This window comes from Aquarana catesbeiana, linkage group LG12 (genome assembly GCF_042186555.1).
Source record: "Aquarana catesbeiana isolate 2022-GZ linkage group LG12, ASM4218655v1, whole genome shotgun sequence".
Lineage (NCBI taxonomy): Eukaryota > Metazoa > Chordata > Amphibia > Anura > Ranidae > Aquarana > Aquarana catesbeiana.
Genome location: NC_133335.1, coordinates 166,423,988 through 166,496,076, shown reverse-complemented (window position 1 = coordinate 166,496,076; position 72,089 = coordinate 166,423,988). Strand labels below are relative to the sequence as shown.

At 44.1% G+C, this 72,089-nt stretch overlaps 2 protein-coding genes across 2 annotated transcripts; both read right to left on the bottom strand.

Moving 5' to 3' along the window:
* Positions 1 to 5,879: 5,879 nt before the first annotated feature.
* Positions 5,880 to 13,511, bottom strand: LOC141113209 (armadillo repeat-containing protein 7-like). The gene is made up of 3 exons (XM_073606183.1): positions 13,326 to 13,511; positions 8,344 to 8,487; positions 5,880 to 6,332 (listed from the first exon to the last, which is right to left on the bottom strand). Exons 1-3 carry the CDS (start codon positions 13,408 to 13,410, stop codon positions 5,995 to 5,997), a joined length of 567 nt encoding a protein of 188 aa, XP_073462284.1. The 5' UTR covers positions 13,411 to 13,511; the 3' UTR covers positions 5,880 to 5,994.
* Positions 13,512 to 29,624: 16,113 nt separating this feature from the next.
* Positions 29,625 to 60,592, bottom strand: LOC141113374 (posterior protein-like). The gene is made up of 2 exons (XM_073606438.1): positions 58,872 to 60,592; positions 29,625 to 29,734 (listed from the first exon to the last, which is right to left on the bottom strand). Exons 1-2 carry the CDS (start codon positions 60,181 to 60,183, stop codon positions 29,625 to 29,627), a joined length of 1,422 nt encoding a protein of 473 aa, XP_073462539.1. The 5' UTR covers positions 60,184 to 60,592.
* Between the last annotated feature and the right edge of the window lie 11,497 nt (positions 60,593 to 72,089).

Here is a 72,089-nt window from a genome sequence, read left to right as displayed (position 1 = left end):
TTATGCTTCCCAAATACTACTTCATCAAAACTGCCCCATCAGAATTACCCCATCAAAACTGCCCCATCATATTCCTCTATTATAAATCAGTACATGGTGTGTCTGTCCCCTCCCCCGGGCTCTGTAATCAGAGCTGAGATGCTCCAGCCACCTCCCCCCTGTGTATAACAGAAGCTTTGGTAACCATGGCAACAAAACAAACACAGCACACGCTGATTAATGGCTAAAATTTCCTGAAATTACCTCTAAACAAATGGCCGTATTTTAAAAACTATACATCCTACAGCGAAGATCTTTATATTGTGAGAATCACAAGACCCAGACCTAGATTTTGATACATAGTATGTCTCTGAAATATTAAAATTGAAGGCACGGTCGCAGTTTAGAAATTGCCCTTCAAATTTGAAGGGGCTAGAGTGTAGTTTCAATGAATGTCAATGGACGGCGTGAGTTGCAAACAAATGGTCATATTGTGAAAACTATCAGGACTATGGCTTAGCCGTGGACATGTTTAGTGGCAGCAGGGATAGCTGAACGTTTTGATATAAGATTTGTGTAGGTGGGTTTGAAAATGAGGGAGTGGCGGCAGTTTAGAAATCATGTTCTGATTTTCCAGCTTTTGTCATCTCCCACTCTAGTTTCCCCATTCATTCCTATGGGACCAATTTCGCTGCAAAAATGACGATATTTCGTGAACCATTCGGCGAAACGTTCCACAAAGTAATAGCACACCATTCGGGAACAATTTTTTTTTACATGGGGCGGTCATAATGTTTTGGCTGATCATGGGGTGGTCATAATGTTTTGGCTGATCATGGGGTTGTCAGCTTTTGTCACCTCCCACTCTAGTTTTGAACATTTCGCCATTCATTCCTATGGGACCAATTTCGCCGCAAAAACGATGATATTTCGTGGACCATTCGGCGAAACATTCCACAAAGTAATAACACACCAATCGGGAACAATCCGCTCGTTTCGGTATATTACTTGTCTCTGTAGTGTAAAAACTGTGGGAGGAGTTAGGGTGGTAAATTTGGCTATAATAATAATAAGAATAATATATATGTGAGATAACAATAAGTGGTCTTGCTATGCAAGAACACTTAATAAGAACTAGAAAAGGTACAATTTCTGGGGAAATTGTGAAAGTGTTCTTGCCTCTACAACTGGAGTGGGCGGAGTAACTGGATGGAGTGGCTTGAGTAACTGTGAAAAGTGTTAAAAAGCTTAATATTTTAAAAAGTATAAATAGTAGTAAAAAAGTTGAAGTCCCATCATTAGCTGAAAGAGCTGAACATTTTTTTCAAAAGTTTTTTTTTTTTTTCAAAAATGAATTATTTTTTTCAAAAATGATTTTTTTTTTCAAAAATGAATTATTTTTTTTCAAAAATGAATTATTTTTTTTTCAAAAATGAATTATTTTTTTTTTTAAACGAAATTTTTTTTTTCAAAAATAATTTTTTTTTTCAAAAACTGCCATCAAAACTGCCCCATCAGAATTGTTCCATCAAAACTGCCCCATCAGAATTGCCCCATCAAAACTGCCCCATCATATTGCCACCATCAAAACTGCCCCATCAGATTTGCCCTATCAAAACAGCCCCATCATATTGCCACCATCAAAACTGCCCCATCAGAATTGCCCCATCATATTGCCACCATCAAAACTGCCCCATCAGAATTGCCCTATCAAAACTGCCCCATCATATTGCCACCATCAAAACTGCCCCATCATAATTGCCCCACCAAAACTGCCCCATCGTATTGCCACCATCAAAACTGTCCCATCATAATTGCCCCATTAAAACTGCCCCATCAGAATTGCCCTATCAAAACTGCCCCATCATATTCCTCTATTATAAATCAGTACATGGTGTGTCTGTCCCCTCCCCCGGGCTCTGTAATCAGAGCTGAGATGCTCCAGCCACCTCCCCCCCTGTGTATAACAGAAGCTTTGGTAACCATGGCAACAAAACAAACACAGTACACTCTGATTAATGGCTAAAATTTCCTGAAATGACCTCTAAACAAAAAGCTTTTTCCCAAAAACTATAAATCCTACAGCGAAGATCTTTATATTGTGAGAATCACAAGACCCAGACCTAGATTTTGATGTATAGTATGTCTCTGAAATATTAAAAATAGAGGCACGGTCGCAGTTTAGAAATTGCCCTTCAAATTTGAAGGGGCTAGAGTGTAGTTTCAATGAATGTCAATGGACGGTGTGAGTTGCAAACAAATGGTCATATTGTGAAAACTATCAGGACTATGGCTTAGCCGTGGACATGTTTAGTGGCAGCAGGGATAGCTGAACGTTTTGATATAAGATTTGTGTAGGTGGGCTTGAAAATGAGGGAGTGGCGGCAGTTTAGAAATCATGTTCTGATTTTTCACCTTTTGTCACCTCCCACTCTAGTTTCCCCATTCATTCCTATGGGACCAATTTCGCCGCAAAAAACTACGATATTTCGTGAACCATTCGGCGAAACGTTCCACAAAATAATAGCACACCATTCGGGAACAATCCGCACGTTTTGGTATATTACTTGTCTATGTAGTAAAAATTGTGGGAGGAGTTAGGGTGGTAAATTTGGCTATAATAATAATAATAATAATAATAATATATATGTGAGATAACAGTAAGTGGTCTTGCTATGCAAGAACACTTAATAATAATATATATGTGAGATAACAGTAAGTGGTCTTGCTATGCAAGAACACTTAATAATAATATATATGTGAGATAACAGTAAGTGGTCTTGCTATGCAAGAACACTTAATAATATATATGTGAGATAACAGTAAGTGGTCTTGCTATGCAAGAACACTTAATAATAATAATATATATGTGGGATAACAGTAAGTGGTCTTGCTATGCAAGAACACTTAAAAAACTGCTTGGTGTCAGTATGACAGGGGGGGGGGGGGTGATCGGGGGGTGTATTGTGTGCCTGGCATGTTCTACTGTAGGTGTGTGTGTTGGTGCACTCACATTGAAGTCTTCTCTCCTCGGCGCCGGAACGGAAAATACCGAGCCGAGGAGAGATAACATCATTAAGTGTTCTTGCATAGCAAGACCACTTACTGTTATCTCACATATATTATTATAGCCAAATTTACCACCCTAACTCCTCCCACTGTTTTTTACACTACATAGACAAGTAATATACCGAAATGTGTGGATTGTTCCCGATTGGTGTGCTATTACTTTGTGGAACGTTTCAACCGAATGGTTAAAGGGGTTGTAAAGATAAAAATTTTTTCACCTTAATGCATTAAGGTGAAAAAACTTTTGACAGTACCGCCGCCCCCAGCCCCCCCGTTTTACTTACCTGACGCCTCGAATCTTCGCTGCTCGTCCTCATTGCAGCTCAGCCTGGTCGCTGATTGGCTGCAGTGGATGGATTGAAAGCAGCGCAGCCATTGGCTCGCGCTGCTGTCAATCACATCCGATGACGCGGCGCGCCGGGGGGCGGGGCCGAGTGATACAGCGAGCGGCTATAGCCGCCGGCTGTATCACGGGAGCGCGCCCGCAAGCACTCACCACCATGCGAGGGAGCTCGCATTAAGGTGGTAAATGCTTGCGGGGAGGAGCTGAAACAGCCGCCGAGGGACCCCAGAAGACCAGGTTCGGGGCCACTCTGTGCAGAACGAGCTGCACAGTGAAGGTAAGTATAACATGTTTGTTATTTTAAATAAAAAAAAAAATTACCTTTACAACCCCTTTAATCGTCGTTTTTGCGGCGAAATTGGTCCCATAGGAATGAATGGGGAAATGTTCAAAACTAGATTGGGAGGTGACAAAAGCAGAAAAATCAGGACATGATTTCTAAACTGCCACCACTCCTCATTTTCAAGCCCACCTACACAAATCTTATATCAAAACGTTCAGCTATCCCTGCTGCCACTAAACATGTCCACGGCTAAGCCATAGTCCTGATAGTTTTCACAATATGACCATTTGTTTGTAACTCACGCCGTTCATTGACATTCATTGAAACTCTACTCTAGCCCCCTCCAAATTTGCAGGGCAATATCTAAACTGCGACTGTGCCTTCATTTTTAATATTTCAGAGACATACTATGCATCAAAATCTAGGTCTGGGTCTTGTGATTCTCACAATATAAAGATCTTCGCTGTAGGATTTATAGTTTTTAAAATACAACCGTTTGAAGTACTGCACAGTTATTACAACTATCATGATCCTGTGTATGTATTGAGCAGTGGTTGTGAAGCATAAACAGGGCATGAGCGTTGCCAGGAAACAGTGAATGTAAATACTGATTATCATCAAACAGATAGCACACCTTTACCTCCATTCTATGTCAAGATGCTGAGACCCCCCAAATGCATGTGGTCATACCTTCATCTGCTAGGCTTGATAAGGCTTGTAGACTACTGGTGGAGGTAAGAACACTTCACACAATTTCCCCAGAAATTGTAGCTTTTCTAGTTTCCTTTGCTGCTGTTTAGCATACAGCAGCAGAGGAAGAACGTGATTGGCTGGGAGCGATCGCGAGGGGGGGGGGCCACAAATGGATGGTCTCCCCCTCGCCTCTCATCACTCCCAGACCAAAGCCGACCGCCTCAGGCACCGGGGGGGTCCGATTGGACCCCCCGCCCGCGGGAGGCAGATCACGTACAGGTACGTGATACTGCCTGCCCGTGCCATTCTGCCGACGTACACTGGCGTGAGGCGGTCGGCAAGTGGTTAATGCATCCTACGCATCCTATTCACCTTAATACCCATTTTCTGGATATTTTTGTTGTTAATCTGTCTCTCACTGTTAAAATAAACCTACCATTAAAATTATAGACTGATCATTTCTTTGTCAGTGGGCAAATGTACAAAATCAGCGGGGGATCAAATAAATTTTTTCCCTTCACTGTACATCATTTACAAAGTCTGCAAGACTACAAAAGGGGTGTGTTAAAAACTCTAGCTGCTACGGGAAGTGTCTGTGGAAGGGACAGAGTCTATCAGCAGGTTATACAGTGTATACGCAGGACACAAAGGCAAAACTAAACCCAGAATATCAGGGGATCCGTAGTATGGTACAGAGCTATGATCCATGCTGGGATTGATCATTCCATCTAGTTCTAATGAAAAGAAAGTTGGAGTTCAGCTTTAAATTGTCACACATACGAACGTAAATGCATACGTTAGGGGCACCTACGCATGAAAATGTTGATTGCAATACATACACGTTTCATATTGCTGTGAGTGGGAGCTAAACTTCTCTGTAGGGCTAAACTGATGACCTATAGGGGGCTTTTAAAATGTCAGCCAATGAAAATATAGGGTACTAAAGTTTGTCACCATTTCACGGCCACACAAGGTTTAGCATGTTGGGTATCTATTTACTTGGTGCAACCTCATCTTTTATATGTTACCAAACATTGGGGAATTTATTGAATTTGTGAGCCTTAGAATGAACTTTTGTGGTAATATCGTGTGAAATGAAAAATTGGAATTACCACTATTTTGATCTCTAGGGTGTGTGCTTTCAGAAAACATATAATGTTGGTTGAACTGGATGAACTTGTGTTTTTTTTCAACCAGATTAACTGTTTTGGGGGTTTATGCAATCTTCAGGCCGCGCGCGCAAAAACAGCTCTGGCAGTAAAAGAAAAAAAGTAAAAGGGTTAAAAGAATGATTGCCTGGCTTTGCTCACTATTCTAAAATAGGGTACACCCCTTTTTTTCTACTTATGATGGAAACCAAATAATAGGATTTGCATGGAGTTTGTAGTTACCAATGCAATAGTTCTGTGTTTGAAACAGGAACAGTTCCCATGATCCTCCTGTATTGTGAGCGAGTCCAATGTAGCCTAAATTATAAAGCCGTAAAAAGCTGAAGTCTTTTGTGAAACAAAATGTGTCACCTAAGAAATTCAGATAATTTATTATTTACAATATGCTTTCTTTGTACACTCAAATATATAAAAAGTTTTGCACTACTTGCACATTATATGAAATCTCAGTCCCAGGGTCAGTCTTTGGGAAGGGGTATTCCCAGCACAGTGTGTTGGCTCAGAGACCTTGCTTCTTCCACTTGCTGTTCAGTGCAGTAATCCTCCAGAAAGATTTTAGCCAAATTGCTAAATCTACGATTGTCTGACAAAGAGAAGCGGACCATGCACTCTACAACAGGAGGAGTAATGATTTCAGCTCTAGAAGCAGTTGTACACAGGTACATGAGTGTTGTTATGGCAGAAAGAACAGTCTCTTCACGGCAGCTGGACAAACAGTTAATAATAAGGCTTAGACCTCCCGAGGACAATATGTGATTCTTCATGGATTTGTCCAGACACAGGTTACAGATGCCACCTTAAAAGGAAAGCAAAAAATATCAATTGGTTATAAAAAAAAGTTGTAGCTGGGCTGATAGGAAATGCTGTGATGGCACTTTAACCACTTAAGGACCGGAAGAATTTCCCCCTTAATGACCAGGCCAATTTTTTGCAATACGGCACTGCGTCGCTTTAACTGACAATTGCTCGTGGGACGCTGTACCCAAACAAAACTGACGTCCTTTTTTTCCCACAAATAGAGCTTTCTTTTGGTGGTATTTGATCACCTCTATGTTTTGTTTTTTTCACTATAAACAAATAAAGAGTGACAATTTGGAAAAAAAAAACAATATTTTATATACTTTTTACTGTAATAAATATCCCCAAAAAAAATAAAGAAAAAATATATTTCTTCATCAGTTTAGGCCAATATATATTCTACATATTTGTGGTAAAAATCGCAATAAGCGTAAATTGATTGGTTTGCGCAAAAGTTATAGCGTCTATAAAATAATGAACAGATTTATGGCATTTTATTATTTATTTTTTAAAAGTAACACTTTGACACATTTTTGGGGCCATTGACATTTATACAGCGATCAGTGCTATAAAAATGCACTGATTACTGTGTAAATGTCACTGGTAGGGAAGAGGTTAACACTAGGGGGCGATCAAGGGGTTAAATGTGTTCCCTCCTGTGTGTTTCTAATTGTATGGGGATGGGACTGACTAGAGGAGGAGACAGATAGCTGTTCCTAACTAGTTCTGGCTCGCTTGGCCAGCGGACATCACGGCCGCGCGGATCGGGTCCCCCGCCGTGCAGCGGGCTCGCGTGCTTGCTAGAGCTATTTAGAGGCCCGACATACAAATACAGCGATTTGCTTGAACGTGACGACCTGCCGCATTATAATGACAGCGGCTGGTCGGCAAGTGGTTAAAAACAGTGCAGAAGCATTGGGGTTGATTTACTAAAACTGTAGAGTACAAAATCTGGTGTAGCTGTGCATGGTAGCCAAACCGCTGCTAACTTCAGCTTGTTCAATTAAGCCTTGACAAAATAACCTGGAAGCTGATTGGTTTCTATGCAGAGCTGCACCTGATTTTACACTCTTTAGTTTTAGTAAATCTCACCCCATTGTGTGGCAGTGCCCTGCTATGGAGTGATTTACGTGTAGCAGAATCACAAGTCCAGGAACTGATCAATTCAATTACAGGGTTTTGCACTGGACAGCCAGCAGTTCTAGCACTGATCACGGCAGGGAGCTGATGAGTCTGGATATAGGTTTAAAACAGTGCTTGGACAAATAGCTGCTCTCACAAAGTTGTTTTAAACTCCAGGAAATGTAAAAGTTCTCCTTTGTAGTGGGGCTCAGCCTACACTTTGAAGGTTAATTCCTCATTTAGGTCTAGGGGGCATAGAAAAGATTTACTTACTTAATCGGTTTACTTTTTAACAATGTTATGTACAAGTTGATATTTACATGTTTATGGTTTGCAATATGCTGTCCATGTGTTTACTATACTCTATGTATCCACTGCTGCATGTTATTGCTGTGTGTTTTAGACAACAAACACATCCATAATACCTTGTTCCACTTGTTGAGTCCCATCATACACACCTCATCTAAAGTCCCAAAACCCCTCTCTATGTACCAAGTTTAGGGATGGAGATGCATGGCATCATGTGTCTCATTTATGTTCCCAAAACCCCCTCTTTTGTCTTAATTACTTAATCCTCTGCGGTGCCAGGCTGGTCCCCTCAGCGCCCTTCTCATCCAAGCTCCAGCAGTGTCAGATTCTAATGTCATCAGGGACCCGTGCAGGGACCACAGCCCTGCATTGGATGTGAGGATGCCAAGGGACAGTCCAACACCAGAACATGGGTGAGCACCGTCTGCCAGGGCAGAGGCAGATCAAATAAATAAAGGTGTTTACTTCCCCTAGACTAAATGAACCATTAAACATTGCAGTGTGGATGCAGCCCCACTGCAAGAGAAGATTTTCAAGTTTCCCACAGCTTTAAAATAGTACCTGGGACCAAAACGTACCTATTCCAAACTCCACCAGATTTTCATTGTCTTCAGTCAACATGTCCAGAAACAAATCTGGAACTTGCAGCTTCTGCAGGTCAGAGAAGTTCTTTGGGTCATAGGAGAAGTTTGCTAGGTTTGCCAGGACCTGTTCTTTGGCTTCTGTAGAACAAAAATAGAAGATATGAACTGCAAAGCAACAGACAAAACAGTAAAAGTAACTAAACCATGGTTGTTGAGATCTTCAAAAAAATATGAAGTGAAACTTTAGTTGGCATATTTAACTAAAACAGAATATAATAATGCAGAGGTCACCCTGAAGTCTCAGAGTGCCTGATCTGTCAGCTCCTGACCTTACATGTCTCACCTTCTGAGGGCGAAATGTAGGGAATAAGTAGGTTAAAAGGCAGAACTTCCATCCAAACTGGGATTGAGCCTGCCCTTCCTGCACTATACATACAGATAAAAAGACAAGCAATGAAAGGGCCAAAATAAGCAGTCTACAACTGAGCAGAATGCAGGAGGAGCATAGCTTCCAGTGCTCATGTGTAGAGAAGAGTTCCTGGAGGGACGCAATGTAATCAATTACCAGACATGACCTAAACATAATTTGAGTCAACAGGAAAGCGTTCTGACAATGGCGGAATGGTGTACTATGCTAAATGCTATCTTTAAATGCTAACGGAGATCCAGTCTTATAGGCTGCCATTCACCTCCATTTTAGCTGCCTTGCCACTTAAAACTTTATTGCTATCTAAGTCACTGCAAGTTTGCACAGCATATTTGCACATTGTGGCACATTTACCTAGCAAAGTAATCCCTTACGCTACAGTGCTCGTGGTGCCTTTCGTGACCAGCATTTCCATCTTCACTCAGTCTTCTTCCAGGTTTGGAGCCCTCAGCCATCTTGATAGGCCAGGATGACACGTGCGCACTTTCAAGTTACTACATCTCGGCATAGGATGGTGCTGAGACTGTACACTCAGCTGTGCATGTGTAGAAATAAAAAAAAAAATGCTGGCAAGTAAGAAGCATTTATGATAGAAGAGACATACTGAGTCTCTTCTGTCATAAAGTGTCAGCCTTTTTTTTTTTTTTTTTTTTTTTTAAAACAGAGGTTACTTCAGTTTTAGGGCCGGTTCACCTGAAGTGCACAGGGATGTGGTTTGTGTTCCTGGAAATAATCTGAATGTGCTGAAATTGCACTGGATTGCACAAAAAGTAGTGCATGCACTTTTCAAAAACGCAGTGCACCAAATCATATGGTACTGCAATTCATGCAATCTGATGCAGGCAAACGCACTGCATTTCAGATCTGCGTTTGGGGTTTTGATAGGAATATATTGACAACCGCAGCAGAAACGCACATGAAACATGAGTTTCCCGCACAATGTTCTAGTGTGAATGAGCCCTAAAAGATCTGTATTGATGGGCTTGTGTGGAAGCCACTAATATGAGACACTTCTGTGATCATTTGGAATTCTTTGCCAGATTAATGTGACCTGCAGCTGACCTTCAATCTTACAACCCTATAGACTGGGAATGCAAAATCCCAATTAAGTGAATGAAAGCCGGATGGCAGATTCTAATATTGGTAGGCTACCAATTTTTGTTTGCACAATCCTTACTTTAAAGCAGGGGTGTCCAAACATTTTTCAAAGAGGGCCAGATTTGATGAAGTAAACATGCGTGAGGGCTGACCATTTTGCCTGACATTTTTGAACCATTAAAATTCGTTCTAAAGCCTTGTACACACGATCGGATTTTCCGCAGACAAAACCTCAGACTTTTGTCCGAAGGCGTGTGCCTGGATTTTGTTTTGCATACAAGCGGCAAGGAACTTTGGCCAACAAACACGAACGTAGTGACGTACTATGTGGTTTTTCAGCTCTTTAGTGCCACCCTTTGGGCTCCTTCTGCTAATTTCGTGTTAGTAGAAGTTTGAGTGTTGATTTGCGCTTTTCATTTTGCGCTTTTCAGTTCGTTTTGGCCGTTCGCCAACCAGACATGTTGCGGAATCGGAGGAGATAACATGTAATTTATTATTTGCCTTGGAGTTATTGCTTTGACCCAAGTCCAGTCCAGAAACAGGAGGAGGAGAATTTCTTGAACCAAAAATTGGTTGTTTTATTAATCGGGACCAATTATGTCATATGCCTTTGCTGCGGGAGCTCCAGGAGAATAATCCAGATGTTTTCGGAATTATCTCCGGATGACGGACCCCTGCTTTCACCAACTCTTGGCATTGTTGACCCCCTATATTAAGAAGCAGGACACATGCATGAGACCTTTATTTTATTTTTTGGTTGAATAATAATGATTTGATTTGTTATATTTTTGGATGCATAGAATGCACTTTTTGGTTAAGTTCTAATGGCAGATAGCATGTCTAATTTTATTTCTTTTATTAATGCACAATAAAAAAATTGTGTAGAATAATACTTGGCTATGTGTTTTACTTTAAATGATATTTTGGGAGTAGGCATTTACATATAAAAAAATACAATGTAATGTAAAATTGACAAGGGACACCAACATAGTTGTATCTTTGATATAAAACTCTACGGGATAATGGTGCTGTGGTAACTTGCCCAAGAAAAAAAAGCATAATAATATTATCCTTGATATCACTAGAAAAAAAAAAAGAGCCTTTGAAAATGTGTTTGTAATAACTCCATCAGTATCACCAGCAAAGCAGCTTCATTATTATCCCATTAAAGAAGAAGAGAATGTGCGCTGCATTTCGAGATTTCATAATTTGCCACGTCACGAATGTTAAGTCTCCATTACGAACGCTAGTTTACAAGACTAACCAATTCTGGCTCGTCCTTGCTTTCGAGCATGCGTGTTTGTACTTTGGACTTTTGTCCAAAGGACTTGTGTACACACGCTCGGAAAATCCGACAACAGACATTTGTCCGTGGAAAATTTTCAAACCTGCCATTCAACATTTGTCTGTGGAAAATCCGCCAACAATAGTCCGATGGAGCATACGTACGGTCTGATTTTCCGCCAACAGCCTGCCATCACACATTTCCTGTCGGAAAATCCGATCATGTGTACGAGGCTTAAGTGTGTTTGTCCGAGCACTAATATACTGCCCAACAAGAATTATCTTGCCTTTGTGGCTGTGTTTGGTGAACAGATGAGCTTAGGCTGGATTAACACCTTGTGTACTGTGCATTTTTCCAGGCGTTACTGCACTTCAAAGAAATGCGTGAACCGCACAGCATTGTGGGCCCATTCATTTTATATAGCACCCAATGGCACCTGTGTACTAGTGCTCCAAAGCACAGATGTGAGATGTGGTGCACTAGAAAAAAATGCTCTATTTCACACAGGAATTTACACACGCTACAAATCCTAGCGACAAGAATCTGTGGATTCCTGCATCTGGGAATGACAGCTGTGTGCAGATAGCTCTGGCCGCTGAGCCCGCACAGTGCAATGACAGACTAGACCAGGGGCGGACTGACAACTCATGGGGCCCCCGGGCAATAGGAGATTATGTGGCCCCCGGGCAATCAGAGATTATGGGGCCACACAGTATACAATCACACAGTATACACAGACAGATGTAAAAAAAAAAAACACAGATTTATACATACTGTCCCTGGTTTTACTGAGGCTGGCAACCCTGATGGGGCCCCCTAGTGGCCCAGGGCCCTCAGGCAGTGCCCGAGTGGCTCAATGGTCAGTCTGCCCCTGGGCTAGACACACACGTATATAGAGCCTAGCAGGTCTGCTGGGGTACTTTTTCAGCCCGTTCAAAAACAGATGGACAGGTATAAAATTATTAGCGTGTAATCAGTGGCGGTGGAGCAGACTGAGGTCATTCTGCACCTGCACTGCATATACATTGTTAATTTTTACATGTAGGCCCTGAAGTCACTAAGCAGCAGTCCATTTGCGCAGTATGTATGTGTACGTTCACATAAATCTTTATATACATACAGCATAAAATGTGGTCAAAAACAAAACAGAACGCAAATGTTTCTAGTTTTGGCTTCCATAGGTAAAGTAGTAGTGAGGTTGTTCCAACACAAGCATATTTTCTGATTAGCACATCATGGACCTGTGGGTGGGCGTAACCTCCTCATTTCTATGTTATTCAGTAGAGGAGGGATGGGCAAGGGCTGTGGGTTCAAACTGACTGGAAGATACCAGGTTAGCTCGCCATAAAATATACCACCAGCTGCCACTGCATCTGAAGCCGCACAATTTCAAAGCAGCATGTCCATGCGACTTTGGGTACAACTTGAAAGACATCTGTGCGGCTTCATGCACAGATGTTTATTGAAGTCCCACCTGAAATCGGCAAAAGTAACGCAGGAACTACTTTTGCAAAGTCGGTGTGGCACCAATTGGAACAGTGCCATTGCTGGCAATAGGCTGCGACTTACAATTTGACCAGTGGCGGTCCGTAATGCAGGACACATTCATAAGTCCCTATAAATGAGTCCGGCCCCCTAATCTAAAAGCGGCGAGCCAGACATATGGATTGCAATGGGGTTTGTTTTTTTTAAGCATGTGATTAGAACCAAAGGCTCTAATAGGCTTCAAAAAAGGGGTGCAGAGCATACCCACATGTGTGACAATAGCGAATGAATATTCGCTATTGTCTTCCTGATTCTGCTCCCGGCCAATCAGGAAGCAGGTCCTGAGACCCGTCACCCGACTGGACGAACGGAGAGGAGATCTGGTTGACGCAGGGAGGAGAGGCAGTGGGGTAAGTGCGGGGCCGACCAACGAGGGGGCAGGAGGCGGGTGTTCCCCCCACCAACTGGGGTTGCCCCCCCCCAAAAAAAAGATATACCACCAGCCACCACTGGATTTGAAACCGTGAACGAGGGCTTATACTATATCAACCTAACACAATTTTTGTGAAGATGTGATAACATAAAAGCAGCCAGCATGGGCCCTGTAACCATTCATACACAGGCTCCCAGTCAGTGTGTGCAGCATTCAGGGGCCCCGGGACCAGACAAGCCCCCCCTCACCTATACTGTCCGTATCCTGGAACTCTGTGACCAGAGCCTGCAGGTACTGGAACCGCTCCGCGCCTGCGCACTGACCGCCATTCATCCTCCTGTCCTCCCCCGACGTTCACACAACCAAGAGATCCCGACGTCCAGGAGGTGACGTCAATGGACTGGCGGAAGAAGCTCTCACGCATGAGCAGAGTACTGGCTGTGAGTCGTGTGACAATATAGTTACAGTTAGGGGTGTCATGGCTAGTGCAGCATGTCAGACTGTCAGCGTGTTTTGTTCTGAATCCTTTATGTGAAATGTCTTTTGCGGTGTCCTGCCAAAACCTCCAACCTATCAAAAAGTCCAAGGTGTACGTACGTACCAGTCTGCGTGCTGACCGTTGGGTGTGATTATCTGTTAGACAATGCCGCCACCTAGTGTCACGTGCGAGAAGTACAGCCAGCGTATCAAAATGTGGAGCTAGCTGGGTGCTTCTGAGGTGTCCCTTCTCTACATTTTACCAAAAAAGTATAGAGGATGAAGAGTGGTCAATAAAAATCATGATTTTATCCACACACTGAATTCTTTTTGTTTGTATTTGAGGTTTTATTAGGACTTCTGGATTTCAAATTGCTGTTTGTGCTTCCATTGTGGAGATTCCCCCAACTTCCTGCTTAGGTGACACTAGGATAGGAATTAAAGTAACAGACATGCAATGCCAATTAAAAAAAAAAAAAACGTTTTCTTTTAAGTAGTATTAAAAAAGGATAACTCCTTACCCACCACCCTTCCTCCTCCAGCAGTTTTTTTTTGCTGTCTGTGTCCCCTTTGAAGACTTCCTCTCACTTCCTGTCTTGGTCATAATGTTGTCACTTGGGCAAAAAGCATAAGGGAATCTCCTCCGTGAGGCAGAGAAAGCAATAAAATCCTGACAGGTATGCTTACCTTCCCCCATATTAATAATACGTTTTGCCTAAAGTTCTGCTTTAATGTAGAAATGGCCATAAAAAAATTGCTAGCATAGGACTGAAATTAAAATGTTCACACCTATGCAAGGGCATTGCATTTAGGACAGTCCTTTCATTTCAAACACGAAAAGTTGGCAACAAGGTAAAAGTGAAAATATTCTTCTTCTTTATTAATAAAAATGTTTTATAAGACAAGCAACACTAACGCTTTCCGGCTACGAAGACCTTAATCATAGATAGTATCTTTCATTTCAAAGGGCTGCCCTATGTGCAAAGATCGCGCAGAAGAGCCATGACCCTTTTTCGCTCCACACCGAAATGCATTTTACTTTGTGTATCGGCAAGGTGTGTTGGGATGTCATTAAGAATTAATGGCATTGCCGCATGCCTGAAAAAGGAAAGTGTGATATTTGTGTGTTGCAGGAATGTGTGACTTTAAACTCTTCCTGGCCAGCCTCAGCGTCCCTTTATCATGGTTTGAACACCCCTGGTGGTTAGGTAGGATCAGTAACCATGTGACCACTATGAATTGCTGACACAGTGGTCCCATGATTGGTCCTGCTGGTTACTGATCATTAGTGGGGATTGACAGCTGTCTTTGACAGTCTGGTCTCTGTGTCGGGAGCATGCAGTGAGTGTGCTCTCAGTGTAGATAAATCAGGCCCTCAGTGACACACTTGGGGCTTTGGTGAAATATCAGGGGTCTAAACCAGTGGTGGCCCATCTGGTGGCCCCCTAATCCATGCGCCCGGCCCCTAATCTACATACAGGGCTCCAGACATATGGATTCCAATGGAGTTTTTTTTTTTTTTTTTTTTTTTTTAGAAGCACATGATTAGAGCCTGAGAATTTATTTGGCTTAAAAAAAGTCCCAAGCCCACCCAGTTGTGTGACAATAGTGAATTAATATTCGCTTTTGCTTTCCTGACTCTCCTCCTGGTCAATCAGGAAGCTGGTCCTGAGACCCGTCATCTGATTGGCCGAGAGGAGAAGCGATCCTATTGGCCCCTGAGGAGGGAGGAGACACAGGGGAAGCCCAGGAGGAGGAGACGCAGGGTGAAGCTGCTGCCCGCAACCTAGATGGGGTAAGTGTGGGGCTGGTGACCGCCGACAGATCCATGTTGTCTCACTTTTAAAACAGAGAAAGGGACTGAGGACCAATTCGGCAGTCCCTTTCTCTGCAGCCTTAGCTGCACAGAATAAATGGACAGGAATAGCTCTCTAAAGAGCTTCCCATTTATTTATAAATGGAGGCAAAAAAAAACACAGTTTACTATGCCCCAGTAGGGATGAGCTGCGAGTTCGAGTAGAACTCATGTTTGACTCGAACATTGGCTGTTCGCCAGTTCGCTGAACAGCGAACAATTTGGGGTGTTCGAAAGCCGCAGAACACCCTTTAAAAGTCTATGGGAGAAATCAAAAGTGCTCATTTTAAAGGCTTATATGCATGGTATTGTCATAAAAAGTGTTGGAGGACCTGGGTCCTGCCCCAGGGGACATGGATCAATGCAAAAAAAAGTTTTAAAAACGACCGTTTTTTCGGGAGCAGTGATTTTAATAATGCTTAAAGTGAAACAATAAAAGTGTAATATTCCTTTAAATTTCGTACCTGGGGGGTGTCTATAGTATGCCTGTAAAGGAGCGCATGTTTCCCGTGTTTAGAACAGTCTAACAGCAAAATGACATTTCAAAGGAAAAAAAGTAATTTAAAACTACTCGCGGCTATTGCATTGCCGGCCCGACAATACACATAAAAGTTCATTGATAAAAACGGCATGGGATTTCGCCACAGGGGAACCAAAATTTAAAAAAAAAAATGGCGTGAGGTCCCCCTAAATTCCATACCAGGCCCTTCAGGTCTGGTATGGATTTTAAGGGGAACCCCGCGCCAAAATTAAAAAAAAAAAAATGGCGTGGGGGTCCCCCTCAAAATCCATACCAGACCCTTCAGGTCTGGTATGGGTTTTAAGGGGAACCCCGCGCCAAATTTTTTTTAAAAAATGGCGTGGGGTCCCCTCAAAAATCCATACCAGACCAGATCCGAGCACGCAACCTGGCAGGCCGCAGGAAAAGAGGGGGGACGAGAGAGTGCCCCCCCTCCTGAACCGTACCAGGCCACATGCCCTCAACATTGGGAGGGTGCTTTGGGGTCCCCCCCCAAAGCACCTTGTCCCCATGTTGATGGGGATAAGGGCCTCATCCCCACAACCCTTGCCCGGTGGTTGTGGGGGTCGGCGGGCGGGGGGCTTATCGGAATCTGGAAGCCACCTTTAACAAGGGGACCCCCAGATCCTGGCCGCCTACCATTTCACAAAAAAAGTGTCAAAAATGTTAAAAATGACAAGAGACAGTTTTTGACAATTCCTTTATTTAAAGTCTTCTTGTTTCCATCTTCTTCGGGTCTTCTTTCTTCTATCTTCCTTTGGTTCCTCCCTCTTCTTCTTCCTCCGGTTCTTCCTCTGATCCTCTGCTTCTTGCTCCGGTGTTCTCGTCCGGCATCTTCCTCTGCAGCGTCTTCATCCCTTCTTCGACGTATTTATCCATTCCGGTGTGCGGCTGTCCAGGTCTTCTTGTTCTCTTCTACTTGCATCAGCATTTAGCCAGCACCTGGGGCTCTTCTCTTCCTGGAGGTAATGAGACACAAGCACTCTGGTTTAAGCCCCTCTTTGAGTGGAGGATCCCACATCATCTCGTTTAATTCATGGATGTAGAGCCAGCGGGAGAGACTGTGGTGTTACTGGCAAAGTCTGGCTGCTGCAGCTGGGAGAGCTGTCAGGGTCTGCAACGGGCTGACTGGGATTAGTAGTCAGGGGCGTAACTACCACCATAGTGACCCATGCGGGCGGCCCAGTGAGGATGAGAGCACCGCCGGCACAGTCTCCCAGCCAGGGGAAGAGAGAGGAGAGGAAGAGGCAAGCTGTGACCTGTGCCCAATGCAGCGTGACCTGTGCCCAATACAGTGTTGCCTGTGCACAATACAGCCTGGTCTGCCTGTTCCCCATACAGCCTCACCTGTGCAGAGGAAGAGGCAAGCCACCTGGATCAGCCGAGAGCTTAATTGCCCGATGTAATAGCTTTCATTAGAACTTCCAGTGTTCCCGGGCTCACGTCACATAGTTCCACCTCTTGGCCCAGCGCCTTTGATAGACAGAACGCCAATCCAATGCGGGACGTGTGACGTCATCAAAGGCGTCAGGCCAAGAGGTGGGGCTATGTGACGATAAGCCCCGGGAAGACGGGAAATTCAAATGAAAGCTATTACAGCGGGCAATCCCGCTCTCTGCTGATCCGGGTGGCTTGCCTCTTCCTCTGCACAGGTGAGGCTGTATGGGGCACAGGCAGACCAGGCTGTATTGGGCACAGGCAACGCTGTATTGGGCACAGGTCACGCTGCATTGGGCACAGGTCACGCTGTATGGGGCAAAGGTCACGCTGTATGGGGCACAGGTCACGCTGCATTGGGCACAGGTCATGCTGTATTGGGCACAGGTCACGCTGCATTGGGCACAGGTCACGTTGTATGGGGCACAGGTCACGCTGTATGGGGCACAGGTCACGCTGCATTGGGCACAGGTCACTCTGTATGGGGCACAGGTCACGCTGCATTGGGCACAGGTCACGCTGCATTGGGCACAGGTCATGCTGCATTGGGCACAGGTCGCGCTGTATGGGGCACAGGTCACGTTTCATTGGGCACAGGTCACGCTGCATTTGGCTCAGGTCACGCTGCATTGGGCACAGGTCACGCTGCATGGGGCACAGGTCACACTGCATGGGGCACAGGTCACGCTGCATGGGGCACAGGTCACGCTGTATGGGGCACAGGTCACGCTGTATGGGGCACAGGTCACACTGTATGGGGCACAGGTCATGCTGCATTGGGCACAGGTCACGCTGCATTGGGCACAGGTCACGCTGCATTGGGCACAGGTCATGCTGTATGGGGCACAGGTCATGCTGCATTGGGCACAGGTCATGCTGCATTGTGCACAGGTCACGCTGCATTGTGCACAGGTCACGCTATATGTGGCACAGGTCACGCTGCATTGACACTAGGGCAGCTGTGGGGGGCTGTTTGCAGGGGGGCCCCATACAAAATTTTGCTATGGGGCCCTGCTATTTCTAGTTACGCCCCTGTTAGTAGTCCATCAAAAAGGTCAGCTAGCTCCAAAGACTTTTCCTATTTTTGTTGCTGCACTAGAGGGGCTCGCGGCCCCTTCCTGTAATAAGGAACTTTGCTAAGGCCTGGCTGAAACCAGAGTTAGGCCTAACCATGTGCTAGCTAAGCCTAAATAATTGTGCTGGAGGGAGAAGGAGAGATAGTCTGCAGCAAGTGTCGTGCAGAAGGAGAATATCTAAATTGTTCCATACCATGCAAGAATCATTTTCTGGGCATCCCATGCATCCCTTTACCCCATCCAAGTTGTAATCCCTCAATAAAATACAAAAACAAAGCTGATGGACTGTTCATTGTCTGGAGAGTGACTGGAAGGTATTGCCAGGCTGGGCAGGGTGACAGGTGGAACTACTATATTCTGCAGCCCCTATGGGGGTACCACTACAGGTGGTTAAAACAATTTAAAACAAACAAGAAGGTAAACCATAGTTGCCAACACTGTAAAAACATTTATAGGGACATTTTTTTGGCTGTAGGCGGAGTCTTATTATAATTAGGGGCGGGGCATAAGTTTGTAGGCGTGACATAGCAAAAAGAAAAATGCGGCGTAGTTTACGCAAAATAGTGGGCGTGGCTTATATGGGCGTGGTTCAAATGGGGGTGTGGTGAAAAGAGGGAGGGAGGGAGAGAGAAAGAAGGAAAGAAGGAGGGAAGGAGAGAGAAGGACGGAAAGAGAGATGGAGGGATAGCAGGCCCAGATCCTACAGCACAATAGAAATGTGTATTCCAGATTTTAACAAATTAGCAGATAAAGATACTCCAAACACCTGGTGTTAACGCTTCAATCATCCCAGCACCATGGTTGTTGTGGTGTCAGGATGATTGAAGCGCATTATTTCTATTATTACATTGTAATATAGAATGAAATCATTCAACTCACCATAATCCAGAATCAGTGGGACCCCTGAGCATGTCACCTGCCACGTCGCCTGCCACCAGATGCCATCAGGTGCCCCCAGCAGAGTCTGTCCTTACATCAGCGCGGCCATTTTGTTGGAGCCAGGAGCCAGAACTGCTGCAGAGCCAAACATTCCCGTTTTTCCATGGACAAAAGGCAAAATCCCGAATCGGGACGGCCTCCGATCGGGACGAGGGTCCAAAAATCAGGATTGTCTTGGGAAAATCGGGACTGTTGGCAACTATGGGTAAACGTTATTTCCCAGATAGCAAGCATAACTTGCCACAAATTTGTGGCAGTGTTGCATTGTAAGTCTGCTAACTTTGTGCACATTTTCACTGGCAAGTTATACACTTGCAGGGCACTTGAAGCACAAGTTCTTGTTGACACTTTTCCAATTTGTAGCAAATTTGCGTGGCAAGTCTCTAGCAAGAGCAAAGTTGCATTGGTGAGTCTACAGCAAGAGCTCTGCAAATCTGCAGCATGTAAATTCAGCCACAGTGACCCCTGTGGTGGGATGACTATTGCACAACATAACTGAACCAGAACTTGCAGCAGACTTGCAGAATGTTTGCAAAGAAAGTTGATCTGGAGTGTGCATTGCGGACTTGCTGCAATTGTGCAACAAACTTGTGAAGCCTGGCAAGTCTAGCAATAGCTTAGCAAGTCATTTTCAAACTTGAACACTATTGCTTGCTGTCTGGGTTACTGTATAGAAAAAAAAAGATATTTGAGGACTGGGACTGCTTTAAGACAAGGAAGGGGCTGGTAAATGACACATCTACTAGCCCCTTCCCCGCTCTCTATCCTGCCAGATCCTCGGCTGCAGCCAACAGGAGGTGGGAGGGGGAAACCTGACATTGCTGCGGGGGGGGAGGGGGACAGGGAAGCAGACAGGGGCCCAGGGCAGTAGGACAGGGATAGTGAGGAGCGAGGAGCGGCATGCGGAGGAACCGATGCCCTCTATTTTCCTCCTGCAACCGCTAAATGTCTGCGGGAGGAAAAGGAGGAGAAGCAGGCATTCACCAGCTGCATGGAGGGATTGGTTCCTCTACGTGCTGTTGGCCTCCTATCCAGGTGTGCCGGGGAGCCACACGGGTCGCAATGGTACACCTTGGCTCCAACTTAAATCAATTCTGGTATCTGCCTACAGGAATGAAACACTACAAAAATATATCTGTGTATATGCAGAGCTGGTTTAGAGACCCCCTAGGTCAGTAAGAGACAGGATAGTACAGAGCCATTATTGGGGAACCCACAAATGTGGTACATGTGTTCAACGCATTTGGATAAGGGAAGGAGAGGTCGTTCATTCAGCCAGTGGTAATCTCTATCACTATTGATGTCTACTTTATGTGCTGTAGGCATGGGACATTTTACATTGGGAAGATCAAAGAGAACAACGACCATGTCTATTTCATAGGGTGTGAAAATAATTCCATGCCTGTAAGGCAGACCATACATTAACCAGTTTTCTTTCCTTCAGCCATAGGTTGAAGGAAAGAAAATTGCTTAATTCCCCAATCAACACATTTCTGCCAAAGGAGGTTCGACCAGCTGTTAACGGAAGGGATTCACTTACTTTTTCCTCAAACACTGTGAATCTTTAACCCAATCACACCCGCACTATAGCGGAGAGATGGCTACAGCACGGGCCTAAATTGCCGGGAGGGCTTTCATGTACCTCCTTCTGTGCATAAGCTGCCTGCGCGCCCCCTGCAGGGTGCAAGTGGCGTGCGCTATGATCAGCGAGTCAAGGAGACCCCGGCCCCTTACTACGTGATCAGCTGTCTGCCAGTGACAGCTGATCACGTGATGTAAACAGAAGATCCTAATTGCCATTTTTTTCCCTGCCCACCTACCAGTGCCCACCAGTGCCACCTATCAGTACCCATCAGTGTCGCTCATCAGTGCCCATCAGTTCCACCTATCAGTGTGCATCAGTGCCACTTATCAGTGCCGCCTCATCAGTGCCCACCAGTACCACCTCATCAGTGACCATCAGTGCCACCTATCAGTGCCCATCAGTGCAGCCTATCAGTGCCCATCAGTGCAGCCTCAGTAGCGCACATCAATGATTGAGAAAAATTACCTGTTTGCAAAATTTTATAACAAACTACGAAACAGTTTTTTTCTTTAATTTCATAATTTTTTGCCCTTTTTTCGTTTTTTAGCAAAAAATAAAAAAATCCAGCAGTGCAGCGATTAAATACCGCCAAAAGAAAAATCTATTTGTGTAAAAAAAGTGATAAAAATTTCATTTGGGTATAGTGTTGTATGACCATGCAATTGTCATTCAAAGTGTGACAGCGCTGAAAGCTGAAAATTGGCCTTGGCAGGAAGGGGGTTTAAGTGCCCAGTAAGCAAGTGGTTAATAAGTGTGTTCAATATAGATACATTCAATTGGAATTGTTTGTGTGTTATAACCTTAAAGTGGTTGTAAACCTTCGTTTTTTTTTTTTGTTTTTTTTTAAATAACAAACATATCATACTTATCTCCACTGTCCAGTTTGTTTTGCACAGTGTGGCCCTGATCATCGTCCCCTGGGGTCCCCCGGCACGGCGGCGCTCGCAGATCCTTCCCGCATCGGTAAATCCCCTGGGAGAAGCGCTCTCCTGGGGGGGTTATCTTGTGGGTGCGCTCCCGAGACACAGAATGCCGGACTCGACCCCGCCCCCAGGCGCCCGCGTCACTGGATTTGATTGACAGCAGCAGGAGTCAATGGCTGCGCTGCTATCCATCTATCCAATCAAGAGCGACAATTTTGAAAAAAAAACTATATTTTTTACTTTTTGCTTTAATAAATATCCAAAAAAAATGTAAAAAAAAATAATTTATTGCTCAGTTTAGACCAATATGTATTCTTCTACATATTTTTGGTAAAAAAAATCCCAATTAGCGTATATTGATTGGCTAGCACAAAAGTTATAGCGTCTACAAAAAATGGGATACATTTATGGCATTTTTTTTTTAACTAGTAATGACGGTGATCTGCGATTTTTAGTGGGACTGTGACATTGCGGCGGACAGATCGAACACTTTTGACACTTATTTGGGACCATTGACATTTATACAGTGATCAGTGCTATACAAATGCACTGATTACTGTATAAATGACACTGGCAGGGAAGGGGTTAACACCAAGGGCGATCAAAGGGTTAAATGTTCCCTAGGGAGGTGTTTTCTAACTGTGGGGGGGGAGTGGACTGTCATGGAGTAGAGAGAGATCGCTGTTCCTAATCACTAGGAACAGACAATCTCACTCTACTCCCCTGACAAAACGGGGATAGGTTTGTTTACACTGGCAGATCCTCGTTCTGCCTCTTTGTGGAGCGATCGTGGATGGCGTCGACATCGAGTCCACCGGATGCGCTGATTGGCTCCCCCCCGCTAGCGAATGGGTCCACAGATCGACGTGTACGTGCCCGACGTACAATGATGGTGATTTGCGCAGTCGAGCCAGCCGGTAGGTGGTCGGCAAGCAGTTAACTTTGTCATTAGTTAGGATAACAAGGTAACAAATACAGTATAAATCTTTTTTTAAGGAAAAACAAGGCTTTATTTTTGTGATATTGTCTTGCAACAATGATTTTTTTCTCTCTCAATCCTTAGACAATAAAATATAAGAAAACGAACTAAAACACATTTTTTCCTTTTTTTTTTTTTTTGAGCAGTGTTAGTTAAAAAATAAATATTGTAATTAATATTATTTACAAATGAAAGAATGTGTTTTTTTTCCAAGCTTATGCTTTTTAACCATTCTCTGCCCACAGTAGTTTTACTGAAGGTGGGCGGCGCTGCAGACCAGGCGATGTATCTGTACGCCACCCAGCACATGCGTACTAGCGTTCCCCTTCTGGGACCGCCGTGTCCGGTGGACACAACGGATTGTGGTAACAAGCCACTTTGAGCTGCCAGTATGCCTCGTGACCGCTATGCAATTACATGATCTCAGTGTCAACAGACCTGTTATGAATGGGTTTAATTTATAACGGTTTTGCTTAGTATTGTGATTGGCCCACAGATATCACATGTTACCTAGACCAATCACAGCACCCTGTACCATGTGATTAGCCATCGCAGATCACTAGTAATCACAGCTGTAAACCCATTCATGACAGTTCAAAATATCGCTCTTATGCCCCATTGTCGGAAATTCCGACTGTGTGTGGGCTCCATCGGACATTTTCCATCGGATTTTCCGACACACAAAGTTTGAGAGCAAGCTATAAAATTTTCCGACAACAAAATCCGTTGTCGGAAATTCCGATCGTGTGTACACAAATCCGACGGACAAAGTGCCACGCATGCTCAGAATAAATAAAGAGATGAAAGCTATTGGCCACTGCCCCGTTTATAGTCCCGACGTACGTGTTTTACGTCACCGCGTTTAGAACGATCGGATTTTCACAACTTTGTGTGACCATGTGTATGCAAGACAAGTTTGCGCCAACATCCGTCGGAAAAAATCCTAGGATTTTGTTGTCGGAATGTCCGAACAAAGTCCGACTGTGTGTACGAGGCATTACAGTGTAGTACACTGTCACTATGGCATGTAAAAACAATAGTAAAAAAAGTAAAAACATGTTAAAAAAATAGAAAATTAAAAAAATATGTTTGAAAAATTGAATACATTTTGATTTATTTATTTTTTAACATACTGTCGCCAGTCAATATCCTTGATCACCACCACAGCAGTTATATGATGACTCTGTACCGCTCTGGTGACAGTATTTAAAAAAAAATTGTGAACAAAACCCACATTTTATGTAATTTCTTAATTTTCCAAATAATTATGACAAAAAAATTACAACTTCAAAAAACTCACCATGCCTCTTACTAAATACCTACCTGTACCTGTCTATTTTCCAAAAAGGGATCAGTTAGGGCAGTATTCCCCAACCCCCAGGCCGCGGCCCACTGCCGGGCCGTGGCTGGTTTGCAGCCGGGCCGCGAAGGATGCCCTGTCTAACATGCGATGGCGGGCAAGCAGAGAGATGACATCTCTCACCGCCTGCCTGGAACATCGCTCTTCCGCCCACATAGCGGGGCCGCTACACTGCTGAAGGTGAGGCAGGACAGCAGACAGATGAGCTTATCTCTCACCGCTGGCCCCGCATCACCGCTGTTCTCTATCACTGGTATGTCCTGCCACAACGGCAGGTGACAAACCTAATTTGGTTGCAGGTTTGACAAACCACATCCGGTGGCAGGTGGCAAACCACATTTGGTGGCAGGTGGAAAACCAAATCTGGTGCTAGGTGGCAAACCAAATCTGGTGCTAGGTGGCAAACCAAATCTGGTGTCAGGAGGCAAAACAAATCTGGTGGCAGGCGACGTGGCAAGCAACAATCCACATCTGGTGGAAGGTGACGTGGCAAGTGACAAACGACATCTGATGGCAGGTGGCAAACCACATATGGTGGCAGGTGGCAATCCACATCTGATGGCAGGCAACGTGGCAAGCGTCCATTCACATCTGGTGGCAGGTGACGTGGCAAGCGTCAATTCACATCTGGTGGCAGGTGATGTGGCAAGTGACAAACAGCATTTGGAAGCAGGCCACGTGGAAAGTGTAAAACCAAATCTGGTGGCAGGCAAGGTGGCAAGTAACACTCTGTACCTGATGGCAGATTTTGGATTATGGTGAGTTGAAGTATTTCATTTTATATTACAATATAATGACAGAAATAATGAGCTTCAATCATCCTGACACCATATCAGCCATGGTGCTGTGATGATTGAAGCGCTAACACCAGCCATTTCCCCGACAAATTGCCTGCGAAAAGCCGCATAAACCCCACCCGGGTCTTGGCACGCTTTTATTCCACAATGCCGTTCCTCTGTGCCAAAAAGGTTGGAGACCACTGATTTAGGGGATATTTGTGCTATCCTGGCATTTTAAGGGCCTCAAGAAATTAGATAAGCAGTCAGTACATCAGGACTAATTAATTTTCAAATATACTGTATATATCATAGTTTGTAGATGCTATAACTATTAAAAAAAAAAAACAATTAATATACACTTATTGGGATTTTTTTACCAGACATGTGGCACAATACATTTTGGCCTAAATTTATGAAGAATCTTGATTTTATAACAGAAAGTAGAAAATATTGTTGTTTTTTTTTTTTTAAATTTTCAGTTTTTTCCGTTTATATACCAACAAATAAAAAACCCAGTGGTGATCAAATACCACCAAAATAAAGCATTGATGTGCAAAAAAAAAAAAGAATTTCATTTGTACTCGGAGTCAGCCTGTGATAGTGAAGAGTTAAACAAAAACCAAAACAAAAACATTGACCTGAGGTGTGCCATGGTCACGTGGTCAGTATGCCTAAAAGGGGGCATACCCAAGTATGAAAAGAGAAAGAAATCAATTGAAATAAAGAAAAGGGAATGGGTGGGTGGGGTACAAGCGCCTACGACCACGAAGGACAGAGGCAGAGGCGGGCCGGCTTTATGCAGCCTGACTCCGCCTACAAAAACAGGCTGACCTGCGGTCAGGCTTATACTTGTACTCGGAGTCAGCCTGTGATAGTGAAGAGTTAAACAAAAACCAAAACAAAAACATTAACCTGAGGTGTGCCGTGGTCACGTGGTCAGTATGCCTAAAAGGGGGCAAAAAATAAAACAGTAGGATGAAAGTTTATCAAAAGTTTATTATACACTGAATCACATTTAATCAGCTAAATTGACAAAAGCCTGTGACATTTCCAAAACAGGATCTGGAATATACCTAGAAAAACAATCTGACCTCCACCTGCCTAACTTCTTTATGATATGAGCAGGGACCCCCTGACGTGAAGCTGCAGAAGCTGCTCCTATCCTAAATGAATGACCAGAGTATGCCTTCGGGTCCAAACCCAGGTTAACCAAAAGGATACGACAATGTAGAGTGAATTGAGCTACAGAGAGGGGAGCACAAGGGAAGGGCAATAGAGGCCCATCCCTAGGTTTGTCAGCCGTAGCCCTGACTAGCTGATCTAATACTGATACCGGGCACCATGCCCTCCCGGTCTCAAAAAACCTAATGTCCGTACCACCTCCTGTTTGCTGTGTCTTGCACGCATGTAAATGTAAACAAAAATAACCTGGGTGCCTGACCAACTGATTGGCCAGAAGTATGCGAGACCCTGCACCAGAATGCGCAAATTCCCCTGGCCTTAAAAACCCGAAAAAAGGCAAGATAAATTGCTGCTTTAAGCACCAAGCTTGGTAACCACCCAAAAGGAGATCTAGAGAGAATATCACACATATCCCGGAAAATGTGACCAATTATGGGAAGTCTACTTAGCCTGATAGGAGGGCTACATTTCTGAATTCCTTTGAGGATGGCCCTGATAGCTTGAGCTGAAAATATAGAGGGCCTATTAGGGTCTTCTAACAACATAAAGTGTTGAATGCCAGCCAGATATGTCCTAATAGTACTATGGGCCAGTTTAAGTTGAGAGTGGCAAAAAGCGGTGAAAGTAAGTAGGTACTGGATATTGTAACTGTCTAAGCAAGGAAATCTAGCCTGGAAAGCCTGAAAGACCCTCCAAGCTGTGGCATAGGCCTTCCTGGTATTCAGAGATAAAGAACTGTTAATTAAATTAACCGCTTCAACCCAATGAGAGTCTAATCCATCACCAATTGTTGGAACTGCGGAGAAGGTGTGGCGTAAGCGTCTGCGTCCAGGACCTGCTGAAAAAATAACGGGTAATTAAACCGGGACAAAGCATCGGCCGCTATATTATCTATACCATTAATGAATCTACCATGGATATGAAAATTAAAATGAAGAGATAACCAAATGAGCCTACGCACAAATCTCATGATCAGCAAGGATCTGGATCTGCCACTACTGATAATCTCAGAGATTGCTTGATTATCAGTAGAAAAAACTACTGTCTGACCTGCCCATAGATGCCCCCATACCTGAGCGGCTGCCACTATGGGATACACTTCGAACAAAGCCAAAGTCTCAGTGAACCGAGGAATTGCCAAAACCTCGTCCGACCAAGATCCCGCCATCCAATGAGAACCGAAAATGGCTGCATAGCCCTTGGTGGCTGCTGCGTCTGTGAAAATTTGGGGAGAGGAATTAGACACAGCCAGGATAAACATAGCTACCCCATTCCAATGTTGCAGGAACTCATCCCACATCAGCAGGTCAGCAAGCGCAGAAGAATCCAGGAACACCTGAGCATCAGGGTTGGGGGCCGAAGGCAATAATGCTAACAATCTAGATATAAAAGCTCTCCCCTGGGGGATGATCCTCATCGCAAAATTTAACATACCGAGAAGTGACTGTAATTCCACCCTGGTACAGACTCTGGAGACTGTGAACGCATGAATGCAATCTCTGATTCTCACAAGCTTATCTGTGGGAAGACTGGCCTGCATGGATTGCGAATCCAGCGTAATACCCAGGAACGTGAGTCTGGTAACGGGACCCTCCATCTTATTGACAGACAGCGGTATGTTAAGTGCAGAGAAAAGTGAAGTAAGTTTCCGCAGGTCAGAAGGGACTTGCTCACCACCTTCAATGAGGAGAAAATCGTCTAAATAATGGATCACCTTATGACAATTCTCCCTGTACGTGAGAATCCAGTTAAGGGCCTGAGCAAAAACGTTGAACAACCAAGGGCTACTTCTAGACCCAAATGTAAGCTTGGTGGCAAAATAATAAACCCCTTTCCATTTGATACCATGCCATTGCCAAAGAGACGGCAGAATAGGCAGAAGCTGAAAAGCATCTGCAACATCCGCCTTGGACAACCAAGCTCCTGAGCCCACCTCAATAATGGACTGAATAGCTTGATCCACTGAAGCATATTTGAGAGAAAATTCTTCTGACGGGATCAAAGAGTTGAGGCTAGCAACATGCGAACAATGAGGGGCAGACAAGTCATAAATTAAACGTGGTTTATTTGAAAATTTCCCTCTAACAAGCCCCAGAGGGTTGACCCTCCATACCCGGAAGGGAGGAGAAGTAAAAGGCCCGATGACAAACCCCTTATCAAGTTCTGACTGTAATAGCAAATCTACCGCTTCAGTATCTACAGCAGATGACCTAAGGTTTTTACACTCATAACTATCAGATGGTAAGGAGACAAACCCTGTGTGGAAACCCTCAGTGAAACCCCTAGCCAAAAAATTGCTCCAAGAAGGTGACGGGTGGGCAGCTAAACACTCCTGCAAAAAAAGGAACATTGATACGGCTTAGTCATGACGTTTTATTCTGCTTAAGTGAACAGGCTGACTTGGGGTGAGCCCTGAATCACCCAGTACAGATATGCAGCAACCGGCATTGACTAAAATTGCATACCCCAAGGTTGTAGTTATTGCAAATCTGGGATTTCCCCAGAAAATGAATAGGACGGCCTAACTTGTCCAACGGGGCCGGATGACCTGAGGAAGGGAGCATCATACCTGACCCCCTGGACGTACTGGGTACTGCAGGAACCTCCAAATTGGGGCACCAGTATGCCGTGTGCGATGAAGATTGACAAGAAGCACATACCGGAGACCTGAGCCCGGCGAAATGCCGGCCATACAACTCGGTATACATGTTGCTCCAAACTGTCACCACCTGAAATTGAGCAAAACGGGCCGCAGCTTTAGCGGAAAAAGACCGGTGATAATCATAAAAATTGGAGCCCCATGCTTGTGGCCTAACTCAACCACTGTATACAGGTACAGGTCCAACTCTTCCCTCCTAAGTGGAGTAACAGAGCAGATTACATCTCTGTAGAGACTAAAGGCCAAGACAAACTCAGGGATGGACAACTTGCGACTAAGTCTGTGATCCCTGGTCTTCACTACCACCGAAACATCCCCACAAGCGTAGGACCTATTGTCCGCAACATCATGAGCAGCAATTAATAAGGATGCCAGGTTGACATCCTTCCCTTCAAGAATGTCCTTCCTAATATTAGCCGGAATAAAATGTGCTGGGTTAACAGGGGGGGGTACACAAAATATTACCTGGACCAACCGAAACCGGCCCGGGTACCGAGGAGGACCCAGAATCAGCTAAAGCCACCGGGCAGGCTGCTGCTGTAGTAACCGGACTCGGCTGATTCTCCAAAACCTCCACCCTACTACGCAACTCGTGGCAAGACGTGGCCAGAGAACTAAGGGTAGTGTGGATCTCGGCCAAGGAAGCAGCCACAGTCCGAAGGGTAACTTGCTCCGCACTTGAATCAGCTGTACGAGGGAACAGCAACCTAAAAAGCTGGGCTTTCCAAGCCGATGCTGGGTATGAAATCCCCCTGCGCTGGAGCTCTGCTATGAGTCTAGGAACAGTCCAGGTTCTGAGAGATTGTACGCTGCTGTGTTCCGACCCCCTTGCTGAAGAAGGCGAGATGGAAGCGAAATCCCCAATATCCGCTGCTTGCGACATTATCTGCAAACAACAAATAAACTTGAGAAACCAGAACTAAGACAAGTGACCCAAGACTTACCTGTGAAAATAATGCCGCCTCCCCCCCCCCCCCTCAACCCAACTAGAACCGGACAGAGCATACCGGTCATGGGAATTTAAACCCGTAACCTCAGACCTGAGCCGTGTCAAGCTAGCGTGTAAAAAAAAAAAAAAAAATGAAAATTGAGGTGTATGTATGTGATGCAGATGATGAGATTTGCCACTAAACGAGCCAACAGAAAATGCCCTTCTCAACACTGCATGAACTACCACGTGCCAGGTGACTGCAGTGGAAATGCTGAAATTACCATAAAGATGAGACAGAAAAGCGCGTGAACCTATACCCAAAAAAGACTTGGAAGCAGCACGTGATATGCAAGCAACTAACGTCGAAGAAATATAAGCTGCGTGAAAATAAAATCAAAGATAGAGCAAATAAAGAAGGAAAGTATGAGAGAAAATGTGCATAAGAACGTGAAAACCATGCGATTACACCCGTCACGAGAATGCATACATCGCATGATGCTAACACATGATAGGAAAACATCAGTTCCACCAACAGGAAAAAACCCCAAACGCCAAAAGCAAGACTGACCGTAAATATAAGTTGCACGAAAAACGTATCCTGTATAAAAAAACGAACCTTGCATCAGACAACGAAAATAGCATAAATGCATGCAAATTGCATACAGACACAAAACTTGCATAAGTGAAACGCAAATTACGTAAATGAAACGAAAATTGCATATATGAACAACAGCTTCCCATGAAACGTAATTACATAAATGAAACGAAAATTGCATAAATGGAACAAACATAGCATAAATGAAAAAAGAAAAAAAACGAAAATCCCTCAAATGAACGTAATTGCATAAAATAACGTAAATTGCTTAAAAAACATAAATTGCTTAAATAACGTGAATTGCTTAAATAACGTAAATTGCTTAAATAACGTAAATTGCTTAAAAGAAACGTAGATTGCTTGAAACGTAAACCCTTAAATGAACGTAAATCCCATAAATAAGGTAAATTGCTTAAAAGAAACGTAAAACTTTACCTGAAACGTAATAGCTTAAAATGAAACGTAAATTTGCATGAATAAAACGTAAATTATATGAATGAAACGTACTTGCAAGAAACGAAATAGTACGAACGACACGTATATAGCCTGGACGTAACGTAAAATTGTATAAATGCAACGTACGTAAAAGATAATGTACATGAATAAGCAAAACATGACCCGCTTAAAAATGAAAATAATACCCTATCATACATACCTGAACTGCCAGGGAGACACCAAACAGAATCCTGCCTACTGCAAAGTGGGAAAAACTACTACAGAAGAAAAAATAGCAACGTGAGATTTTTTTTTTTTTCCCAGAATACCAGACACAGCAATTAACAAAAACGTTATGAAGCCAGCTGAACCGAGTGTCCCTGTAACGCTGTCCGTCCTTCACCGCCCCCCTCCAGCCAGCTCCTGAGTCTTCAGACATAAACATGGAAAGCAGACTGCTAACCCCTAACATGATCACCATGCATGCCACAACCACCGCTACCCTTCCCACACAAACCCCCAGTGACACTACCCCGAGTGGGGTAACCGAAAAGGGAAGCCGAGACTCCCCTTACCTGCCCTTCTACCGACTGCGAGTGGACGCCGAGCTGAGACACGAGACCCGTACGAGCTGTTCCGAACCCGGAAGTGATGCCAGCTCCCGGGAATGACGCTGTACGAGCGCCTACGACCACGAAGGACAGAGGCAGAGGCGGGCTGGCTTTATGCAGCCTGACTCCGCCTACAAAAACAGGCTGACCTGCGGTCAGCCTTATACTTGCGTACAGTGCTGCATGATCACGCAATTGCCAATTAAAGTAGCGTAATGCTGAATTGCAAAAAAAAAGGTCTGGTCATGAAGGGGGTAAAACCTTCCAGAGATCAAGTGGTTAAAATGTTAAATGTATAAAAATATGTTAAAAGGTGTAAAAATATTAACACAACAAAAACAAAAACATTTAAATAATAATGGTTAATAAAATAGAGAACAAACAAATTAATTTCTGAAGGAATTTCATATTCCTGATATATGCCTGATGTACCATGTACTTGTTTGAAAAAGTATCCTGTTCTCTTTGTATTGCTTCCTTTATTTGAAATCCCTGGTGTTCCTGCTAGTCCCTCTGCTTTCCTATTAGAAACTGACGACACTAAGCAGGAGAGAACAGCCTGGTCAGCAGGGCCGGTACAAGGCAGGGGCGGAGAGGGCGGATGCCCTGTTCGGTACAATATGCTGGAGGGAGGGGGGTGCAGGTGAAGTGTGGCAGTGTGCTTCACAACTGTGTATGTGTGACTGTACACACTAGCCACCGACGCCGCTAATAGCTATAATCATGGCTGATCCCAGGCAGGTGCCGCGAGCAAGGGCAGAGGGGGGAGGGGCCCTGAAACTGTGCTGCCCCCCTCCTCCCCCCCTCGAGCCGCCGCTGTCAGGAGAGGGCTCTGTTTCCAGCCCTTTCCCCCTCCCTCTTTTTCGGTCAGCACTCAGCAGCGGGGAGAGCGGCTGTGTTTCTGTGTAGAGAGAGCAGGCGCAAGATCTTCTTCCCCCCCTTCCCCTGCTGCTGTACTCGGGGGCGGGGGCGGGGAGCGGCGCCCTCTCCTTCCTATTGGGCAGAAGAAAAAAAAATCGAAAAAGGATCACAAAGGAGGATCATGGGATATGTAGTGCTGAGGACTAGCCCAATTCATTCCTAAGAGGGAAACTGCAGCCCCCAGCATGCCGAACTGAAGGGGAGAGAGAGAGAGAGCCAGGCTATGGATGGCAAGTGACATGTTGCATCTAGTAGGAGGTGACAATGGTAAGTGACACGTGGCATCTAGCAGGAGGTGACAGTGGTGGTAAGTGACACGTGGCATCTGGCAGGAGATGGTGGTAAGTGACACGTGGCATCTGGCAGGAGGTGACAGTGGTAAGTGACACGTGGCATCTGCCAGGAGATGATTGTGGTAAGTGACACGTGGCATCTGGCAGGAGGTGACGGTGGTGGTAAGTGACACGTGGCATCTGGCAGGACATGGTGGTAAGTGACACGTGGCATCTGGCAGGAGGTGACAGTGGTAAGTGACACGTGGCATCTGGCAGGAGATGATTGTGGTAAGTGACACGTGGCATCTGGCAGGAGGTGACAATGGTGACACATGACAGCTGGCAAGAGGTGATGGTGTTGACATCTGGCAGGAGGTGACAGTGGTAAGTGACACGTGGCATCTGGCAGGAGGTGACGGTGGTAAGTGACACATGGCATCTGGCAGGAGGTGACAGTGGTAAGTGACACGTGGCATCTGGCAGAAGGTGATGGTGTTGACATCTGGCAGGAGGTGACAGTGGTAAGTGACAAGTGGCATCTGGCAGGAGGTGAAAGTGGTAAGTGACACGTGGCATCTGGCAGGAGGTGACAGTGGTAAGTGGCATGTGGCATCTGGCAACAGGTGACTATGGCAAGTGACGCGCTGCATCTGGCAGCAGGTGACGATGGCAAGTGACATGTGGAATCTGGCAGAAGGTGACAGTGGTAAATGACACATGGCATCTGGCAGTAGGTGATGGTGTTGACATCTGGCAGAAGGTGACAGTGGTAAGTGACACGTGGCATCTGGCAGGAGGTGACAGTGGTAAGTGACACGTGGCATCTGGCAACAGGTGACGATGGCAAGTGACACGCTGCATCTGGCAGCAGGTGAGGATGGCAAGTGACACGTGACATCTGGCAGGAGGTGACAGTGGTAAGTGACACGTGGCATCTGGCAGGAGGTGACAGTGGTAAGTGACACGTGGCATCTGGCAGGAGGTGACAGTGGTAAGTGACACGTGGCATCTGGCAACAGGTGACAATGGCAAGTGACACGCTGCATCTGGCAGCAGGTGACGATGGCAAGTGACACGTGACATCTGGCAGGAGGTGACAGTGGTAAGTAACACGTGGCATCTGGCAGGAGGTGACAGTGGTAAGTGACATGTTGCATCTGGTAGCAGGTGACAGCGGCAAATGACACATGGCATCTGGCAGCAGGTGACGATGGTAAGTGACCTGTTGCATCTGGCAGCAGGTGACGGTGGTGAATTACACGTGGTATCTAACAGCAGGTGACGTGGCAAGTGACACGTGGCATCTGGCAGCAGGTGAGGGTGGCAAGTGACATGCTACATCTGGCAGCAGGTGACGGTGGTAAGTGACATGTTGCCCTTTGCTGATAAACAATGCAGGACTCTTTACAGAGGAAATGGTCGCTTTTTTTCTTACACCCGGTGGGGGGGGCGCAGTTTGCCATCTTCGCCCTGGGCACCGAATGACCTTGTCCCAGCACTGGTGGTCAGTTATCTAGCTGTGCTTGGAACTCAGTGTTCTCTCTTCAAATGATCAAACTTGTCCTGAAGTGCACCCGCTTGTCAGGAAGGACATGCCAGCACCCAAGATGGCTGCCGAAGATGACCTGTTACCTCTGCCCCTGTCAGAATGCCATTGGTGCACACGCACCCTGTGACAGCTTTTGCCGTCCAAACAGGCTATTTAAACTCAGCCAGTTTCCAGACTCAGTGCTGTCTGCTCTACAGCGTTCCCTGTGTATCCTGCAATTACTTACCTTCCGTTCCTGTTGTGACCCGGCTTGCTTCCTGACGTTCCTGTTTCCTGCCTGCATCCGACCCCGGCTTGTCCTCTACTCCGCACCTGCCTGCTCCTTCTGCCACTCCACTGCCAGTCTGCTGAAGACCCGGCCTGTAATCTGATTCTGCTTCCACTTCAGCCTCTGTTCCTGACGTGCCCGTTTGTGTATGACCCGGCCTGCCTGTACCTGCCTTCTCTTCAGCCTCGAGGGTGCCACCATCCCTTCTGCTGCACCTGCACTTCTGCCTGTGAGGACCGGTTGTCTACTCGCTCCAGCTACCTGCCTACCACTGCTCTGGGATTCCTACAGACACCTCTACAGCCTGGCTGAGTGCTCCGATCCAGCTCCAGGTTCAGAGATCCCGCCAGGCACTCGTGCGACTCTGCATCTCGGTGCTTCCTGTCAGCTCTATCAGGGGCTCCAAGTCAGAGTTCTAAGAGAGGCCATCCTCTCATATCAGGCTCCATCACCAGGTACATGACAGTAGCAGGCAGCCATGTCTGAGCCTGTGCGAGGACCCTCTCCTATGGAGGAACTCTGCCAACGCCTAGCCAGATTAACACAAGCTGTAAAGGACTTACAACAGGGTTATACCCAGCTAGAATGCCAAATGCAGACCTTGTCTGCCCCTGCTCCTACTCAAGCACCTTCCACTTCTGGGATGCCAGCAGCTTCTGCAGTTGTTATGCTACCACCTGAACCCAGAATCCCAACTCCTGAAATTTTCCACGGAGAACGCAACAAGTTCAGAGCCTTCCACAACGCATGCAAACTCTATTTTGCGCTACAACCACAAACCTTCTCCCTGGAAGCCACCAAGGTCGGGTTTGTCATTTCCTAGTTTCAGGGGGAACCACAGGCCTGGGATCACTGGCTCCTTGAACAAAAGGCCACATCTCTTACGGACTTAGCCTCTTTTTTTGGAGCCATGGCTCAGTTATATGAAGACCCCCAGCAAGCCGCTACTGCGGAAGCTGCCCTTTACACGCTTCAGCAGGGTCACAGGGCCGTGGAGGACTATGTTTCAGAATTCAGGCACTGGAGTTCCGACACCAGCTGGAACGATGCTGCCCTGCGTTACCAGTTCCGTATGGGCCTTTCTGATCATCTCAAGGACGAGCTAGCACGAACAGGTGTCCCCTCCACCTTGGAGACACTTATAAATTTGTCAATCCAGATTGACCGTCGCCTAAGGGAATGTAGGTCGGAACGAGCCACCGACCAGTCACGTCCAGTATGGATGCTTCCACGAGTGTCTGGTTCTTTCAATCCCGCTTCACCTGCTCCTGCCGCATCCGCTTCAGACACACCTGAACCCATGAAGCTTGGCCTCCTCTGCCCTTCTCTGACTACAGAAGAACACCAGCGCAGACGCCAGCTAAATCTTTGCCTGTACTGTGGAGGATAAGGACATTATGTAAGGTCTTGCCCGGTCAAAATCTGCAAGTGCCTCTCAGTTACAGTGGGGCAAAAAAGTATTTAGTCAGCCACCAATAGTGCAAGTTCTCCCACTTAAAAAGATGAGAGAGGTCTGTAATTGTCGTCATAGGTATACCTCAACCTTGAGAGACAAAATGTGGAAACAAATCCAGACAATCACATTGTCTGATTTTTGAAAGAATTTATTTGCAAATTATGGTGGAAAATAAGTATTTGGTCAATATCAAAAGTTCATCTCAATACTTTGTTATATATCCTTTATTGGCAATGACAGAGGTCAAACGTTTTCTGTAAGTCTTCACAAGGTTGTCACACACTGTTGCTGGTATGTTGGCCCATTCCTCCATGCAGATCTCCTCTAGAACAGTGATGTTTTGGGGCTGTCGCTGGGCAACACGGACTTTCAACTCCCTCCAAAGGTTTTCTATGGGGTTGAGATCTGGAGACTGGCTAGGCCACTCCAGGACCTTGAAATGCTTCTTACGAAGCCACTCCTTCTTTGCCCGGGCAGTGTGTTTGGGATCATTGTCATGCTGAAAGACCAGCCACGATTCATCTTTAATGACCTTGCTGATGGGAGGAGGTTTGCACTCAAAATCTCACAATACATGGCCCGATTCATTCTTTCATGTACACGGATCAGTCGTCCTGTTCCCTTTGCAAAGAAACAGCCCCAAAGCATGATGTTGCCACCCTCATGCTTCACAGTAGGTACGGTGTTCTTTGGTTGCAAATCAGCATTCTCTCTCCTCCAAACATGAGGAATTGTGTTTCTACCAAACAGTTCTACTTTGGTTTCATCTGACCATATGACATTCTCCTAATACTCTTCTGGATCATCCAAATGCTCTCTAGCAAACCTCAGACGGGCCCGGACATGTACTGGCTTAAACAGGGGGACACGTCTGGCACTGCAGGATCTGAGTCCCTTGCGGCGTAGTTTGTTACTGATGGTAGCCTTTGTTACGTTGGTCCCAGCTCTCTGCAGGTCATTCACTAGGTCCCCCCGTGTGGTTCTGGGATTTTTGCTCACCATTCTTGTGATCATTTTGACCCCACGGAGTGAGATCTTGCATGAAGCCCCAGATCGAGGGAGATTATCAGTGGTCTTGTATGTCTTCCATTTTCTAATTATTGCTCCCACAGTTGATTTATTCACACCAAGCTGCTTGCCTATTGCAGATTCAGTCTTCCCAGCCTGGTGCAGGTCTACAATTTTGTTTCTGGTGTCCTTCGACAGCTCTTTGGTCTTCACCATAGTGGAGTTTGGAGTGTGACTGTTTGAGGTTGTGGACAGGTGTCTTTTATACTGATAACAAGTTCAAACAGGTGCCATTAATACAGGTAATGAGTGGAGGACAGAGGAGCCTCTTAAAGAAGAAGCTACAGGTCTGTGAGAGCCAGAAATCTTGCTTGTTTGTAGGTGACCAAATACTTATTTTCCACCATAATTTGCAAATAAATTCTTTCAAAAATCAGACAATGCGATTGTCTGGATTAGTTTCCACATTTTGTCTCTCATAGTTGAGGTATACCTATGATGACAATTACAGGCCTCTCTCATCTTTTTAAGTGGGAGAACTTGCACAATTGGTGGTGGACTAAATACTTTTTTGCCCCACTGTACATCCTCTTCTCCTCCATCTCTACCCAATCACTCTGCTCATCTTGTTCTTCTCATTTTGTTACAGCTCCCAGGAGGAACTATCCAGACCCCCGCTATAATTAACTCTGGAGCTTGCAGCTGTTTCATAGATTTAGCTTTTGCTGCCAAACGTCACATTACTCTACTACCCAAGGCTCAGAGACTTTCTGTACATCTGGCAGACGCATCCACCATTAAATCTGGATTGGTTACTCACAAAACCATCCCGTTATCTACCACCATTGCCGAGAACCATCAAGAGCTTCTACGCCTTCCCCTCTGTTCTCAATCATTCTGGGTATGCCTTGGTTAAAAGCTCATAACCCTCACATTAACTGGGTTACAGAAGAAATCAAGTTTCTTTCCCCCTATTGCCTTCAGTATTGCTGGCAAGAGAATCATCAGGACCAATCTCCCCTGCTGTGCATCGATTTGGAGCCTGAAGCCTGCCAAGTGGTTCCAGTAGCATATCACGACTTTCTGGACGTTTTCAGCAAAAAAGGGGGCAGAAACGCTTCCTCCTCATAGGGCTTATGACTGTCCAATTGAGCTCCTAGCTGGGGTTGAAGTTCCTTTTGGCAGGATCTTTCTGAATCTGAACTTGTTGCTGTGAAAAACTACATTGATGACAACCTTAAAAAGGGGTTCATTCACCCCTCCACGTCTCCTGCCGGTGCGGGGATCTTCTTTGTAGAAAAAAAAAGGACCACTCATTACGGCCCTGTGTGGACTACCGTGAACTTAATAAGGTCACTGTAAAAAAAAACTTTACCCTCTTCCACTTGTGCCTGAATTATTCCAGCGACTCGGTACGGCCACTATTTTCACAAAATTGGATCTTCAGGGTGCTTATAACTTGGTTCGTATACGAGAGGGGGATGAATGGAAGACGGCGTTTCGCACACGGTTTGGGCATTTCGAATACCTCATAATGCCCTTTGGACTTTGCAATGCCCCCGCTACTTTTGAGCACTTCATCAACGATGTCTTCTGAGATTTCCTGGATCTGTTTGTTGTTGTTTATCTTGATGATATACTAATCTTCTCTCCTTCTCTAGATCACCATCGTAGTCATGTCAAGAATGTACTGAGTACATGAGTCGCCTACGACAACACAGACTTTATGCAAAACCAGAGAAATGTGTATTTGAATGCCAAAGCATCCAATTCCTGAGTTTAATCATTTCCACCGAAGGCATCCAGATGGATCCCCAGAAGGTTACGGCCATCCTGGATTGGCCTGCTCCCAGTGATAAGAAGGGTGTCCAACGTTTTGTGGGGTTTGCAAATTTTTATCGAAAATTCATCAAATTTTTCTGCAAACATATCCCCCATTACAAGTTTAACCAAACAAGGTACAAGATTCTCTTGGTTTCCGGAAGCTCAGAAAGCTTTTGACACCCTAAAGACACTTTTCACATCTGCATCTGTCCTGAAACACCCTGACCCAGCCCTGCCCTACGTCTTGGAAGTAGACGCCTCAGAAACAGCGGTCGGAGCAATATTATCTCAGAGGCAGGGTGCTAAGGCTCTACTGCATCCAGTTGCTTTTTTTTCCCGCAAGCTGTCAAATGCTGAAAGGAACTACGATGTCGGGGACCGTGAACTTTTGGCCATCAAAGCCGCTCTGGAGGAATGGAGGTACCTGCTAGAGTGGGGCCGCACACCCAATCTTGATCTATACCGATCATAAGAACCTCGAGTATTTAAGAACAGCAAAAAGATTGAAACCTTGACAAGCCAGATGGGCACTATTCTTTTCTAGATTCACTTTTCACTTAACGTTCAAGCCCGGATCCAAGATTATAAAACCCGACGCGCTATCACGCATGTTCAGCAAGTCTGAAGAGATCTCATCTCCGGATACCCTTCTATCCCCTGGCAACTTCCTTTTACTTCAAGGAGAGTTAATAAAACAAATTAAACAAACTCTAGTAAGGAACCCTTCACCAGCCGGGGTTTCTCTACTGGCAAAGGATGGGCTACTTTGGCACGAAGACAAGGTCTTTGTGCCGGAAGACCTCCGAATGGCCATCCTGGGTCGATGCCATGATCATATGCTGGCAGGTCACTTTGGCATTGGTACGACAACTGAATTAGTACAACAGACATTTTGGTGGCCTGGGGTGGAAAAAGATTGTAGGAAATATGTGGAATCTTGCACCACTTGCATCCGCAATAAAACCAGCAGATCCAGGGCCTGGGGTCTGCTAAAACCTTTACCTGTCCCCAGAAGACCTTGGAAGATGATCTCAATAGATTTTATTGTAGAACTTCCCCCATCTGAGGGCTACAATACCATTTTTGTAGTGGTCGATAGGCTATCTAAGATGGCACACTTCCTGCCCATGAAGGGCACACCATCTGCTTGAGAAACAGCTCAAACCTTTGTCAAGGAGATTGTAAGGCTTCACCGGATTCTGGCCAATTTTGTGTTCGACCGTGGGGTGCAGTTTACATCCAGATTCTGGAGAGCCTTATGTGATTCACTCGGGATTGAACTTTCATTTTCTTCTGCATATCACCCACAAACGAAAGGGCAGACAGAGAGGACTAATGAAACCCTCGAACAGTACCTGCGATGTTTCTCCTCATTTTCTCAAGACGATTGGGCATCTCTGCTTCTCCTGGCCAAGTTTTCTTATAACAATTCAGTACACTCTGCTACAAAACAATCTCCATTTTTTGCAAACGACGGTTTCCACCCTTCCTTTTTGTCTAATACAGTTCCAGATTCCCCTGTACCAGCTGTTTCCGAAACTATAAATTTCTTCAACGCCAATAACAAACTGCTACAGGAAACAATGGCCAAGACACAGGCATACAATAAGGAAGTTTTTGACAGGTAAAGAAGGGGAGAATTCATCTTGAACCCTGGTGACCAAGTGTGGCTAGCAAATACTAATTTGAAACTGGCCTGTCACTCAAAGAAACTGGGCCCTAAATTTATAGGACCATTTCCGGTAAAGAGACGGATCAATGAGGTTGCGTATGAATTAGAGTTGCCCGAAACAATCTTAGACTGCAGGAAGAGAAGAAATCAGATCCAGTTCCTGATAAAATGGAAAGGGTATGGGCCAGAGGAAAACTCCTGGGAACCTGAAGGTAAAATCCATGCCCAAAATTTGGTTCAAGCTTTTAAGAACTCCCATCCTGACTAGTGGGCCAAGCTGGGCATCCAAAGGCTGCCCTTTGGGGGGGGGGGGAGCAGTGTCAGGAAGGGCATGCCATTACCCAAGATGGCTGCCAAAGAAGATGACCTGTTACCTCTGCCCCTGTCAGAATGCCATGGTGCACACGCACCCTGTGACAGCTTTTGCCGCCCAAACAGGCTATATAAACTCAGCCAGTTTCCAGAGTCAGTGCTGTCTGCTCTACAGCGTTCCCTGTGTATCCTGCAATTACTTACCTGACTTCCGTTCCTGTTGTGACCCGGCTTGCTTCTTGACATTCCTCTTTCCTGCCTGCATCCGACCCCAGCTTGTCCTCTACTCCGTATCTGCCTGCTCCTTCTGCCACTCCACTGCCAGTCTGCTGACGACCCGGCCTCTAATCTGATTCTGCTTTCACTTCAGCCTATGTTCCTGACGTGCCCGTTTGTGTATGACCCAGCCTGCCTGTACCTGCCTTCTCTTCAGCCTCAAGGGTGCCACCATCCCTTCTGCTGCACCTGCACTTCTGCCTGTGGGGACCGGTTGTCTATTCACTCCAGCTACCTGCCTACCACTGCTCTGGGATTTCTACAGACACCTCTACAGCCTGGCCGAGTGCTCCGATCCAGCTCCAGGTTCAGCGATCCCGCCAGGCACTCGTGCAACTCTGCATCTCGGTGCTTCCTGTCAGCTCTATCAGGGGCTCCAAGTCAGAGTTGTAAGAGAGGCCGTCCTCTGCATATCAGGCTCCATCACTAGGTACGTGACACTGTTGCACAGCCAATCACTGGAAAGCTCAGTGTGCTGCTGCTTCCCATCCTTCCCCTGCTTCCCCTCCCCCCCAGCTCGTATGCAGCTGAGAACAGAGGGAATGTGATCACTTATAAAAGAGGGGAAAGGTATTTATAATGTTTTATATATATATATATATATATATATATATATACAGTGCTGTGTCTTGGCCTAGGCCAACAAGGCCCAGGCCTAGGGCGGCACTGTGCGGGGCCCTCTTCCCGCACAGCAGGGCCACCATCTGGGGAGTACAGCTTAGCAGTGCGGGTGCGGAGGGGGCTAGAAAGTAAAGTAAGAACTGTCAAGCCGCCCCTCCGTAAAGCTGTAAATCTGTCTCTGATTGGCCCTCTGCTGTGGCCAATCATGGGGAGGAAAACAGCGGTCAGGAAGCTGGGCGGCGGCACAGCGAAACCAATTAGAGCCGCTCTCTCTCTTCTCCCTTCAGCTGACAGAAAGGGGAGGGGGGGCGAGCGGGGGGAGTTCTCTGGCAAATGGATCAGCAGCGCTGTGACAGGGAGAGGAGAGATGCGGGCTGTCTGTGTATCTCCCCCGCTCGCCCCCCCTCCTCTTTCTGTCAGCTGAAGGGAGAAGAGAGAGAGAGCGGCTCTAATTAGTTTCACCATGCCGCCGCCCAGCTTCCTGACTGCTGTTTTCATCCCCATGATTGGCCACAGCAGAGGGCCAATCAGAAGACTCTGGGGGGCATCATGGGAAAATAGTCCCTGAAGAATGGCGGCCCTGTGTGTCAACAGACATGCTACAGCCCCCAGCATGCATGCACTCTGCTGAGGGGGGGGGTGTTAGAAGAGAAAAAGAGGGAGCCACGCTGTACCCGCACCACCAGGGAGCCACGCTGTACCCGCACCACCAGAGAGCCACGCTGTACCCGCACCACCAGAGGGCCACGCTGTACCCGCACCACCAGAGAGCCACGCTGTACCCGCACCACCAGAGGGCCACGCTGTACCCGCACCACCAGAGAGCCACGCTGTACCCGCACCACCAGAGAGCCACGCTGTACCCGCACCACCAGAGAGCCACGAGGTACCCACACCACCAGAGAGCCACGCTGTACCCGCACCACCAGAGAGCCACGAGGTACCCACACCACCAGAGAGCCACGAGGTACCCACACCACCAGAGAGCCACGCTGTACCCGCACCACCAGAGAGCCACGCTGTACCCGCACCACCAGAGAGATCCACGCTGTACCCGCACCACCAGAGAGAGCCACGCTGTACCCGCACCACCAGAGAGAGCCACGCTGTACCCGCACCACCAGAGAGAGCCACGCTGTACCCGCACCGCCAGAGAGAGCCACGCTGTACCCGCACCACCAGAGAGAGCCACGCTGTACCCGCACCGCCAGAGAGAGCCACGCTGTACCCGCACCGCCAGAGAGAGCCACGCTGTACCCGCACCACCAGAGAGAGCCATGCTGTACCCGCACCACCAGAGAGAGCCACGCTGTACCCGCACCACCAGAGAGAGCCACGCTGTACCCGCACCACCAGAGAGAGCCACGCTGTACCCGCACCACCAGAGAGAGCCACGCTGTACCCGCACCACCAGAGAGCCACGCTGTACCCGCACCACCAGAGAGCCACGCTGTACCCGCACCACCAGAGAGCCACGCTGTACCCGCACCACCAGAGAGCCACGCTGTACCCGCACCACCAGAGAGGGAGCCACACTGTTCCTGCACCACCAAAGAGAGAGCCACGCTGTACCCGCACCACCAGAGGGGGAGAAAGATAAAGCCACTGCCAGGGTACAGACATGCTACACTACTGACCAGAGTCCGCCTGGGCAACCCAGAGTGAGCGAACGTCCAGCTGGAGGGATCACTGTTGCGGTTTCATTGGGTCTGGTAAGAGAGCCTGTTGGCCATTATCCATTACTGTTCCCAGGGACTGAGCCATTAGGAAGTGCCTAACCTGATATCCTCTAGGCCTTGTTGACCGCCACAATGAGCTCCAACGCTGGGCCTCCAGTCCAAAAATTAAGGGGGGGGACACAATTTTTACAGCTCCAGGTGACACCAAACCTAGTGACGCCACTGTCCCGAAGCCCACAACAAGTTCCGGCACTGAGCTTCGGTAACTGGCAGCCAGAGTGCGCTAGCGTGGGCACCCAGGAAATCTGCCACCTGGGGTCCCACAAGCGGCGATCGGCTTTCCGTAGCAGCCGCCACCTCTCTCCCCACTGTCAGCCACACACACTCCTCGGCTCCTCCTCCTTCTCGGCTCCAATGTTCTAGTGTACACAGCCAGGAGAAGGAGCCACAGAGGAGGGACACGACTTCAGTGCAAGAGCCGCGCTGCCGGTCTGAGGTCTGTGTATAGTTTACAGTGGAGGGGGACACAGTAACCGGGAAGGGGGGCAGATAACAGATGCACACATGGATGAGGGGAAGGGGGGTAAGGGGATATGTGCTGGGTGCTTTGGGAGGGGAGAGGATATGTGCTAGTGAGGGGGGTCTGATCCTCCCCTCCCAAAGCAACTAGCACATATCCCCTTACCCCCCAAATGAAAAGATGCCACATGCCTCTCTGTCCTCTTCCCGCGGCGTCCCTCTGTCCTCCTCCAATGAAGATGACAGGGCGGATCTTTAAAAGAAAGGGGTGTGGCCTTGACAGGAAGGGGTGGGGCATATTTAAATTAGGGGGTGCGCAAGCTCAGTCAGGCCTAGGGCAGCACAAAACCTAAATACACCACTGTGTATATATATATATATATATATATATATATATATATATATATACACACAAATGTGTTGCCTTTCATTTTTATTTTACATTGACTGGGTTGTTTTTACAAAGTGAGGGTTTACATACAGAATGCTTTAAGCTGGCTGTACACTGTTAAAGAGGAACTTCAGCCTTTCCCCTCCCCCTTGATATTTGTTTCTCCCTGCTTACATGATACTGTGTTCTGCACGGTAAGGATATTCCCCTAGCCAGTTGATCCAGCGTTGAGGTGCTGGGATCTCTTCTCTGAAGTTTCTGCATGGGTCTGGCACCGCCATGTTTCCTCCTAACAGCTTCCGGCTTTTCAGGGTATAGGTGCACTAGGCCCGCCCCCCCCCCTCCTTACTGAATGGGACTGCAGCGGTCATGCATCCTAGGAGGCACCAGGGCATTGGTGTCATTTGTCTATGCGAATGCTAGAAAATAGGGAGGGGATTCAATATCTGGCACCCTCCCGGGGCGGATCCTATATCTCAGCTCCCCCATCGGGCCAGGCCCTTCCTCTGCAAAAATGGCGCCGGCCTGAGTAGTGGCATCACTGGGGTTGGTGTCACCTAGTGCAGTAAAATATGGTGTCGTGCCTGCCACCTATTTTCGGGGCAGTAGGCATTAGGGGTTTACTTCAGCAACAATGTTTAGGTCGGTGGTACATGCCAAGTAACATGTACATGAATGGCAAGACCAAGGTTTCCCAGCAGGTCATTGCCCAAAGCTTCACACTGCTTCAGCCAGCTTGCCTTCTTCCCATACTGCATCCTGGTGCCATGCACATGATGTAAAGTATGCATATGCTCCCTGGCCATCCACATGATGTAAAACAAAAATGTGATTCATCATACCAGGCCACCTTCTTCCATTGCTCCACAGTCAAGTTCTGATGCTCACGTGTCCATTGTACATTGTAGGTGTTTTTGGCTGTGGACACAGGTCAGCATGGGAACCCTCACTGATCTGTTGCTACATACCCCCAAGCATTTTTGTTCTGTCTGCCTTAATTATGTTTAATAAAAATATCAAAAAGTTGTGAAACTTTATATAGTTAAATTGTTGGGCTAAAGTTAGTTGCTGGCTTCACTGTATTCAGTGGAGCAGTGATCTATTGTTTTTAGAGTGCAAATACAATAATATTATTAAACCACAATATTGTTGAAGTGTAGATCAACAGTGATAGTGTATATAAAGTGCATATAGTCCATATATGACATCAAAATGGTGACTATAAATGAATGTGAACTGGTTGTCTGTAGATAATCCACCATCGTAAGGAAATAGGCTTACCAGACAGGTTGAACCCAACATGGCGTATGCCTGATGAGTCAACCAAGCTTTTGGTGTAACACACCCAAGGAGGTCACTCACATTTTAGAAGACAATAAAAGCAGAGGGCTATGCTGATGCCACTGCGTTGCTTTAATTTTATCCAAATGCTTTTAATATCTTCTCAAATGTGAGTGACCATTTTAGCTTTTTTAATAAATGTTTTACATCTAAACGGAATCACACTATGTGGCCCAATTTTTTCTCCTTTTGCCATATGTCACACTGAGAGGAACTGCTCACGAATTCCGGTTGCTATTCATATGGTGGATACTCACTGATGTCACAATCGTCATGGATCCACATCCAATTCGGTCTAGATTAGATCGTGGTTGCTGTACCTCCTTGGGTGTGTTACACCAAAAGCTTGGTTGACTCATCAGGCATATGCCTTGTTGGGTTTAACCTGTCTGGTAAGCCTCTTTCCTTATGGTGGTGGATTATCTACAGACGACCAGTTCACATTCATTTATAGTCACCATTTTGATGTCATATATGGATTTTATGCACTTTATATACACTATCACTGTTAATTTACACTTCAACAATATTGTGGTTTAATAATATTATTGTATTTGCACTTATATATACCCTAATTTCTCATTGGGATATCTTCACTGTTTTTTTCATTGCATTAGCGCTGCACTATACTATTTTATTTGGTTTACTTTTTCACAGGCTATCTGATGTGCTACTATTTTTTGTTTAAGACAGCGCGGTTTCTTTCACATTTTTTATACACACGATCTATTGTTTTTGTCTGGTCACCGTTTTCTAAGCTGGGTGCTTGATTTTCCTACATGCATCTGGGAGAAGCTTCCAGAATATAGGGCAGGGAGAATCAAATATTCAGTTATGAATATTTATCATGCCTCAGCCAATCCCTGGAAGGGGGCATCCAGAAGGTGGCTGAGGTAATAAATGCTTGAGAGGCCTGGCTAGAGGGTGTTCATAATCAGGTGGGAGGGTCGCTCTTCTCCTGGGGCTGCTGCCCCTGGGAGACAGATTGACTTCACTGAAGAATTAGTTTGGGCCTTGGCAGGTGCAGGGCTGAGATTGTTAAAGGATTTTTGCTGGAGGGCACTGCCCTGAAGTTCTGGTCTGGAGAACGATCTTTTGTCTCCCTCACTGAAGAACTACCTGTGGAAGCTGGGTGGCAGACAGATCATAAGACATAGTGAGTGAGACCTGGGTTTGGGACTTTTATGCGTGCTTGATACTCTAATGCCGTGTACATACGAGCGGACTTTACAGCAGATTTTGCCCGGCGGACAGGATTTCGTCAGACAATTCGATCGTGTGTGGGCTCCAGCGGACTTTGTTTTCTCAAAAGTTGGACGGACTTAGATTTGAAACATATTTTAATTCTATCCGTCGAACTTGAGTCCGGTCGAAAAATCCGCTCGTCTGTATGCTAGTTCGACGGACAAAAAGCCGCTAGGGCCGCTATTGGCTACTGGCTATGAACTTCCTTGTTTTAGTCTGTCGTACATCATCACATACGAATTAGACGGACTTTGGTGGATTGTGTGTAGGCAAGTCCGTTCATTCGGAAAGTCCGTCATCAAGTCCGCCGAAAAGTCCGCCGGGCAAAGTCTGCCGTAAAGTCCGCTCGTGTGTACGCGGCATCAGGATTTGCACTAAGTCTGTCCTTTTATTGATTCTAATATCATTTGGAGTATCCTGAACCTTGCTCTGAACCCCATTTCTGTTTCAGCAATGAATTCTAAAAAGACATCACATGGACTAAGCAGGTATTGTCAGTGTGCATGCCTCTGTGCTAGAAAGGGAGAACCTGGGCCATCCTCAGTGACCCCTCTGGGGATGAGCGTTACATATATACTGTGTAGTGGACAGAATGAAATTGAAATACCCTTTAGTCACCCTCCCAACCTCATTATCCACACAGTTACAAATTCTGTTCAGTCAGGAGTATAATTTAAATATGAGTTTTTGGATTGGTTTTGTGCTCAACAGATCTTAACCAGAAGACAAAACTCAAAATGAATGCGGAGCTAAACTTACCTTTCCGTAAATGGTCCCTGTCCCTGTCTCCAGCATCTTCTGAGTGCCAGTCCCTGGGCTTCTTCATTGGCCATTTGCAGTATGATGTAACACCTGCACATGTACTAGAGTCAGCCATCTGGGCACACAGGGACCATGCCACCAATGTAAGCTAAGCTGCACATGCGCATCTCAGTTTAAATGTCAGAGAACGTTGCAAACAGACAAGTAGGTGTATTTTATCACAGGATCGACATTACCTGTCTCTACTACAATAAAGTCCTGCCTACTCACAGTTTGTGACAGTAAAACTTTAGTTCCATTTTAAGTCAAAAACAAAACTTAATATACAACATATGTCATGGTTGCATTAGTTCTCTTTTCCCTTTTACCCTGGAGATCATGCCATGCTATGGTCAGGGGCACAGATAAGGGGTACCACCACTCCTCCTGTATGGGGCCCCAAGCCAGCAGGGGAGTCGGGCAGCAGGGGGAATCGGATGTGGACAGGGAGGATAAAATGGCTTAGCAGGGGGGCATATGCTTAGACCAATCCCCTGTTTGCATCTCTGTGCACCAACTGAAAGCCGGAGGGAGGGGGAGAAGAAGCTGGATTTCATATGCTGCTGAGAGAGCCATACAGGGGATCAGCTCCAATCATTGCTCCTCAACACACTGATCACCCTCCCTGTGCACCATCCTCTTCCCCTTGCTGCCCGGGCCCCCCATGTGTCCCCCACCCCCAGTGCTGCTGGCTTCCTTCCTCTCCTTCCTGTGAGCAGCTGCAAGCACACAATGGGATCATTCAGGACGGACGGTGGGGGAAAGGGTTGCTAAATATGTCATATTTATCGGCCCCTTCTTTTCCTGAATGAACACAATGAGTAATCAGTACAGATCACTAACTGTTCATTCATAACTGAAGCATAGTAAACTGTGTTCATTGTGCTTCGTTTTTTTTGATAAACAGGAGCCTCTGTACAGAGCGACTTCTGTTCATTCACTGTCCAGTGCAGCTGGGGCTGCAGAAAAATGGACCAAGGAATTTATAAAAAAAAAAAAATGTAATAAAAAAAAAATTAAAAAAAATTATAAAAAAGTTTACTAGGTTTCTCTGACCCATACCGTGTGAATGAGTGGTTTGTTTGTGCAGCTGGAGCTGCCTGTTACTCTAGTAGGATACAGCAGCTGTACAAACACAGCCTCAGGTACAAATTTTTTTTTTTGCACAAACTTTATTTGAAGTGTACTAAATGTACACTTCATTCATGGCACTGTACAGCAGCATGATGATCTGTGCTGCCATACAGTGCAATGTAATTCTGGTGCACAGTGATAAAATGCAGAATGTCTGCGCTTTATCGCAGGATGTTGCAGCGTGGCCCTAGGTTGCTTTGCTGTGTGAATGGGACACATAAGAAACCATTGTTTCCTGTATGTCCTTGCAATGCAGTAAAATGTCTGTCACTGCACACTGTGTGAATTCAGCGCTAGGTTGTATTATTCAGTTAGTTTAAGGATTTCTATATACATAGTTTTCATGAAACACAAACTTTTATACTTTTACCTGTTATACTTTAGCTGTTGGATAATGTACCTTTAAAAAATATATATAAAAATGTATCAGTAATAAACCTGTTGGCCAGCATCTAGAATCAAAATGCTATTTTATGGCATGTATGATATATTACAGCTATCGTGAACAGTTATAGTGTTATTGCTGTTATGTAAACCAATGACAGGTTTTGTTTATATGCAGTACTTTTTCTGTAAAAGGGTCAAAAGAAATCTGAGCACTACTAATTAAAAAAAAAAAATAGAAGTCTGTATAAAGAAGTGATATAATTTAAGATAAGTAGAATTACTGTATTGAATGCAAATAAGGAAAGCACTATATTTGTCCAGACTTATAATAAAGCAAGTATTGATTTGAAAGGATACATGTTCCTGGCTCACAGTTTACTTACTAATCTGGTAATACTGTTTGTATAGAGTGCTGTTTCCAGAGAACAAGGTGGCGTTGTGTATTTGTGTGCATGTAGGTGTGCACCTGCAAAGGCTCTGACCTTGATTGTGTCCTTGGGGACATTGACAAACGTCTCCTGAGTGTCACTCTTTCTACATCATTACCTAAGCAAACTAGATTTTACCACTTATCACCAGCACTTAAAATAATCCTGGCAGAGATGGCAGGAAATGGAATTAACACCTCAGCCTGTGTTTCCAAACATATTAACCACTTTACAAAAGAAGTACATGGAAAGAAATGGGGACATGAACATGAAAAAGATCATGTTCCCCTCATTTCCCAACTGTACCATGAGAAAATATGATTTTTAGTGGGGCTGTTTTAACAGTCCCACTATTGTTGTTCGTTTTTTTATTTGTTAATTTTAATTTAATTCCGTACGTTTTTTGGCTCTGTGTAACTTCTGCATACTTTCAGCTATTAAAACCATTCAACTTTTAAAATGTTCAGCTCTTTCAGCTAATGATGGGACTTTTTCAACTTTTTTTTCTACTATTTATTCTTTTTAAAATATTAAGCTTTTTTTAACATTGAAGTGAATGAGAGCATGCTTCAAATCAATAAAATATTCTTCCACTCCCAAAAGTTTCAGCTCCTTCATACTTTCACCTACAGACACCAAACAAACTTTAAAATGTTCACAAAATATTCAGCTATCTGGCTATATCTTTTCAGTTTGATATCTTTAACAGTTTTTGTGAAAAAGCTGTTTAAGTTTAGTGATCATTTCAGGAAATGTTATTGATTAAACAGAGTGTCTATTGGGCTGCTTAGATTTGATGATGTCATACCTAGAGCACAGAGCCTTAAAAAAATTATCTTAGTTCCTTCTCTATAAATTGCTCTCATGCCCACAAGATCTACTTGTCATACACAATTTATACATCAAAACGTAGGTATTTTTGTCTAGTTTCAGGCAATGTGCTTTTTTTGTGATACACCTTTTACCAGGGGCGTTGCTAGGTCTACAAAAGATCCGGGGCTAGAGCCCATAGCAACGTAGTAAAAAAAGTCGTATAGGCTTGGGCGGGCATACACATGTATATAATATATGTGTGTGTGTGTATATATATCCCCAGAGATTCCCCCCATACATCAGGGTCCCCAGCGAGACCCCCTTACATTAGGATCTCCGGAGATCCTCCCCCTTGCATCAGGGTTCCCAGAGAGCCTCCCCCTTGCATCAGGGTTCCCAGAGAGCCTCCCCCTTAAATCAGGGTCCCCAGAGAGCCTCCCCCTTAAATCAGGGTCCCCAGAGGTGCCCTAGTTCTTGTATCTGTTCCAGCTTACCTTGGAGGTTTTGATTTTCCCATTTACCTTCCTTGTTCTCTTGTTACATTCCCGGTAACTTAAAATAGAAATCCAACAGACTTGGGAATGCAACTAAATAGACCTCACCCACCAGAGTCCCAGGGAGGTATAAGAAACCGGTAGATGGTTTATTTCTTCAACTACTATGAGATACTGAAATATCAATTTTGGGTAGACTAAACCTGAACCAAACAATCTGCCAGTAATTTTAAGGGTAAGCCCAAAATGTATCTAAACACAAGAACAAAAAAGTAATATATTGCAGCTTACCAGTCCTTAGATGGGGCATCTGATATAATTTCTTTGTTTTGTAATTTTATTCCATTCTTCTCACCGGGTAACACACTTCCTGTCCTAGGGTGAAAACACTCACTGTACTGCAGGGGCGGCCCGTGCATTAAGGGCGCACGGGTGCCGCCCCCTCTATCCTCGCCACCCCCCTCTATGAATAATGGATAGATTCATGCATAGCATGAGTCTATCCATGGCTGCCGCTGCCAACCCCTATTCAGGCGTCTGGCCCCTTTTCGGATGCCGGGCTCCTGAATTACAGTGGCAGGGGTGTTTTTTTTTTAAGCACCTGAGTAGAGCCACAGGCTCTAATAGGCTTCAAAATAGGATGGACTCGGAGCGTAGAGCATTGCACTCGGAGTCCACCCATATGTGTTAGAATGGCAAATGAATATTTGCTTTTCTAACACCAAATTGCCTTTCCGCCAATCAGGAAGTGTGGGTCTGTTACCAATTTCCCGATTGGCTGAAAGGTTAGCGATCCTATTGGACGCCTAGGAGGAGGGGAGACACACGGCAGAAGCCGCCGTGATCTCAGAAGGGAAGAGGACATGGAAGACGCTATAATATGCCTGCTACAGCCTGTCCCCCTGCCCGATAATCCCTGATGTGCCCACCAATCAGGTAAGTGCCGGTGGAATGTCATTGGCAGAGATGAGTGTATGCCTTTATGATCCATTTACCAAAAGCCAGCCATTATGGACTGTAATCCATGCTTTAAACCAGTGGTGGTCAACTTCAAAATCATAGCAGCTGACAGGCAAGGGGAAGCATTTAGGACAGACAATTAGGGTCTTTTCCCTCATAAAAACTCTGCCTGCCAATGTTTTTTTTTTTATATTGAGTTTAATACAGCCTTAACCACTTGACCTCTGGAAGGTTTTACCCCCTTTATGACCAGGGCATTTTTTGCTATTCAGCACTGTGCTTCTTTAACTGGCAATTGCTCAATTGTGCAACACTGCAAATAAATATCATTTAATTTATATCATTTTTTTCACACAAATAGAGCTTTCTTTTGGTGGTATTTAATCACATCTGGGTTTTTATTTTTGCTATATAGTCAAAAAACTACCCCAAATTTTGAAAAAAAAACAAGTTTTTCTTAGTTTCTTACATAGTTGGTCAGGTTGAAAAAAGACACAAATCCATCAAGTTCAACCAAGAAAAAAAAATACAATCCCATATACACAAACCTATACTCACAGTTGATCCAGAGGAAGGTGAAAAACCCCAGCAAAGCATGTTTCAATTTGCTACAGCAGGGGAAAAAGTTCCTTCCTGATCCCCCGAGAGGCAATCGGATTTTCCCTGGATCAACTTTACCTATAATGCCGTGTACACAGGACCGGTTTTGCCGTCGGAATAAACTCCGAAGGTTTCTGCGACGGAACTCCGACGGAATTCCATTCAAGCGGTCTTGCCTACACACGGTCAACCCAAAGTCCGACCGTCCAGAACGAGGTGACATACAGCATGTACGACGGGACTAGAAAAAGGAAGTTCAATAGCCAGTAGCCAATAGCTTCCGTCTCGTACTTGCTTCAGAGCAAGCAGCGTTTTTGGTCCATCGGAACAGCATGCAGACAAGCGGTTTTCCCGATAGGAATTGGTTCCATTGGAAATATTTAGAACATGTTCTATTTCTAGGTCCGTCAGAATTTTCGAAAAAAAAGTCAGATGAGGCACACACACGATGGGAATAGACGATGAAAAGCTTCCGTCTGAATTTTTTTGTCGGACATTCCGCTTGTGTGTACGCGGCTTTAATGTTAGTACCCAGTTATATTGTGTACATTTAAGAAAGAATCCAGGCCTTTTTTAAAGCAATCTACTGAGCTTGCCAGAACCACCCCTGGAAGGAGTCTTATTCCACATTTTCACAGCTCTTACTGTGAAGAAACCTTTCCATATTTGAAGATGAAATCTTTTTTCCTCTAGATGTAAAGAGTGCCCCCTTGTCCTCTGTGATGACCTTAAAGTGAATAAATCAACACCAAGTTCACGATATGGACCACTTATGTATTTGTACATGTTGATCATATCCCCCCTTAATCTCCTCTTCTCAAGAGGGAATAGATTCAGTTCCTCTAATCTTTCCTCATAGATGAGTTCCTCCATACTTCTTATCAGTTTGGTTGCCCTTCTCTGCACTTTCTCCAGTTCCCGGATATCCTTTTTGAGAACTGGTGCCCAAAACTGAACTGCATATTCCAGATGAGGTCTTACTAATGATTTGTACAGGGGCAAAATTATATCTCTCTCTCTCTGGAGTCCATACCTCTCTTAATACAAGAAATGACTTTGCTCGCTTTGGAAACCGCAGCTTGGCATTGCAAGCTATTATTGAGCTTATAATCTACCAAAACCCCCAGATCCTTCTCCACCATTGATTCCTCCAGTTGTACTCCCCCTAGTATGTATGACGCATGCATATTCTTAGCCCCCAAGTGCATACCTTTACATTTATCAACATTAAACCTCATTTGCCATTTAGTTGCTGTAGAAATCGATATAAATATTAATATTATATCTGCGTATTAATTTGTCTAGTCCCTATCATTAGTTGGTCCATTAAACTCTGAGCACATGTTATTGTTAATATCACAATAATACCAGGTTAGCTATGAAACCAAACACACGGTGTGGCTAGTAAAACAATATCTTATTTTTATTTCCCAACGAGTTAGGAAACTATCATAAAAGTACTAAAAGGGTATTACAATGTTACATAGCTTACAATCAGAACACACTATACTAACAGCACATCTCTATAACATATAACAACAATGAAATATCAAAGATACTTATCACACATGATTTCCTTTGTGGGTTCTGGATGATAAAGGGGTCTGGGCCTCATGGAATATAGGCCCAAGCCCTCGGTCAGAGCAAGGTCCCAAGATAGCAAAAGGGATGACCTTACAGCAGGCTTCCCAGCAGCCAAGAGAGAAAGATCAAAAGCCTGTATGTCCCTTACATTCAAACATACACGCCCACTCATAGCCACCCCCATTTGCCTTTTATTGAGGTATCATTTCAAATGTCTGCCCATTCTCCAGGAGGCATGCTTTATTGTCCCCCAGGGCCAGCGTCTCTATCAGCCCTGTGTCAAATCTCAATAGACATCTTTGCAGCAGTGGTCTCTTTGAAGCTTGTACTGTACTCGCACATGTCACAGCAGGTGGGCTTGAGCCAAGGCATTGTTCTTCTGATCACAAAGCTTTGATGTGTTTCATTCCTACCTGGCTGTGTCAAACAGGAAGTGAAATACCAGAAGTAAGATATTAAACCATGTTGCTTATCCAACATATGCCGCTTTGCGCCTAAAGGGCGCATATCACCCTTCTTCAGACACGGCTCCTATTGAACAGTCCATAACTGTTTCCTCCCCAACATGTGTTTCCAAGCCAGTACCTATAGAACAGTCTTTAACTGTCTTGTGTTTTCAACATGTGCAGAAACAGTCCCTATGGAACAGTCCATAAATGTCTTAACGCATGTTGCGCCTCTCAACATAGGCCTCAGAACCAGCTCCTGTGGAACAGTCCATAACGGTCCTAACGTGCTGTGTTTTCCAACACGTGCCGCTTTGCTACTGGGTGACACACCAACATCATTCTTCCGTGACAGCTCCCATGTCACCATTCTGTATCTTCTTCTTTCTAACATCTTCATGAAGGGGTATAAAACAGGCAAGGGGTGTCCATACACTCATCATTCACCAGCACACATCCAGAGCAGCATCTTAACCAGCTTTCAGATATAGAGTCTCGAGGAGGGCCTGTTGCCCATATTACTAGCTTAAAATATACCTTTATCACACTATACCATGACATAAATCAACCCATTACCATAATATATACATATAAACCTATGACCCATCAGATTTCGGGCATGTCAGCGGTATTGCAGGGCTCTGACTTGGCAGAAAAGTCTCTATCTTGTACACAGAGACCCTACCGTCACTTCGTTCCCCAGCTTGCATAGATAACTTTGTGACCCTTCTATATAAATATCAAGTTTAACAACACATATAAATCTGTAACAATGACAAAACCCACACAATTCCATCCCTGTGCCTGGGTTTCAAAGACCATGCCCAGGGTATACCATGCACCTCTACCTATGGTTAGGTTCAAAGAACCATCTAGTTCCATGACTAACGTTACATTGGCATTCTTTAGGACAAGGAAACAAACTCGTCTATGTCCCAAATAATACCCAGGTGCTTCCTTCCCAGCAATGATCCTTCCATCTCGAATACAGAATGAAATATCTTCCCAACATTTTTTTTTTTTGTTCACCACCATGTATTGACCTGGCATACAAAGGACATCATGGTCATGCTTCTGACCAAGGGAAGTATCAACCTGCCTCCATCTTCCAGCTTCTTTGGTCATATGTGGGAAATTAGCCTCAAACGCAAGAAGATAGAATCCCTAGTCAGTAAGCCCATTAATGCCACCAAATATACAGACCGAGTCTGCACTTCTGTACTTGAGATCATACAGCATAACACCTTTCACAATCCAAACTGGTATGGCCCATCCAGGCATTCGACCACCACTTTGGATCAGTGTAAGTGACGTGTTTGGCAAAGTCTTACTGAGCGGTGATGCTAACTCATAAGGCCTCTGTCCCTCATATGGAGACTGTACAATCAGCTCAATGCTGGTTGACACTTCCACCTGCCACTTTGTGCACGCAAGAGCCAATGACAAATTCCCGTCCCATACCATCACATTCTCTACCAATCTCTCAACATGGTTGACAAAATCTTGAGCCACTTTAACCTGGGTATATATGTGTGACTTTGTTGAATGTTATTAAGGATGCCACCAATCTCTGAGTAACAAAGCCCCGCTTATTCTCTGAAGCTATGGCTGCGAGTTTGTTCCTCAGGAGGCCGCTGTCCACCCCATTAACAACACCCATCCCAGCTCCTATTCCCCCAATATAGTGCTGAATACATCCCTCTGCTTTCGGGTTACTCCTCAGAAACACGCGCCCTGCATGAACCTCCTTCTGTGTCCGCACATCTCTGGGAGCAAGTCACTGGTATACTGACCGCACTTGATTCAGTGTATATTCAGCACATATAGGGTAATGGAATTTTACCAACCATTGCGAGACATTGAAGTGCCATGTGGTGAAGGCATACTGTACCCTGGTAGCCAGCGTTTTGCTCCCTGTATCTAACGGAGCATGCTCCTGTGCGTATTCACTGGCCTTCCCTGTGCCGGGTTTCAACCTCTCAGGTGAGACATCAGCCAGGCGTATCTCCCCATACAAGGAAATTTTCACCCCATTGATGTGTCACCTGGCCAACCTCTAGTCTGGCCAACCGACACCTTATTATGTATAAGCGCCAGTCTCCTGGGTACCTGCACCATATTACTTTCGTTACGTCAATACATGTCATACATTAAAAACCTTTTCTTCTTTCAATTCCTTCCTTCAACAAAAAAAAACATATTTTACATTTCAGGTTCTGACAGATTGGATGTGTATATTCCTTCCCCAACCTCCAACCCATCGTACATGCATTAATAGCACGTTTGTATTTATCAGGAGTGAATCCGGCAAAAATGTCTCGCAAGTGTCGTTGATAGGCACAGTCCTTCAGATTCAGGATTAGGATTAAATTGTCCATAAGCAAAAACAAGTATTAAACTGAATCTTTTTGTTTGTCCCTTCTCTCCTGATGTTTATCAGAACAAATTTGCAGTGTGATGCGGCACAGTCAAACTGCCAACCAGATGAACATCTGTCATCCCTGTTCCAGAGACCTCTCCAATCACGCTTCACCAGGACTCTGGAAGTGAAAAAAACAAGAGCAGAATCAAATTCTTATCCATAATATCTGCTCGCTTACTACGTTTACTTATAGTTCCTTCCTTGGAACCAGGAACTTAGTATTCCTGGTTTCTGCAACCCTGACCAACCTATCAAAACAACCATGACCTCTTTAGGCTGAACCCACTCTAAAATGGATCCCCCTGGTATGATCAAAAAATTTTAAAAACCATGAACTTGAACGTTGCTTCCCAAAATTCAAAATTTTAAGCATTAAAAAAGACAATGCATTATCTGTACTTTCAGACCTATGCACTAACCCCCCTTTCAGGTAGACAAAGCGTACACCTTGTAACTTTTTCCACCTGAATGAACATTAAACAAAGAGAGAAAAAAAAAAAACGAACTCTAGAAGCTAGAATGGTCTCCTACCCACAACTCTTGTCTTAAATCAACAAAATGTATTCAGCTGCAGGACATATCCCATGACCATCTATTCAGCTGCTAATTGACGGAATGGCCAATTGCCCCCCTTTCAGGTGGACTAAACAATAATTTCTCCACCTGAACAAACAAAAATAAAATGGATGACTAAACAAATACCAAAAATATTAAAAAAACTTAACAAAAAAATTAAAATTCTGGCCATTATTACACAAAAACAACATGACAAGACAACCACCATAAGACAATGACAAACACTCAACTTTTAACTAAAGACATCCATGGATTTTCCTCCTGAGAAGAGTAAGTGCTCATTTCCATCTGAAAGACAATTAGTTAATGGGGAAAAACAAAAAAACAAAACATCTGTACCTCATCACAACATTTGTAACTTCACTTGCAACACTTGAAACCCTTAATGCCTGACTATTGTTTATCTTATTTTTTTTTTTTCATTGTTTGCAAACAATTACTAATTAATGAGCTCATGGTACCATTTGATAATCGATTATGCCTTTACCATAACCTAACCCCTGTTTTGCTAAATGTGCCCACTGTTGTTCTCTCTTTGAAGAACCTGCAAACAAACACAGACATTAGTATCCAAACCAGTTTTATCTTCTTCCCAGGTCTCTGAAAAAGGAACACAAAGACAGTGATTACACACAATTATCATGACAATTGACTTTTTGAGTCCCCCAAGCCTTTTCCCATTAATTGCAATGTAGGGGAACATTTGCTATGTTTAAGGTTTAGATGTGAGGGTCGTATATAAATAAAATATGGCAAGGAGCATCCATGCAGCTCACTAAGTGCTGCTAACATTGTTTTCCCCAGTGCTACATTTGAATAACCATGCAGCTACCTCCATTTTGACTCTACGTAACTGTTCCCCATATTGGCGATCTTCAGTCTGCAGTCTCCGCATTTGGGTCTTTAAAGGGAAATGGGTGTGATTACTACAGCCTCCATGCTTTGGGCTGCTACCCCATCGGGCAGAATACACTTCATAATGCCTTGGGGTCGTTTTGGGGTACTGCGATCTTCTCTTGATACCATTATTCGCCGCCCAACAATTTTTAGCGATGTGACCCCCCCTTTTACACAAAAAACATTTGAGGGCTGGTCTCTCTGTATAGGCCCTTCTTTGAGCATACGGCAGTGGAAACTCACACTGCTGGACATTGTTACTATGATTACTATGCTTGGAATAAGCAAAATTTACACTTTCATCGTCTGAGGAGTCATCAGAAGTTTCAACTCCTGAATCACTTTCAAGCACAGTTATAGCACTTTTATTTACATCTCCACCATTGATTTCTGTCATAGCAACATCACTTGCAGCAATAAGAGCGTCTGGTTTTTCTGCATGCTTGACTCCTATCTTTGCTGAGCACTGTGCATGTGCGGAGGGTACCTCCACCATTGCACATTTGGCTATTGCATGTTTGGAGGATAACTCCGTTATGGCTGCCTGTGCACCCTGTAATTCTGGAGTTTCCTGCTCCATGCTAGCAATGTTAAGGTCTTTACAAAATCTATGTCCATGCCTATTCCATTTAGAACGTCTGAACTCTCTCTGCCTTCCTGTACCTCTGCTTATTACGGATACACCTGCCTTTGACCCATATTCCCTACCACTGGACTCTTGACAGAAGTCTCGCAGGATATTGACAAAATTTTGGTAGGATCTAGCATTCCTCAGAGCCATTCTAATGGGATAGCTTACATAACACTTATTGGCCATTGAGTATATGAAACTTGTATCATCCTCCAATAAGTCAGGACAGTTGAACACTTTCGTATACAATGCAAGATACTCACTGCAGAACAAAATTGGGTCATCTCCTCTCCTAAATCTCATTCGTTGTAAATCACTCATACCATTATCACGACTGTCCACAATACGCTGCAACTCTTTCCTCCGCACCTCTGCATCTGCTAAGCTATCATTAACCTGTGCAAATAACTGGCCTGCCAAAGGTCCTGGTAGCCATGCTCTCAGAAGAGAACATGCATCCTCATTAGTCAAATGAAATCTAAGGACTAGAGCCTCAAATTTATTGGACAGACTCACTGGTGATTCCAGGGCATTAAATTCACCCAGAATCTGGCACAAAGTAAGTCTCTCTTGGATTGTAATCAAACTGTTATCCTGCTTCGAAGCTATGGGTGCAATAGCAGAATGTGTTTCATCACAGCCCTTCTCCTCATTGACTGTGCAGATATTGGCCAATTGGCACGTTCCTTTGTCCTCATTGAGCAATACTGTACATTGCTCTTTAGTAAGAAGCTGGGAGTGTGCATTTGCTAACTTTCTTTCTAAAGACATAACCAACTCTTCCATCTCTGACAACTTTACTCGCAATGACTCTAAAAGTTTGCTCTTCATATCACAGTCCATGCTGCACCTCTGCAGCTGTTTTTGTAGCTCACTGTTTCTTTCTGACAAATTGCCTGCTGTAGTCCGCAATTGATCCATCTCACTACTGGAGTCTGTTGCGATCTTTATAAGGTTTTCACTGATTTTCTCTATGTCCTCCCCGAGACGTCTCCTCTCTGCTTCCCACTTCCCCTCCATTTGCTCAGATATAAATTTAATTCTGAGCAACACTGCAATTTCATTTGCCAACCTTTCTTTTTTAACTTTCTTTTTTAGCTGTTTACCCAATCTGCTATTATGTTGTTGACATTGTGACAATAGAACGTTACACTGGCTTTTAAGAGGTTCATCTGCACATGAATGATAATTGGCAGAAGCGTACTTTTTAACATATGTATACACCAGTTCCATTTCACAACCATACAATGCACACAATACACAATTCTATTTGTACTAATGTTCCAACAGTGCACTGAGTAACACACCAAACTTAATTATCGTTATCTCTTACAACTCACGAAAAAAAAAACTGAATCGCTCTTCTAGCATTCAATATTCTTCATTCATTACCACTTTTACCTGATATCATTCAAAATCATTAAACTTTTGCATATCCATAGAAAAGACCCACCACACTTACTGTGGCATTATCGGCTGCCTTGTATATGAGCACTCCTGTCCTGTAGGTTCTATGTGGCTTTTAGGATTACCACATGCTTACTGGGGAATATCCATTGATATGCTAATTAGCCTACCCCCCACTAAAGCTGGTCTAACCTGCTTTTACCAGAGTTGCTTACCATGCAAAGATAAACAAACAAAAAAAAAACTGCTACAAAGCCATTTAAACCTAACAGTGACTTGTAGTTCTACAGCCTACCAGACGCAAGGCACATTCTAAGACACAAGGCAGATTCTCAATCAATGCCTTCCTTAGGTTGCAGGCCACATTCATCTCCTATTGGAACAAAGCTATTTCACTCTCACATGGGTAAAAAAAAAAAAAATGTATTTCTCCCACTTTTTCCTCAAAGATGTATGGTAATTCCTGTCAATCTCTAACCAAGGGTGATCAGCCCTTTTACTCGCCAGCACCTTTGGCTGGTTACAGGCCTAAAGCATATTAATGATACAAACGTTTAACATATATACATATATCATCCGAAGATCTCACCAGGTTCTACGCTTCCCTGATTAAATATTTCACAGAATCTTCATGACCATCCAAGCGTGGTTTCAGAATTCGCAAGCCAGCGCCAATCTTGTCCACACTAGAGATGATTTTGAGTTCTGGGTGTAGTTTAGGATTTATCCTTACAGGGAGTCAAGACAAAAATACATTAGGTTTTTTGTGGATTCTGTGTAAAAATAAAATTCCACAGTCTGGGGTGCCAAATGTAGAAATCGATATAAATATTAATATTATATCTGCGTATTAATTTGTCTAGTCCCTATCATTAGTTGGTCCATTAAACTCTGAGCACATGTTATTGTTAATATCACAATAATACCAGGTTAGCTATGAAACCAAACACACGGTGTGGCTAGTAAAACAATATCTTATTTTTATTTCCCAACGAGTTAGGAAACTATCATAAAAGTACTAAAAGGGTATTACAATGTTACATAGCTTACAATCAGAACACACTATACTAACAGCACATCTCTATAACATATAACAACAATGAAATATCAAAGATACTTATCACACATGATTTCCTTTGTGGGTTCTGGATGATAAAGGGGTCTGGGCCTCATGGAATATAGGCCCAAGCCCTCGGTCAGAGCAAGGTCCCAAGATAGCAAAAGGGATGACCTTACAGCAGGCTTCCCAGCAGCCAAGAGAGAAAGATCAAAAGCCTGTATGTCCCTTACATTCAAACATACACGCCCACTCATAGCCACCCCCATTTGCCTTTTATTGAGGTATCATTTCAAATGTCTGCCCATTCTCCAGGAGGCATGCTTTATTGTCCCCCAGGGCCAGCGTCTCTATCAGCCCTGTGTCAAATCTCAATAGACATCTTTGCAGCAGTGGTCTCTTTGAAGCTTGTACTGTACTCGCACATGTCACAGCAGGTGGGCTTGAGCCAAGGCATTGTTCTTCTGATCACAAAGCTTTGATGTGTTTCATTCCTACCTGGCTGTGTCAAACAGGAAGTGAAATACCAGAAGTAAGATATTAAACCATGTTGCTTATCCAACAGTTGCCCAATTAGATATTAGTGCATTGAGATCAGCTTGTAAGTTGGAGACATCCTGTAAGGACGTTATTCCACTGCATAGCTTGGTGTCATCTGCAAAGACTGAAATGGTACTTTTAATCCCAGACCCTATATCATTTATAAGGGTATTAAAAAGTAGGGGTTCCAACACTGAACCTGGGGTACACCACTGATAACCTTAGACCATTCAGAGTGATAGGGAAACCCCAGAACTCAAGGGGTTTCAATAACATGTTGACTGCTGAAGCCACATTCAAAAAGATGTATTTAATATTCAAGCATGTAGCTATCCACAAGCAGGGAGAACAATACAGTACCCGGTGATACGTTCAAAATAATTGTTCTGCAATGGCTGAGAGCCTCATAGTACAATTTATACATTCTGAAGGGGGTGGCACCTTGAATGGGACTCTATTGAAGTCCCATTCAACTCTTTGGTGATATTCATTGATATGCAGATGGTCATTTAACATATACACGTCACTTCCCAAGTTCTGTGGGAAAGCCAGAGATAAACATTTTCACAGCTGAAGGTGTGAATGGCATTTGACCACAACAAAAACAACTGTTACCTCATATGACTTCTAACATATAATTGTATCAAGTATATCTGCTTAATCAAAACACATATTTTGATACTTATAACTAAATGTTTGATAGAGTAAATGGAATAGCCATTTTATTTATCAATCCCATCTCCTGGCAAAATAAAAAATTGGCCAGACAACTAACAAAACATAACAGCGCTATAACAAACAATTCATACACTGGTTGTGGACAGTTGGATTCTTGACTATTCAGTTTAGATATTCTTTTGGTGACAGTTAAAGCTGTGTAGGGCCTAACTAGATGTGAATATTAGTCGTCGTGATATTGGGGAAGATGAAACAAACTAAGTCTCATAACACATTCAAAATCTAACATAAATGACATTTTAAAGAAAGGCAGATACAATTACAATTCCTATCAATCCCTTCTAAATTCCGACATCTCCCTCTAACTGCCTAATCTTAGTTTAAATATTTATTTATTTATTTTTATTTTTTCTAGTTCATATTCCTCCTGTTTTATGTACCGAATTAACTTCTGCAGAAAATTCTAATTTTGCTTCATCAAGGTTAAAAAAATACCAAATTGTCTAAAAAAAATTATGCGTTGGTCTTGTACACATGGTCGGATTTTCCGACGGAAAATGTTCGATGGGAGCTTTTTGTTGGAAATTCCGACCGTGTGTAGGCTCCATCACACATTTTCCATAGGAATTTCCGTCACACAAAATTTGAAATCTGGATCTCAAATTTTCCAACAACAAAATCTGTTGTCGGAAATTCCGATCGTGTGTACACAATTCCGACGCACAAAGTTCCACACATGCTCGGAATCAAGCAGAAGAGCTGCACTGGCTATTGAACTTCATTTTTCTCAGCTCGTCATACGTGTTGTATGTCATCACGTTCTTGATGTTCGGAATTTCCGACCAACTTTGTGTGACCGTGTGTATGCAAGCCAAGTTTGAGCCAACATCTGTCGGAAAAAAAACATGGATTTTGTTGTCGGAATGTGCGATCGTGTGTACAGGGCATAACAGTATATGAACGCCAAGTTTTTAGTTGATTCTTCTGCTGTAACTTTGACAGCTCATCCTCCATTCCACTGCAACACCTAAGAATGCATACAATGGTCATACATAATATTCTTTTCTTCAGGACTATCGCAGTCCACATGACAAGAAACTTCCGGTAGGTGTGCAGACCTTTTTGCAATTATAGCAAACTGAGCTTTTGACTTTTTCAGACAGCTGACATGATAAGTTTTTCAGACATCCAAAAACCTTTTTGAAATCACTCTTTTCCATCAATGCTGTTTGTGGCTGATGTCATAAAGCCAAGGAATGAGTTAGGATATTTTTGAAGATGGCGTCACTCAAATTGTTAGTCCAGCATTAGATCATTAACAAAAATGCCCATAAAGCCGTTGAGTTTTTTTACTGCTGAAGTAAATCTATGTTCTAGAGGTAATAAGACCTAGAAGAAAAGAAAAACGTCTTAATACAAGGAGAAACCATTCTCATTTAGTATAAAATGTTATTCAACTATCATCCAAATGAAACTGTCTACGCTATCCTGAATTCAATGAAACATTTATCATGAACAGTAGGCTGTCTCAAAGGGAGGCCTATCACGTATGGCTTGGATCAGTGATCCTATAGTTAACCAGTAACATGTAAGTACAGAGACAAGAGACTTGGAGAGCACAGAATACAGGATTTATAAGAATGGCAGGAGTATAGTGCAGCACTGGGGTTCTGGTCTTATAGGCAGACAGGAAATAAAATGCTAGTAAGAACCACTTGCATCACTGGGGTGCAGGGTTCACAGGAAGTCAGGTACACAAGATACAGTTGATGTGTACAAGGATTCTAAGGCAGGAAGGATACCTAATGGTACTATTTGGGGAGAATGCAGCATGTCTGCACATGCAACAATGGTGAGGGCCCTTGAAAGGGGGGCGAGGTGCAGAGTCTAAGGAACTGCCTTGTCTTTTCCATTGCTCCTGATGGTGGAGATGGGTTGTGCTGCAGACAGTTCCCCGGTTGTGGCCCTCTTACTCACCCAAGCAGGCAGATACCTAGAACTAAGGGCCAATGGACAAATGAGAATCCCTTGCAGCGCTGAGGTGCTGGAATCACTAAACAGTAGGGAGTAAAATTCAAGCTGACAGGTGTGTGGCTGGACACACAGACACTGGGTACAGATACACGAAGACACACAAGACAGCTAGAAATGAGTAGCCATGCAAACAGTCACACAGGAATCTATAAGAGTAGGTAGAGTTGCATGGTGACACCAAACAGGAAACTGGCTTGAAATACACTAGGAGACACAAAGGCAGACTTGCTAGGGACATTAAAATGCAAAGCCTAAGGCAATGTGCTTTAGCTTGAAAAGGCAGTACTGGCTGGGCATGTAGCTAATTCAATCACGTGACTTTGGGGGTCACTATAGTGGAAACGTAGACTAAGAGAGGAGACGCTTAATTATCTGTGGCATTGAAACTCTTAAATTTCAAAGCTCATACATGTCAGATCAGAACACAACAAAAAAAATCTAGCACCTCATACTGTAACTAGAAACAAGAAACTGCTAATGGGGGGGGGGGGGGGGGTGAAACCCATAAATGTTAACATATGAAAATAGAAACACTTTAGAACAATTCTTCCATTGGTGAATTGTCTTTGGCTGTGGTCGCCTTCTGTTCTGAAGACCTTAAATAAATCAACCCAGGGCACAGAACTAATCTGAGGACTAAACAACAAAACACATTATATTTTCCTTATAAAAATAAAACCAAAGGTTAGGGATTTTTAGCATACAGTAAGCATTTTAAACATATTCTTTCTTAGATATTTTACCAGTGCACTTTTTCTAATACCAAAAATTGTTTGACGTCAAACTAATTATTACCACATGGATTTTATTTATTTATGGTATACCATTACTATAAAAATTATTGTTCACCATGGTTAAAAATGAGCAGCTCAAAACAAACATTTTAATAACTTCCCCTTTGTCTTACAAGAAAGATATACTTCACCATACTGAACACATTGGAAAACTTTTCTGTTTCTTCTATGAAAACAAAGATTACCGTTAATACACACACACACACATATATATATATATATATATATATATATATATATATATATATATATATATATATATATATATATATATATATATTTATTTATTTATTTATTTATTTACGTCACTAATCTTTTAAACATTTCACTTTACTTATTTATATCAATTTTATTAACTGCATTGGGTGTGGCTCCAATGACCACATTAGTCACATCAGCAAGTGTTTAAATTAACGATTTGCAGCTCACAGTTTTTATATTAACTTTTCTTTTAGAATAAGCAAATATAATATTTTACGTTTTTTCGATATTAAATTTACCACAGTGCAAAATGACTACACATTGCACAGGATTTTACAATTTTAAGTCAATATTTACCCAAATTATATATATCAAATTGTTCACGATTTTAAGTCAGAAATAACATTTATATTCTTTTTAAGGTCACACTTTACAGACAAAATATTTTTCTTGCTTTTAAAAGTTGCATTGATTAACATGCCACTGACTTGTTACCCATAATGCCGCATACACACGTGCGGACTGTCTTTTCGACGGACTTTCTAATGAACGGACTTTCCCACTCACGATCACACCAAAGTCTGACCGCCTACTACGCGGTGACGTACACCAGGTCTGAAAAGACTATAAAAAGGCAGTGTAATAGCTCGTGCACCACCCGTTGGGCCCCTTCTGCTAATTTCATGTTTATCTCGTGTTAGTAGAAGTTTGGTGAGAGACGATTCGCGCTTTTTCAGACTCGTGTTTTTCAGATTGTTTAACTGTTGTTCAGTTTGTGCTTGTGAGGTTTGTATCTGCTTTCCAGTGTGTGTAGTCAGTTCGCATTGCTTTATCAGTGTGTTATTGTCCGCTTGTTGCTGATTTTCAGCTCGCTCTTCACAGGCCTTGCTGTTCTTCAGTGCGTTCTGTTAAGTGCGTTCTGACCAGCCGACCGTTTTGAAGCCATGTTACCTGTACGTACTCGTCGTAGAGCTCGTGCATTGTATGTGCTTGGTGCTGTAGTTCATTCTTCAGCCCAAGCCCAGTCCATGAACAGGGCGAGGAGGAGTTCATGGACGAAGAATTGGTTGCTCCAGCGTGACCATTTCTCTCACATGCCTTTGCTCCATGAGATCCGTGAGAATAATCCTGAGGATTTCAGGAACATTCTCAGGTTAACGGACCCCATTTTTCACCATTTCTTGGCTTTGCTGACCCCTTATATCAGCAGGATACCTGCATGAGGCAAGCCATCACTCCGGGAACAGAGGCTAGTCGCCACGTTGCGGTACTTGGCGACGGGGAGAAGCCTGCAGGACCTTAAGTTCTTGACAGGCATCTCCCCCCAGGCTCTGGGGATTAATATCTCAGAGACCTGTTCTGCCATCATCCAGGTCCTGCAGAAGGACTATATTAAGGTAAGATTTTTATCCTTTAACATCACATTTTATTGTATTTAATATTTGCTAATGTAATATATTTCTTTACTCAAACACTAATTACCATGATTGCAATATGCTGTGAATGTCCCCTTAGTCCTCATGCATGCTGTAATTTTTTAATGCTCTTTTTTGTCCTGCATGCATATTTGCCTTCACTAACCTCCCCAGCATGCTATGCTGGGCCCATATCCACCTAGTCTAGTCACTTAATTAACAATATATTTTGTCATCTCCATTGTAGTGCTTTACCCTAAAATTTATCAAAATGGTCTGTGTGTCCTTAAATTGCTTTATAATCCCCCCCCCCCTAAAATTTATCCAAATGGTCTGTGTGTCCTTAAATTGCTTTATAATCCCCCCCCAAAATGTATCCAAATGGTCTGTGTGTCCTCAAATTGCTTTATAATCCCCCCCCCCCCCCAAGAAAAAAAAATTATCAATGGGCCATCAGTGGGGGTGAGGAATCTGATAAGTGGACCTTATATTTTAGTCTTTTAAATAATACTTAAAATTAATGTTTTACTGATGCTGGGCAAGAATGTTTTTTGTGTAATGTGTTTGCAATGTTATGTACTTATATTTTTTTTCTTGTTTGACTCTCCAGTTTCCTTCAACACCACAGGAATGGCAGACTGTGGCATCCCATTTTGTATTGTATTGTGTTAATGGTGGTGGTGTCGGCACAATATGAATTTCTGTATGTGGACGTGGGGAAGAATGGCCGGATGTCGGATGGAGGAGTCTTCGCCCAGACGGAGTTCTACCAGTGTCTCCAGAGTGGTGGCCTGGGATTGCCACCTGATGTGGATAACGTGGAAGGACTCCCCTTTGTCTTCAATGCAGATGAAGCCTTCTGTCTGGGCGAGCACCTGATGAGGCCATTCCCCCAAAGGACCCTCACCCCGGAGAGGAGAGTTTTTAACTTCCGGCTGGCCAGAGCGAAAAGAGTTGTGAAGAATGCCTTCGGGATAATGGCCAGCCGGTTCCGCCTGTTTCAGACAGCAATCCACATGGCGGACTACAAACTAAATCACATTGTCCTAACGTGTTGCATCCTGCACAATTATTTACGCAAACATTCAAGCAATTATCTTGCATCTGTTGGGCCTGAGGCCGGACTTACAAAGAATCCTCTGAGGGGCCTGGATACTGGCCGTACTGGCTTGGCCCCCCAAAGCGCCCATCAAGTTTGTGATAAATATGTTGATTTTTTTACGGGTAGGGGGGCCATTGCAATGCCAGACAATCTTTAATTTAAAAAAAAAAAAATAATGATCAGATAAAATCTCGAAAAGTATTTATTGCTTGCCTTTCTTTTTGGCTGTCTCCTAGGTTCTCCTAGTGCACTTGTAGTGCCAAGTGTATTTTCCTTTAGTAAATAAGCCCCATTGTCACTGTAAACACCAAATAACTTTCAAAAATGGTATTGAGCATTGAAAGAAGAAGCCACACATTTTGTTGATTAAAACATAATTTTTAATCTGTACATTTTTTTTGGTTTCAAAATATATATATATATATATATTTGTTCAAACAATATATATTTTTTGTTTTTTAAAATTATTTTTATTTATTTTTTTTTACAAACAGGCCTCTTTTTTTTTTTTTTTTTTTTTTTACAAACAGGCCTCATTTTTTTTTCTTTTTTTTTTTTTCTTTTACAAACAGGCCTCATTTTTTGTTCTTTTTGTAAAAAAAAAAAAAAAAAGGCATCAGTATGTTTATTTTTTTTAACAAACAGGCTTTATTACAATTAAAAATTGAATATATTATTAATATTAATATATTAATATTAATAAATATGTTTAAAATTTTTAAAAGTCAAAGCCCAGAATGGGGTCAGCAAAAAAGGAAATGAAGAACATGATCGATGTTTTATTTTGGAAAAAGGGATTAGATTCCTCCCAAAACATCGATCATGTTCATTTCCTGCTGCATATTGTCCAGCCGATTATGCATGATGTCAATGGTATTGCGCATGGCATCAATATCCCCATTCCAGGCCATGATCTGGCCAATCAATCTTTGGGCGCTGTCCGTTGTAAATGCTTCCCCTTCCATAACCAGAACATCACCTAAAACTGATGTAAAAAATTTATTTAGAAATATGCAGGCATACATAGATTACCAGAAGCTGGGGTGTCAGACACTTACCTGGTGAGGAGCCCATGTCGCCCACTTCCTCTACCGCTCCTTCCTCCACATCCTCGGTGGGGCTTGGGCTGATTTCCCAATCCGGCAGGCGAGGTCGGGGGTCCCTGGGATCAGGTTGTCTGAGTCTTTTCTCCCCTATGAGAATGAAACAAAAGGAATACTTAGCACACAGATATTTGAGTCCAGGAATAGGAATATGAAACATTGTATTGAAGTGGTGTACAATTGTCTGTTTGGGCAGAGATCCAAGGATACCCATGCAGGCACCGGGAGAACACGCAAATTCCAGGCAGGTAACGTCGTGGTTGGGATCAACTGTTTTGCTGATACAGCACTTTAGGCTTATCATTACTATTTAACTAACACGACATAACAATCCATGGATCTCACACACCTATACACGACAAACATACTATCTCTATTAGCTAACTACAACCCGTAGACAAAAATATTAGCACATTTCTCTAATAAAACTGCACTTTCCATACCTACCTATACCTAGACCATATCTATTTCAATATAGGTCTCATCTTTCCTCTCTTTTTTTTGGCGTACACATTTACAATGGGCTCTAATCTATGTGTCTACTTCTTAGGTCATTATACTACCACGCTGAGTGGTAGTTTATGGCATAATGTGCTTGTAGTTATCTCAGCAATGTTGTTATCAGGCTCTTCACAATTGTATTCATATAACTTTCTCACAGGGCAATAAGTTTCTTTTCAATCTCCTATTCAACATGTTTTCACACTGCTTACTCACATTTATCAATTTATCTAATGTCTGCCTGTCTTTTCTTGTTTTGAAAAGTACTTGGATAGTACATCTTAAATTTTTTTTAGAGCTTAAGGTCAAATTTCCCTTTTAGGGGTACAAAACCCCTATGTGCCTTAGTTCCATTCCTTGAGGGACACGGCCACTCCTGTTCCATATAATCTTTCGCAATCCAGGGGAAGCTCCTGGTGGGAACACACAGATCCCAGAGTGGGGTGTACACGGTGGTACAATTCCCCATCTCACACAGTGGTGAGACTTCCTCAAGAAATAATCTATTATTAAGTCCCACGGTCACACAGACACGATTTACTTAATAGCAGGAACTGACAACTCAGCCACGAAGGCTTATGCAGACGCACAAACTGACACCTGAGTCACACAGACCAAGGAAAGGGAGAGGGGTTTTCAGTAAACTCTGGATTCAGGATGTAAAAACACACTCCTTTCTATGTAAATAGAAACAGTCCACTTATATGCAAGATACATGGCAGCACATAAAAAGATCAATGCAGTGCAGTACAGTAATCAAAAATCCCAATTGGAGAAAGTTACATAGTTACATAGTAGGCGAAGTTGAAAAAAGACACAAGTCCATCAAGTCCAACCTATGTGTGTGATTATATGTCAATATTACATTGTATATCAATGTATGTTGCGGTCGTTCAGTTGCTTTTCTAATGGTTTTTTGAAACTATCGATGCTCCCCACTGAGACCAAGGCCTGTGGAAGGGAAATCCACATCCTTGCCGCTCATACAGTAAAGAACCCTCTACGTAGTTTAAGATTAAACCTCTTTTCTTCTCATTTTAATGGGTGGCCATGTGTCTTGTTAAATTCCCTTTTGCAAAAAAGTTTTATCCCTATTGTGGGGTATTTATATATAGAAATCATTTCCCCTCTCAAGCGTCTCTTCTCCAGAGAGAATAAGTTCAGTGCTCGCAACCTTTCCTCATATATAATATACTCCAGACCCTTTATAAGCTTAGTTCCCCTTCTTTGTACTCACTCCATTTCCAGTACAGAGTTCTGGACTCTGTGAGAGAGAGAGAGAGAGAGAGAGAGAGAGAGAGAGAGAGAGAGAGAGTATATAGAATCTGACAGTTCTGCTTCCCTAAAGTCTTCCACATCAGTTTATAGGCACTGTTTGCAGAATAGGAGAGACAATACTTCTACTCATGATGTTGTTTTATAGAGAACTACGTAGATGAGAAAAAGAAAACAGAATTTCTTTCAAAACTGGTACTAAGTTTGGCAATAAACCAGGGCCCTACCACACATAGAAGCTTATCAGCCACAGCCTATGAATGATACCTTGAGTCCGAAAACCCGATCTCTGACCTGGCCGGTCACCCCAGACACAGGAACTGCAGAAATCCTAGCTAAGCACACATTGCGCCTTAAATAGGGCAAGCAATTCAGCATAACACACAGAACACACTCATGCAAAGGACAGTACAAAGTGACAGGTAGTATGGAAAATAAAAAGGAAACATTTAAAAAAAATTCAACAGTCAAGGTTCTTGAAAAGAGTACTCCATGACACCGACTTACAGAAATAAGCATAGCACAACGGGATGTCACAGTAAGCAAAAAGTTTGCTTACCTTCGCCAGCAAAAGTGAATTCCTAGCTTGTGTTGTTCCATTTCTTAGCGACATCTGTAGAGTTATCATTTCCGGCTCCGAAGGACCAATTGATAGAGAAATCCCAGAACTCTAGGGGTTTCAGTAACATGTTGACTGCTGAAGCCACATTCAAAAGGATGTATTTAATATTCAAGCATGTAAATATCCACAAGCAGGGAGAACAATACAGTACATGGTGATACGTTCAAAATAATTGTTTTGCAATGGCTGAGAGCCTCATGGTACAATTTATACATTCTGAAGGCGGTGGCACCTTGAATGAGACTCTTTTGAAGTCCCATTCAACTGTTTGGTGATATTCATTGATATGCAAGAGTCATTAACCACTACTCTCTGAATTCTGTCCTTTAGCCAATTTTCTATCCATTTACAAATTGATCTTTTCAAGCCTGTGGTCGGACTACTTTTGTCCGTCTACAAAAGGGGTAGGC

What these genes read in the sequence shown, in the direction of transcription:
- LOC141113209 (XM_073606183.1), bottom strand. Translation starts at nt 13,410, where the DNA reads ATGAATGGCGGTCAGTGCGCAGGCGCGGAGCGGTTCCAGTACCTGCAG. An exon ending in CCAGGATACGGACAGTATAG is followed by an intron (nt 8,488 to 13,325) that starts GTGAGGGGGGGC and finishes TTTGTTCTACAG; the next exon opens with AAGCCAAAGAACAGGTCCTG. An exon ending in TCTGGTGGAGTTTGGAATAG is followed by an intron (nt 6,333 to 8,343) that starts GTACGTTTTGGT and finishes TTTCCTTTTAAG; the next exon opens with GTGGCATCTGTAACCTGTGT.
- LOC141113374 (XM_073606438.1), bottom strand. Translation starts at nt 60,183, where the DNA reads ATGGAACTGGTGTATACATATGTTAAAAAGTACGCTTCTGCCAATTAT. An exon ending in GGAAACTCCAGAATTACAGG is followed by an intron (nt 29,735 to 58,871) that starts GTGCACAGGCAG and finishes TGTTGTTTGCAG; the next exon opens with ATAATGTCGCAAGCAGCGGA.